Here is a 72,089-nt window from a genome sequence, read left to right as displayed (position 1 = left end):
CTTATATAGGATGCCTTTGATTAGTCTGATTTAAATGCTGTAAAAGCCATTTTCGTAAATTTTCTGCTTAACATCCCCCACTAAGCCACATCGGTTTCAATTTGTTTCTTTTATATTTATTTCCTAGCGGTTCATACTGAGAAGTGTACCTTGCTAATATTTGTTTGAAAATACTCAATTTTTTTTCTGTTTTTTTTATCCCTGAAGAGTTTTTTCCAGTCAATAAGTTGTAAAGCTGGCCTTCTTAAAATTATACATTTTTTTAGTCTTCCCCTTGGGCAATTTCTTTTTTGAGTTTATTTAAAGAGACCATATTGTGATTACTATTACCCAAGTGATCCCCCACTTGAATGTTAGACACAAGATCAATGAATGTCATTTAACCTGAATCCCCTTGCAGAACTACGAGTCCCTCTATCCCAATTTGTCCGGGTAATTAAAATCTCCAATAATTAACGCGTTACCCAGATGTGCAGCTTTCTCAATTTGCTCTAACAGCTGCTCTTCCGCATCATTATTAACATTAGGTGGTTTAACATAGCCCAACCAGTAGTTCAGTTCTTTTTTTTTTTTTTTTTTTTTTTTTTTTGCCCCAAGTTTATCTACCCATAAAGCTTCCGCAAATCCCTTGTCGCATTCAAGATGCTTAATATTTGACTTTAGCTTGTTGTTAACATACAAGCATCCTCCTCCTCCTCCCTTCCTGCTTTTTCTGTCCTTCCTATATAACATGTAACCTTTTAAGTTAACTGCCCAGTCATGGGTCTCATCCCACCATGTTTGTTATGCCTATTATATCATACCGCTTAGTGTATGCTATTGTCTCTAATTCTCCCATTTTGTTATTTAGGCTCCTTGCATTAGCAAACATACATTTAATATTTTCCCAAGTCTCGAATTTTATGAGCATTTTTATTAATAAATATCTCCTCTGTTCTGATCTTGCCCCCCCCCATCTCCACCTCACTTGTTCTGATCTGAAGCCCCTCTCCTTTCTGTGCTATCTCCATTTTCAAGATCTGTGCCGTTTCCCACCATCCTTTCCCCTGGCACAGCAGACCCTCTTCCGTTTAGGTGCAATACATTTTTAATTCAATATTCATACAAATTATGGAAATACACTAATTGGCTAAGGTATTCGTCTACCGGCACTTGGTGGAACCTCTTTACTTTGACATTCAGAACACTGGGCAGACATCTATGTCCCGTGTCATAGGAATCTGTTCCTGTATACATGTCTGATAGATTCCAAGTGGAAGTAGTATTGACAGGTTTTCAATTGGTTCTCTTCTGTCATCTACATCTTTGTACAGCTAATCGGTAACCCCAACATGTACCATCACCCCAGCCATGTGTCCGTTCTCACTTCTTGGCATTTTTCCACCATTTCTGTTTAGACGTCTAATGTGGTGAATATTCAGTGTCGCCTGGCTAGGTCACTACTGTAGCTGGAGAATAAATTGCTACGTAGTATGTTCTTGCCTGGATGCCAAGCTGGTTCTTGAGGGAGCGTTGGTAGTAAAAAGCCTTTACAGACTGATTTTATAAATTATAACCTTTTAAGCACGTAGTTAACACCTTTTTAACTTACTAGTTGTATCTGTTGATGGATCAAAAGCACCAGTAACACTCATGTATTTAGACATAGCTAAAGGCTACTATTTTTCTAGCTAAAATAGCCAAACTTTATCCAGGAGAATTATAAAACGTGCACTGATATACACTATCTTGTCATATATATATATATATTATATATATATATCTATATCCTGTCCTATATCCATCTAATATTTGGGTAATAACTAGACTTGGGCAGGGGGCTCTTTGTGCTCGTCTTCAGGGGGAGAAAAATCTTCGTATTCGCCCGTTCCTGTCTTCTCTTCGGGCGAATATTTGTGGACATTCTTCGTGTTCGGTTTTTCTTCGTTTCCCCGGTTAAGGGGTTAATACGGGGTTAACGCAGCTCTGGCGCCAGGAGTTTAAATGTCCGTATGAGCAACTCTATTGGTCGTCAGCAAGGGGCTCGTCTGCCATTGGCTGATGGCAGACGAGCCCCCTGCTGGCGACCAATAGGGTCGCTCGTACAGACTTTTAAACTCCTGGTGCCGTAACTTACCCGGCACATCCCACTGGTCTCCCTCCCTGTTCAATAAGTTAAATGTCTGTACGAGCGACCAATAAAGTCACTCGTACGGACGTTTAACTAATTGAACAGGGAGGGAGACCAGTGGGATGAGCCTATTGGTCACCTGCAGGGTCTTCCTCTGGCATCAACCAATTGGTTGATGCCAGAGGAGGTCCCTGTAGGCGACCAATAGGCTCATTCGCACTGCCCTGTAACCTGTGATGGCGAACCTGCGGATTTCCACTTCCGGGAACTGCCGCGAAGACAAGGTAAGTTAGAAGGGGGGGGGGGATGGAAGACGATCACGAAGATCTTCGTGGTGTGTGTCTTCGTCTTCGCCTACGTTTTACCGCCGCTGTCTTCTCTTCGGCCTGTCTTCGGAACGAAAACGCACTCTTCGTGTTCGTTTTCATGTTCGCCCGCAGACTAATGCACAAGTCTAGTAATAACTAGAAGCGTCTGTTTAACGCAGAATCTATTAAAAATGCTTGTTTCGATAAGACTATCAATAGAATATGGGATTGTAGTATTTTTATGGTAAAGCTGTGCTTGAGATTTTGGTTCCAGTAACTGGCCATCGTTCCTCACATATTAAGGTTAGAATAAGACACTTCTTCCAGTGTTTAATTTTTGTTCAATTTTTGTGGATTCTTAGCAGCGCGCTCAAAACATCGCTCCTAATGCTTCTAGTAAGTCGGTTTTGACTTTGCTTCCACATAACCTTCCTTGGTGTGCCGGTCTTTGTAGGTCTTGGTTCTGTAGGGTGGTTGTATCTGGTGTTATAGGAAAATGAGAAGGTGCTCCGACGGCACTGGTGCCGAGTCATTACATTTATTTATATAGCACTAACAGATTCTGTAGCGCTTCTATGTCAAATTTAAAATCACAAGCAATAACAAACTGGTACAAAGGGAAAATAGGGCCCTTCCTTCCTTTCTATAATGTTTAAGCTTTTCTTCTAAATTAGAATCCATATTCTGTAACTGGCTGCTTGATACGGCCCGCTCTAATTGTGAGATGTTTTCCTAAATTAAATGGGCAACAGAGGGTCATGAAGTCAAAATTGCATTTATTTAATACTGTTTTAGAACACTTTTCTGTAAATTCCATTGTTGCAGAAGGCAGGCTGCGATCTAACGCGAAGGCCTTGAAATTCTCCGCCAATGTGTCTACATGAGATTCTTGGTGACCTCTAACCCATTGGAGACATTCTCTTCTGTCTTGATTCATTTTGTTCTGTTTAAGATCCTCAAATACTGTGGGGTTTTTTTGGTTGGTTTGGCTTTTTTTTTTTTTTTTTACAGCTCTGTTTCGAAGTTTTTAATTTGGATTTAAGGTTCTACTGGAATTTTTTCTTCTCATCAAGCATTATTTGATCACCATATTGATCGAAAGGCATAGAGCTAACATACTGTGTATAAAATGTAGAAAAATCCCTTATACCCCTTAAACCCCAAGGCCAACACTAGAAAACTTAGCGTCAATAAAAGTGATGCATTGAGCAATTACTCTATTTCGGATTTCTACTAATCCAATTGGTTCATATAGAAAGTGATGGTGGAAAAGAACCATTTGGCCCAACCTCTGAATACTTGCCTTATTTTATATCTAGCTTAGCCTAATGCCTATCCCATGCTTGCTTAAATGCCTTTACTGTATTAACATCTACCACATCTGCTGGAAGATGTCTTCCAGGCCATACATGTTAAGATCCTTACTCCAAGTGAATTATCAATGCTCTTTCTACTGCTAATACATGTCCCTATAAAACCAAGCATCTCCTGCTGCTCTATTGAATTGTCTGCCTACCTTTAAATCCTCAGAAATAATTACCCCTAAATCCCTTTCCCCTCACATTGAGGTTAGGACAGTATAAAATACTCTGCCTTTGGGTTTCTATGCCCCAGATGCATTACTTTGCATTTATCTACATTAAATGCCAGTTGCCGCAGCTCTGACCATTTTTTCCAGTTTATCTAAATCAGTTGCCATTTGGCTTCTCCCTCCCGGAACATCAACCCTGTTGCAAATTTGTGTCAGTAAAGACATACCTTTCCATCAAGACCTTCTGCAATATCACTAATAAAAATATTAAGGAGAATGGGTTCAAGTACAGATCCCTGAGGTATCCCACCCTTGCTCTGACTAGACACCATTCACTACAACCCTCTGATTTCTTCCCTGCCTGATCCATTCAACAACATTGGGGATCTAAACTCACAGAAGACTTTAATAAATAACCTGCAATCTGTCACAGTGGCAAAGGCCTTGCTGAAATCCAGATACGCAATGTCTACTGCACCACCGCGATCAATTACTTTAGTCACCAAATCAAAAACATCAAGATTAGTGTGGCATGATCTTTCTGAGGTAAACCCATGTTTTTTGTTTTTTTTTCCCTTAACCTAGTTTCCATTAAATTCCCCGCTATAGATGTGAGACTTACTGGCCTGTAGTTTCCCGACTCCTCCCTATCGCCTTTCTTGTGAATGGCCACAACAGTCGATAATTTCCAAACCTCTGGGATGACTCTCATTACCAATCATTCATTAAATAAATCCGTTAACAGTTTTGCTAGTACCCCACCGAACTCTCATAATAACATTGTATCCATCAGTCCCCATCGACTTATTTGCCTTTACCTTAGATAACCGAAGTAGAACCTCCGCCTCGAAACTCACATGCCTCAAATTACTTTTCCTGAGGTTTCCTTCTCGTTTTTAATCTAATCCTTGTTTTACTTTGCTGCTTAGACCTAGAGACCGCTACTACTTCCAACCCCTTATACCTACCCCCCCAATCAATAACAAGAGCCATAAATGTAGGTGTTGGCCACAGCTTTATTAACTCATGCCAGCTTAAAAATCCATATAACATAACCAAACCTTACAACAACCCACAGCTGCTAGCCATTAAGCCTAGCAGGCGGTTCAACACACATAACCAAGAGTTCAAACCCAGCGGGTGTCACTCCCTCAAGCCCATATGGGCGCAGCCTCAACTTCTCATCATTCCAAATGCTGGCCAGAGGTGGGTATTCTTCCGCAGCTGCAACTACAAAAAGAACAAGCAGCAACACCAGAAATAACGACATAAAACATGGATTATTTTAAATAGTGCCATCAAATTCTGTAGCACTGTACAATGGGTAAACAGGACATAAGCAGTATGTAACACAACAAATTGACTAACAGTCTAGTATTGCACAATAGGTAAAGTGCCATTAGGGATAGACAAGCCACACTTGTAAAAGTATTGCAGGAGAGGGAGTAGGAGAGGTGAGATAAAGCAATATGGGAGGGTGTTGGTGTGCTATGTTGTAAGCATCCTTAAAGAAGTGGGTCTTGAGGGATTTTTTTAAGGAATAAAAGCAGGGGGAGAGATGGATAGACCGGGGGAGGGAATTCCAGAGGATAGGGGGCAACCCTTGAGAGCTTGTAAGCGGGCATGAGAGCTTGAAATCAGAGGAGAGGACTTTTTCAAGATAGGAGTAATGGTAGCATGCTTGAAGGACAATGGGACAGATCCAGTAGTGAGGGAGAGGTTGAAGATGAGTTAGAGTAGGGACAAGGGTAGATGAAAGACTGGGTGAGATGGGAAGGGATGGGGTCAAGGGGGCATGTGGTTGGACAAGAGGAAAGAGCATTTACATCCCCTTCAGTGACAGCAGAGAAAGGAGTTAGAGGGGAGAAGAGGTCAGTGGGAAGGGGAGTGCGTAGTCAGAGGGAGGTGACTGTGCAGATATGTCATCTCTGATAGCTTGAATTTTATTATTGAAGAATGTGGAAAAGTCAGATGCATTAAGGTTAGTGGAAGGGGTAGTAGGGATCGGTCGAAGCAGGGAATTGAAAGTATTAGTCATTTAGGGTTGAGACAGGGAGGAGATGAGGGAGGTGAAATAGGTTTCTTTAGCAAGGTTGAGAACAGAGCAGTAGGAACGTAGCATAAATTTACAGTGCAGAAAGTCAGACATGGAATTAGACTTTCGCCAACTACGTTCGGCAGTGCGGGAACATCGTCGTAGGTGTCGGGTTACAGTCGTGTGCCAGAGTTGGAAATGTGAACGTTGTGAGGAGCGAGTAGTAACTGGTGCTACATGCTCAAAAGCAGATATGAGGGTGGCGTTATAGACAGAGGTAGTGTTAGGGCATGACAGATTGGAGAGAGGGAGTAAATTGATTAAGTCGTCAAGTTTAATGGAGCGGAGGTCTCGGGTTAGGCGGGGTTGGGGTGCGAGGGGGCGAGTGTGAGGCAAGATTAGAGAGCGGAAAGGAAGTGGTGGTCAGAGGGGGAAAGGGTAATTTGAAAGGCTAGTGAGAGCACATGCTAGAAAAAATAAGGTCCAGGGTGTTACCATCATGAGTAGGGGAGTTAATATGTTGGAGATCAAAAGAGGAGGTGATAGAAATTTTGAAGCCGTGGGACTCAATGGGGTGTCAACTGGACTTCGAATGAGGAGAGAGTGATGGGGCAGAGGGAATAGGTTGAAAAGTACAAGTAGAGGGAGAGTAGGAAGCCTACCCCTCCACCCTTCTTGTCGTCAGGTCTGGGAGTGTAAGTGAGGTGTAGGCCACCATAGGAGAGAGCAGCAGGAGAAGCAGTGTTAGAAGAGGTTAGCCAGGTTTCAGTTAGAGCAAGAAGGTGTAAGGAACTAGAGACAAAGCGGTCATGTAGGGCTGTTGGTTTGTTACAGACAGAACTGCATTCCAGAGAGCAAAGGTAAATGGGGGATAGGAAGAGCGGCAGGTTATGTGGACATGATTATTTAGGTTTCTGGAATGTTGGCTGTGAGAGGATGAGAGCACCAATGGAGGCCTAGGGTTTGGGGAGATATCCCCAGCAGTTGGAAGAAGTAGAATAGAGTGAGAGGAGGTGGGAATAGGACTTGAGCAAAGGGATTTCTGGGGGTGGAGGGAAGGAAGGAAGGTGCAATGCAGACATAGTGTGGGGTAGCTGGAGAGAGATAATGATTTTACAAACAATAGAGGAAAGAGAGAGGAGGAACAAGAGGATTCTGAACATGGTAAGTGGAGACGAATGGAGTGGATGTGGAGCATGCACAGTGAGCAGTAGGTAGCACTGGGCAGTTCTGTGGTATATTGCTTGCAGGGTGTCCCAGTTTAGGGTTGCTGTTCATTACAATATGTTTATGCATGTTTCTACTCACTGTTTTGTCCATTCAGTTTATCTAATTGTTATAAGTGGTGAAAAGTCTGTGGCCATTGTCACGAACGCACTCTACTCCAAGCGTGCGTGTGACTTGGTTCTGGTGGTAAAGGGTTAAAATTCACTAGCTGTTTGCCCTAGACCGGAAATAGTGCTAAAAATACAAATATCCCCCCTAATACCACCCGCAATTAACTATAATGATATAACTAATATCAAAATAACGCTGCCACCACCAAGACAATTTTATAAATGGGGTGCCTTGGTCTCCCAAGCGAACTAAAAACCCACACAATACTTAACCCAATTACGTGATTTCAAATTAGGTAGCAAGTCCATGTATGCATTACACCAGTGTGACAGCCGTCTCAATCCAAACATGTCTCAGAGTTGTCTTATTTGATGGGGCTATCTTGAGGAAGGAATCAACTTGGCTATGACCTAGTCAAGATCAAAGTGTTGAGGCTGGGACTCTACGGAAGATTTAATATTTGGCGAAAGTACATGAATCCAATCTAATGTCTGAACTAATTGGTTTTGCCAATTTTTCTAAATCTTACAGGTTACTTTCCAGCCAATGAGCAAACAAAACTAGATATAATACTAGGTGATTAAGAGGAGCAAGGGCTTACAATTGGTAAAGAGGGCGTACAAAGTAACAAAATGTAAAAATTCAACCTATGATCTGCCACTTATGAATACCTGCTGACTTTTATAGAAGATGCATGTGAGTGAGCATTAAGTAAATTGAAACTTATCGAGACCCAACTACGAGCCACAAGAGGGCAAGATGTGCTTGACGCTGTAAGGATCATGTCATTTATTTATTTTTTGTAACTTATCCAGTTTCAGGATGTGTGAGCTTATTTGCGAAAGATCTCGTTCGACGAGGTCCTTAACGGTTTCATAAAATCTTTACTTTAAATACCTCAGTAAATATTTATCTGTTATGTTGAAATATAAATGTTTGCCAAAATAGACCTTGTGCATGCTTGAGCATGTTTCTCCTTTGAATAGTTTCGTTTGTCAAATATAGTATTAAATCACTGCTGGTTACTTGCATCATTGCCATCAAATTAAGAAACTGGGTGGTTTGGGGATGAGGGCTGGTGGGGGTAGAGGAATTGGGGAGTTTGGTTGCACTTGCCTCTAGGCCAAAGGATGCCAGCCCTCCCCTGGATCAAGACAACATGGGAACTCCTTGTTACTAGTGGGAGATTTGTCCAATTTAAGAATTTAATGTATTGTCACGGATTCCTAAAAACTTATATGGATGGAGTTCAGGTCAGTGAACCAGGTCGTAGGTTCTTTAACCTACGGGGGACATTGAGGTATTTAGATTCACCATTGTGGATCACCGAGAAACGGAATAATATTAAGGGAACTCAATTAGTACAAATTAAATGTGTGTGCGCAGCGGGAGTAGTACTTCATATTGTACAAGTTTATCCTGAGGAGGGGTATCCAAGTCCCTTTCCTTACAGGAGACGTGTACGCAAACGTTTTAAACCAATAAGATGGTCTCCCCATTACGTGATGTACACCAATGGTGACAATAAGACAGAATACACATTTATAAACTTTCTGAAGCCGCAAGGCTTTGACACTGACATTTCCAGGACTTTGTTACCCTCCAATCTTTTATTCAGGTGATGAAATAAAAAAAAAAAAAATGTTGCTAGTCTGAAAGACTGATATCCTTCAGGCCGAAACAAACAAAAAATGGACTGATTCCATGCAGTATTCTTTGGTGTTTTTGTTTTTGTTTTTTTGGAGCCTACAGGTGCTCTATAGGTGCTGTTCTGTGCCGTTCGGCAGCAGAAGCCCAGAATACAATTCTGGGTTCCCACAAGGGATCTTCGAGTCTCACCCGGAAGGGTGAGTCTCCTTTAACCTTCAGGGCGCTCCAGCAAGGGAGTGACCCCCTCTAGGCTTCACTGCCTCAAAAAGAAAACAGTGATCAAAAACGTGGTTGCAAAAACGTGAACGTGGCCTCGCAGTGGATCAAAACCGTGAAATCCAAGAAAGTTAATAGGCACACGGGTAAAACGTAGTGATATATAAATAAGGGCAGGCCATTTCTGGCCTAGCCAGGTTAAAAAATAGTGAATATAGACCAAAAACAAAAATCCAAATTTCACGTGTCAAGTGTAAAAAAGTGATATACATAAATAGATGCAATAAATAAATACAAGAATCGATAAGTAAATATATACTCCCCAAGATAGCAGCCTCCAAAAAACACTCTTCCTCAAGATGCTCAACAATACAATATGACGACCAAGGAGCGCATATACATGGGGAGAACAAAAACACCAATAGTGCAATACGTATGCAAAATAAAAAATAAAAAAAGGGGTGTAAGATCCACTCACAAACTTGCTGAATAAATCAGGCTCATCAAGGTTCGGTAGTAGCAGAATTTAATATCTTCTAAAATCTATAAAAATAGAAAGACCACAAATGGTGCAATATCTTAACTAATCCGAGGAGAGGGAGGTCTGGATACACTTACAGTTATTACAGGCACAACTAAATCATAGTGTGCAAAAGGGCAGGTGAACCAAAGTCCCGGATCCACTGTGTGGGATACTCTCTCAGGATAATATCTCTCAACGCGTTTCGCCAGTACTCTACTGGCTTCCTCAGGAGAAAATTAGATTTTAGCATGAATTTGTAGTCCAACAAATGAAAAAGTAAAGTGCTTCAAGTCCGTGTCTAAATTAAATATTATACGTATTACGTATCATGTAATCGCGTACACGACGCCAATGACGCGAGGACAGACAAACAGCCGGATTGGATGCGTGATGACGCAAGACGCCCGCAACCCGGAAATGTATTTAATTTAGACATGGACTTGAAGCACTTTACTTTTTCATTTGTTGGACTACAAATTCATGCCATACTGCACACGGTTTTTTTCAAGGGCAATTCAGCACCTCCATGCTTTCCCGGCCCTAAGGCCAGAGGATCAGTGTTTCCCTCTCCCGTCCTAGAGGTACTACACTTGATCTGAGCCAAAAGGCCGAGAAGCGGCAGTATTTTAAAAGCTTTCTGGGATTAACTGCATTTTCACGATTCAAGGGGGATTTATTCAAGTTCAAGGGCCATTTGACAGCCTCCACATTAGGTCTGTAGTGGTCACATCCAATTCCCTATAGGTCACCGTATATATTACAGTAACCTGAATTCTCTAGGCTTGGGCATTTCATGGATTAGATTTGGAAGCCAAATATATCGATGTGTAGTTATAAAATCTTAAGAGGTTTGACTGAAGTTTAGAATGGAATCAGAGGCCGACGCAGCTACTACTAAATCCAGGATTTGTCCCTCCAATCTATCGTCGGACCATGCACTTATGTGAATCCTACTAAATATATCAATTATTTGAAACAGATACAGGAATACGCAGTCCACCAGGACAAGACACTTAAAAGAATTAAGGGCTGATAATACATCAATTACAAAACCCGCAGAAAAAGGGGGACAGATTGTTCTAGATACAAAATGAAAGCTTTGACACCCCTAAGGGACAAAACCTGTTAGAATGCCCAGGGAGAACCTCCTCTGAATTATACAAGAAAAGGGTTTTCAGCGATTACTTTTTTTTTGGTTTTTTGTTTTTTAACAAATAACTAGATTAGAGACTGAGGTCAACATTTTGAACAAAACCAACTAGATTTACTTTGTGGTAAATCCACCTGGAAGACATAATCTTGATCAATGTTTTAGAGGCCTTTTTACAGCTGGCAGTGGTCATTAAAGGATCAATTTGATTTGCATGGGGGGGAGTGAAATTCTAAGACTTTTTAGAGGTCACGTCTCTATAGGAATATGCCGCATGAAGGAACATCTGATTTGTGAGCTTTTTATTAAACATTTCTCACCTGCGAAGTTTGTTCGTTCAATTACTTTTACATTCTGAATTTAAATTTGAAATTTAAGACTACAAATTAAATCGTCAGAGGTACAGTGATGGGTAGCTACATGGCACCAATAACCTCTTTATGGAAAACAGATTAAAATTCAATTCATCTTTTTTGCTTATGTTGAACGCATTTTGTTTTATTGAAGATATTTTCTAGATCTGGCAGGGGACAAAAACTACTTTGATGTCCTTCATGGGTGTTCAATTAAAACAGCAAACGACAAATATTTGCTTCCTGGACGTTCTGAAAGTTTTCAGCCGCCATCCCTTATTAGATCATTACCAATTTCTTTTGACAAGGATTAAGAATGTTGTACAGCACCAATTGGGGCACATGTGCATATAGGAAGAAAAGAAAATATATAGAATAGTATAATACCATCAAAAAAAAAAATGAAAAGTGTGTGAAATGTGAATGCACTAACAAACAGTGCTGGTACAAGAGGCTCTTCAGAATAAAGATCTTTATTTCTTCATTAAAATCTATAGGTAGATAAACCCACTGGTACCATTAAGTCATTCATATATAAAAGACACAACACATTTTACAGATTTTAGATAACAGGATAGCAGATGTCAATGCACCATTCAACTTAAAAAAAAAAAAAAAAAATAAAAAAAAAAAAATGAAATAAAAAATAAATTTAAAAAAAGTCTGTAGACAGGAGGCAGTGAAAACAGTCCTGATCATCTCCTGTCCAACAATGTTATATATCTGCTTGTATCCCTTCGTAACGAGGACGCATAGTGTCTTATTACCCGCAATTCGCCGTCATGGTATCGCGGGGATCTTTGGATGTTACTCATGATAAAATTTTGTGGGAGGAGAGGGGAAATATATCAAAGATCTGATTTTTCTAGTGGAAAATTACTGTGGTAATGAAACAACGGAACAAGACAGCGTGCACATTAAAAGAGAATAAAGATAAAAGGAAACCCATATTCTGTGTGTGTGATTTATAAATTAGATACAAAGGATGAAAGATATGTAATGTATATTCCTATATATATGTAGCTAAAAATATTCTTGTATATGTATTAAAAAGGCATATAAAATGCCAGAGAAAAGGAGAAATTTATATGTATGTGTGTATATATATATAATATACACACACACACATACACCGATGACAACTGTTTCCCCAAAAAACATAAATAGATAAATAGATAATAACGATAAAATAAGTAAAAAGCTCCGAGTAAAAATGAAAGAAGGAGAATCTATACCCCCTCCTATGAATAAGACTAACTGTTCATCAGTATGGAGCTATGGAAATTCTAACAAATGGTGACTGTCATTCTATGAAGGTAAGGTATGTCTAGTTCAGTATTTAAACCTCCTTTTTTATAGGTTTGAAATTTGTAGATCCATTCGGTCTCATTTTTGGATAGAGCCGAATTAATGTCTCCTCCTCTCCAATGAACTGACGGTCAATCCCTATAATTTTAAATTCAGAGAGTGAAAATATTCTACATGTTAGTGTCTGGGGACACTGTTTTACACTCATATTACGAATTCCTCCCAGGTGGTCCAGAGCTCTAACTTTTAGTTCCTTTGTAGTGCGGCCAATATCTTGTATCCCACACTTACATGCCAATAAATAGACTACATTTTTGGTGTTACAATGTATGAAGTCCTTAATTACATATTCTTTCTGTGTTAGTACATTTAAAAATTGTGTTTTTTTGGGGGGGGTTTTTTGTTACAGGTTTTGCATACTTTGCATCTACCACAACGGTGAAATCCCGGGGATTTTGTTGCCAAAAAATGGGTGTCTATTTTATCTATCGCTGCTAATTTTTTTATAAATAATTTTAGGTTTTTCTGGAAGGTGTTTCTGCAAGACAATGTCTTCTCTTAATATCGGCCAACATCTATTTATAGCTTTTTTGATCTGAGGGGCCTTGTCATTAAATTAGGTCAAAAACATCCTTATTTTTATGTTTACCTTTTTGTTTAGGAGTTCTTCTTTTTTACATTTTGAATCCATTGTAGGCTACTTGGTAACAGATCTTGTGGATAATTCCTCTCTCTGAACTTTTTCAACGGATGGTGACTTTGAGCTGTAAAATCCTCGTCATTTGTACAATTCCTACAAATTCTAGTTACTTGTAAATCTACCTCCTGTCCTTGCCAGATGATCAGTACATCGTCAATATATCTTTTCCAGAGAACCAGATTCGCACCGAATGGGTTGTTGGTCCAGATATGATTGGTTTCCCAATCAGCTACGTATAGATTAGCATAACACGGTGCGAATCTGGTTCCCATGGCAATGCCACAAGTTTGAAGGTAAAAGTTCCCATCGAAAGAGAAATAATAATGCGTTAGAATAAATTGTATGCAATTTATGATAAATTTACTTTGCAATGGGTTCATGTTAGTGTCCGTGGATAATGTTTTTTTGATGGTTTCCACCCCCAATTTATGTGGAATCATAGTGTATAAGGAAGCAACATCTACCGTGGCCCGTATATAGTCAGCCGACCATGTTATGTTATCTAAAATCTGTAAAATATGTGTCGTGTCTTTTATATATGAATGACTTAATGGTACCAGTGGTTTATCTACCTATAGATTTTAATGACGAAATAAGGATCCTTTTATTCTGAAGAGCCTCTTGTACCAGCACTGAGTGCATTCACATTTCACATACTTTTTTAATTTTTTTTGACGGTATTATACTATTTTCTTTTCTTCCTATATGCACGTGCGCCCCCATTGGTGCTGTATCTGTTTGTGAACACTGAGAGGAGTGTATATCTGGCTGCTGCAGTGCAATATTTGGGAGGTATTTTACATATTAATTTGGAAATAAGACACGTGATTGGTGTTTGATATTGTACCTTAAGAATATTGTAGCCAATCAAGGACTTCAAAATTTTGTTGATTTCAACAGAAGGTATTAAGGCTTTTGGAAGAGCTACGTCCGAGGCCAGTCTTAAACGATAGCCCAATAGCAGATACGCTAGTGCGACCGATTTTTATTAAAGACGCTGTAGGCAAAAACTGGCATCTTCTTCAAACTGATGAGATTTTTGTAAATGTCCTCCTAAATTCAAACATTGGAAGAGGCATCAACGTTAAAGACCAATTAGATGGGCCGGTGATAGACAAATCTGTATCCATATTTCCTCCCCTGATGCCCCTCTTCTCCAGGAGCTCAGAATGTTTGCTGGGTATGAGGTTATCACAGGGTTCTACAGCCCTAAAAGCCCCAATGTAGATAGAAAAAGAAAAACGTTATAAATTAGACTGCAAATATTCTTCTACAGTCTTTGTTCTACAATGTAATCATGCATTGGTCTCAATGTCGCATTAGAAGCCTGGGTTAAGCTTTTGTCCCGCTAGGAACCTACAAGGTATCTTTGGCCTTTCAAACTGCTGGGAGTTATGATATCCTTTGGGTAAGAAGAACGCCATTATATACATTCCTCCCACCAGGGGATGGTTACCAGAGGAGCATAATAACTTCTGTGAGATACTAACCCTCGTAGACCCTCAGTCTTCACTATGGATTGACTTTTGGTCTACGCCTCCAAATTGCACCAACAGTTTATCGGAGAACTTCTATAAAGTTCTAAGTTTCCAAAATGGTCACAGATTCATGATTTATCTGGATGGAGTTTTTTTTTGTGTAGCTCCTGCATAGTGAGAAGATTAACTTGTCCATGAATAATAAAGGATGTTCCTGCTTATCGTGCAGTGTTCTCCCTAATACATTCCGCATTGGGGAGAACACACTGCACGATAAGCAGGAACACCCTTTATTATTCATTGGAACGCCCTGCATTAGCATAGATTAATGAGACTAAAGTTGGGAGTGGTACTTTTGTATTGTACAGTTTTATAAATTGATAGTGGTAAAAATAGTGATCAGGCGCTAATAATTACTATAACAAATATTGGTAAATAAGTGAAAAATAAATAATGCTGCAAACACTAATAGGGTAACCCCAAAATTCCTATAATAGACGAAATATAATAAAGTGTTGCGCCTGTTATTACAATTGTGACAGTGAATTACTTATCAATATAATGTGCAATATAAATAAACGAAAGACAATACTTATATTAATTTTCCAGTCTCCATTCGTTGTGCCAAAATATGTTTCAATATATGGAAATAAAAAAGAAACAAATCATAGTGCTTTCCGCAAATGTTTTTATTTCTCGTGGTAGGAATGGCCCGTGATCGTTTGCAGGGATGTGTACATGGGCCATACAACAGGGCCACGTTCACCCCAAGGAAAGAAGACGGAGCCTAAAGACAGGAGAAGCCCTCAGCCTAGATTTAGTAGGAGGACTACAATTAGTCGGTGAGATTTGGAAGCTAGCATTGATTTCTAACAAATTCCCAAAGCGTCCACCAACCTGATCAACCCCCATTGTGCCTCAATGACCCCCAAAAGGGAATGATGGGAGCTGCAGGGTTTAAATAGGCAGAGGGGAAAGCAAATGGCGCACAGGTGGGGGGGGATCAGGTGCAGAGCGCTAGTAATTAAAGCTACCAGTCGAGGCTGTCATGGAGGAAAAGCCACAAGCAGGTTTGTCCTGAGGCTAGAGAGGGGAATGTGCATAACTGCATTATACGGAACTTTCAATTAAGATATCACGCGGTTATAAACACGCTTTTCTGGGAAATCACCTTCATAATATCAGAAAGAGGGGCGCATAAACATGTGGAAAAAAAACACAATAGTGTAGTACAATCAAATATAGTGATGTGATAAATATATTGCACTCACAAAAGTGATAAGTAAAGAAGGCCCATCAGATGGAAGATAATCTTCTTGAAATCTGGAAAGCAAATAAGGAAACCAATGGTGCAGTATTACAAAGCTTATGTTTAATATAAAGAAGCTCGTAAACTCACAAGAATGTTGGCATAACCGATAGTGTTATGCTAAAAGGCACAATGAAAAATATCCAACAAAAGATAATAATAGTCTCAGTCTCAACGCGTTTCGCCAAACTTCGTTGGCTTCTTCAGGAGAAAATAATAGAATAAAATCCAAATGGATAAAAATAACGTCCGTTGCGATACATCCTCTACTTCCGGCTTTTAAAGGTGTCTCATTAATGTCCTCGCGGCTGCTTGCGTTGTAGTCGCGTCATCGCGCGGCGCCGTGTTAGCGCGATCACATTCGCGACATCGGGAATTGTGGCTGTATCCACCCGGTCGCGTACATGAAGATCGCATCATCGCGTGTATTGACGCGAATGCGTACGCATCATCCCGTCGTCCGTACTAGTCTCTGCATCCAATGATGTGTTTAATAAAGTTCATTCAAATGAAGGTAGGGGGATAATCAAATGAATTATATGTTCTTCTCTCCCCACAAATAGGACTCGGACAAGTAAAAAGAACAGCCCCCCGGACAAGGGCAAATATAATCAATAAAAATATTATATACAACCCAAATATATGTGTCTAGACTATTATTAAAAAAATGTGTATATAAATAAATAATGACTATAAGGAAGGAAAAAAGAGGTATCTATAAGAAAAATACCATAAAAAGAATACCATAAAGAGTAATCCCTAGAAGGAAGGAGAAAAAAGGTCTAACATAATGTGGTGAATTGGAAATATAAATAAATATAAATAAGTATAAAAAATGAATATATATAAAAAAAATAATGGATATACATAAAGATATGTAAATATATAAATGAGTGTATAATTAAAATTAAATAATGAATTAGAAATATATATGTATATAAATATATGGATAATATGTATAAATAGTGTGTGTGTGTGTGTATATATAACAATAGAAAATATATAAAAACTATGTATATGAGTGTATAAATACTGTAATTAAAATATAAATATATGTATGCATATATAATGATAAATGTGTATATTTAAAAAAGTTATAAATAGAATATATAAATAATGTAGATAAATATATGTATGTGAATATATGAAATATGATTAAAATGTAAAATTATATTTGCATATTTGATAAAAAATGTATAAAAAAATTAAAAAAAATTAAAATGTATATGCAATAAATACTGTATGTATCCATATAAAAAATAGAATAACTATATATACAAAAGATATAAAAATAGAATGGTAAAAATTAAATGAAAGTTAATATATCCAATTCAACATTTAGACCTTCTTTTTATGTTTGAAACTTGTATATCCACTCTGTCTCTCTCTTCGCTAACATTTTTTATATCTCCACCTCTCCAATGGGGAGATACCTTGTCTATACCTATCATCTTAAAATCTGAGAGGGAGAATTTTGTGCAATTTACACAGTGTCTAGGGACACTGTTTTAGATTTTTATTTCGAATGCCTCCCAAGTGTTCAAGGCCCCTAATTTTTAGTTCTCTTGACGTGCGGCCTATATATTGTATGCCGCACGTGCACTCTAAAAGAATGTTCTTAGACTTGCAGAGTATAAACTGGCGAATTTCATATTCTTTTTTTGTAATAGTGCATTTAAATGTAGTTTTTTTATTTTGTGTATGACGTATTTTGCAAAATTTACATACTCCGCAACGAAAAAAACCGGGAGGTTTTTGTGATAAAAAATGTCTCCTTTTTTATCTCTGGGAAAGCACTGGGGGCCATAATAGTCTTTAAATTATTTAATTTTTTATATATAATTTTTTTTTTTTTGGTTCTTCTGGCAAGTACTTTTGTAGAATATTGTCCCCCTGTAAAATTGGCCAGCATTTCTTAATAGCCCGTCTAATTTGCCATGCTCTATCATTGTATTGAGTGCTAAAAGCGAAATGAAAATCTTCATTTCTTTGCGGTTTGTTTATTTTGTAACAGGGCGCCCCTTTCTGTATTTTTAACTTTAAAAGTTTCTTAGGGTAATTTCTCTCTTCAAATTTCTCTATCAAATCTTGACTTTGAGAGAGAAAATCTGCTTCTTGGGTGCAATTTCTGCGTATCCTCGCTAATTGACCTTTAGGTATATTCATTAACCATTGTGGATGATGACGACTAGAAAAGTCAATATATCCATTTCCATCTGTGGGTTTAAAGAAGGTTTTTGTGATCGCGCTAACGGCGCCGCGTGATGACGCGACTACAACGCAAGCAGCCGCGAGGACATTAATGAGACACCTTTAAAAGCCGGAAGTAGAGGATGTATCGCAACGGACGTTATTTTTATCCATTTGGATTTTATTCTATTATTTTCTCCTGAAGAAGCCAACGAAGTTTGGCGAAATGCGTTGAGACTGAGACTATCATTATCTTTTGTTGGATATTTTTCATTGTGCCTTTTAGCATAACACTATCGGTTATGCCAACATTCTTGTGAGTTTACGAGCTTCTTTATATTAAACATAAGCTTTGTAATACTGCACCATTGGTTTCCTTATTTGCTTTCCAGATTTCAAGAAGATTATCTTCCATCTGATGGGCCTTCTTTACTTATCACTTTTGTGAGTGCAATATATTATTTATCACATCACTATATTTGATTGTACTACACTATTGTGTTATTTTTTTTCCACATGTTTATGCGCCCCTCTTTCTGATATTCTGTTGCTGTACACTTGTGAGGAGTGTTCCAGGGAGCTGCAGAACGTGTAGTATATTTATTTATTTATTTTTTTTCACCCACATTATTTCACAACCAATTTATTTCACGTGAAGGTGCTTTTTTGTTTCTATTACTGCTTTATTAAATCACCTTCATAGCTGAAATATTTCATCCTGTTTGTACCAGAGGGGTTAGCAATGCAAGGGTTAATTCAGTGCCAAAGGGTTAATTTTGATTCAAGGGAAGGCCCTGCGCCTAAAAATATTTCATATTCATGGTGAAGGTCTAATAATGGATTTACAAAGATTTAATACGTATACAGATTACTCCATGTCCCCTTTTTGTATGTGTATGAATGAGTATGAATGAATGTTGTATAAATCCCTGCCTTCGCTCTGCGTTATGAAGGACGCACTTAAGGAAGCTTCTACTGCGTCTGAGCCAGTCCTGTGTAATGAATAGTTAAATCACTGAGCTGGCCCCTGTATAATGTATAGGGAACATAGGCAAAGTCACCCCACTGCATAATGCAGAGTGAAGTTAGGGAGCTGCAAAATTTCACAATCACAACAAAAATCTGATTGAGGAGGAACGACACGCAGTGATGGAAGACAAGTAAAGCAAAACGAACAGCAGTGGGCTGCCGTCTCCAAATATCAGGCTTTGGGGCAGGAGGGTGCAAGTAGTGCACTCACTGATGACCGTAGTGAATAGGTTGTCGGGCAGTTCCCTTTCACCGTGGAGATCCCCGGCCACTGACTGACTCCAAACCTCCCATGCTACAATCATCCTTGCTCAGCAGCCCCTCCCTTTCCCCTCATCATCCTAATAGACTGTAAGCTCTTTAGACTATTCAGCCACATACTGCATATGCATGATTCCTAGTCTTGTTACAAGCCCTGATAATGGGGAGATGTATTGGTTTTGCAGATACTTCTGGCCAGATTAATGGCAAATTATCAGACACAAAGCAATAAATTCACTAACCCATAAGGAGCCTTCAGAGCTCCCACAGCCCAGTAAATATCATAGACATTGGCAGAGCCGGCCCAAGGCAAAATGCCGCCTGGGGCGAATTTTAAAATGCCCCCCCCCCCCCTTGTACTCGCCTTTCAGCAGTCCTGCGGCGAGTCTCCCTGTTCGGTCTCGGTGCCGGTTATGAGGAAATCTTCCGGCACTCAGCATTACAAGCCGGCACCGAGACCGAACAGGGAGACTCACCGCAGAGGAGAGAGAGAGGGGCGCCGAGCGGTACTGACAGCTTGGTAAATGAAAACCACTCGGCGCTCTTTCGCTTTTGAAGGTCCACAGCAAAGGAGTATTGAAGGAATGGGGGTAAGAAAAGGAGAATCCTAGTTAAGAATCACACGGAGAATTAGAGACATAGCTACATTGTTACTTTACCGAGAGGGTGGAACAGCCTCCCAGCAGAGGTGGTAGAGGGTAATACATTGAGGGGATTTAACCGTGCATGGGATAGACATACGGCTCCTGAATCTAAGACAAGACCAACGAGTTTTTACAGCAGGAGAAACGGGCGACTAGACGGGGGCCGGATGGGGCCGATCTGCCGGCAGATGCTGTGATCCTAACCCCCGCATCTCTCTATAGAATTAACATTGAACCCCCGATCCTTGAGTTTATCTGCCAACTGCATTCTTTTTCTATGAAATAAGGCTAGCCACTGATTTGTATTATGTACATTTTGTGTCAGACGATAACCCTTATTCTCTATTAACCGTATTTTCTTCCTTTCTCCTTTGATTGGAAAATCAACTTCGTATAGCTACGTCTCTGCAAGTTACACTTCAATGGGGGCTCATGGAGCTCTCTCTCTTCGACTTCCAAAGACATTAAATTAATAAGCATGGTTAATGACACGAAAGGTCGAGCCCTCCTCGGTTCTAAGGCAGGTTGCTCCATAAATTCTCTAATTAAACGTTTCATTGGAAGGTATGAAATATACGAAACTAAACGAGGCGGATTGTCGAGAAGAACCATGTGCAATGAGATCAATAATGACGTCTCATGTCACAGTGCTAATTGCTGGGGGTGTTCTCATTAGCAACCGGGCTGGCGGTCAAATTACGGCTGGGACATCATTTACAAACCATTTATGAAGAAAAGAACATCAATGATCTGCAAGAGTTGTTGGCCTACAACTTATAAGATGACGGTAAGCCAACCAGGGCCAGCTGGGCATAGTAGGTAGACCAGGAACCTTGCATGGGTCATGGCCAGCCTTGGAATGAAACCATGGAGCACACTTATTAATGTTCTTCTTTAGAATATTTGTATTCTGTGCCCGTAGACGCTGATGTGTATGTGGTTGCGACTCGCGTGTGGTATAAGCATAGACACTTGGTCCATTCTAAGTCAGATTTTTGTGGTAGACCCACCATAACTTCCCATCTGACAATGGAAAATGTGATGCCTAAGGCACATGTCGTCATTTGCTCTAGGATCACCATTCATGATCATGTATATCATAGAAGGTGAAATGTTTGAACAAGAGGTTCTAGGGGTAGATAAGTAGAACAGCCTTCCCAAGAAGTGGTCAAGGCTAACTAGATGGGCTGAATGGGTCTAATCTGCGGCCAAATTCTGCTGCCAAGGCTGTTCTCTCAAAATCTGTTTCTCAACCACCCAACGTAGAGGACATTTTACACCTTGTTCTGTCTTCTTCTCCACCTTGTTCCAGTAGACGTTGGAGGTGCTCCCTGGCAGGATAGAGGAGACACCAGCCGAAATCCTAACCGCTCTCCACTATGTGACTGGGTTGGTAAGTCTCCTAAAACTCCATTCTTGGCCGCATTGTTGGCCAAGGGACTTGGGCTCTTCGCCAGCTACGTAAAAACTTAAAAAATGTAATTTACGTTACATTCTGGATCCCGCATTCTGTCACAACCCGTGTTAATGTAATCGTAACGCAATAGATGTGTAAACATATAAAAAAGAATAGCTCGTTTACTCATACATTCAGACGTTCCATTAATGTAAAGACAGTTTGATTGAAATGTGGACGATATCCTTGGAAACGGAAACAAATGCAATGATTTTCCCACCCAAGAGAATTACGCCGCGTGTGCCGGAACGCGCCGAGCTCGCAATGAATAATTTATAACATACGTGTTTTAATATAAGTGTAAAATACTGTACATATTGCCATATAAATATTTCACGTTGACTAGCAGTTGAGCTGCACAAAAAACTGGGGGGAAAAAGCAATTTTATAGGAAAGTTATATGTTCCTCCAAAAAAATCTTAACGGTATCTGTATTTTTCCGGGGATCAATCGGCAGGTGCGTTTTGGTTTAGATCATGATTTTTAAAGACTCATTCTTGCCAGTATTCTTATTTAGAATAACCAATCTTTATAGTTTTTTTTTTTTTTTTGGTTTCCGAAAGCATTTAACCCCTTAATGACCTTTGCCGTCATGACAGAACGGTCACTAAATGACCTTTGACGGTCCTGAACCTTCAAAAAATTAAATAAGCTTAGAAAGTGATCAACGATCACTTTCTTCGCTTAAACGGCGTTACTGTAATGCCTCGATGTCGAGGCATTCAGCAAGGCCGAGATGTCTGGCCCCTCCCCGGGGCGTCAACAGCCGCCATACATTGTATGGCGGCGGACGCCCGTTTTAAAAGCGTTTAGGAGGCGATCAACGATGGTGTCGCTGGAATGCCTCGATCAGGAGGCATCCAGCGACACCAAACACGGTCACAGCCGCAGCTGCCGGTGATCTTCGCCATCAGCAAGATGGCGGCCGTCCTGTAAAAAAACCAAGTTTTAAAAGTTCGCTAGAAGGTCTCCAGACGCTCTAGAGAACTCTGGCTCCACTTGCAGGTTGAATACAGGTACTGCATTCAACCATGCAAGTCAATGGAGCCCAGCTTTCTAATCACAATGTGATTAGTAAAATATTAAAAAAATAAAAATGGAAAAAAATAATAAAAATGTGCTAACATTTAAAAATAATTATGCAGTGATGTCACCAGATGAACCATCCAGTACCAGCAAAATGTGTAAAAAAAAAAATAAAAAAAAAATAAAAAAAAAAATTAAAAAATAAAATAGTTTATTATTTTGAGCAAGTGCTAAAATTTCTACAAAATCTCAACAAAGAGTTAAAATAAAAGCACTTCAAATACCCAAGGGGTGTCTAATATAAAAAAAATGGCTGATGGGGTAAATTGGAGTGGCCGAGCTCAAATATAGGGCATAGGTACAGACTTTCCAAAATGGAGAAAAAAAAGCGCACTTCCCAAATGTGGCATTTTAAATCTCAAACACGACAAACCCATGCATGTCGGGTATCACTGCACTCAGGAGATGTTCCTGAACACACATTGGGGTGTTGTTTGACAGTGACATATACCAGAACCTGTATATCTATAACTAAAGTACAATTTGTGTGAAAAAAAAAATTACTATTACAAAGTTTGACAAAGTGTAGTTGTATAATTGGTGCATGGAAAGGGTTAAAATAACAGCATTTGAAATACCCTGGGGTGTCTAGTTTTCAAAAATATATGGTTTGAGGGGGTTAAATTGAGTTAACCGGCTTCAAAGATGTTCCAAAGAGGAGATGGAGGCAGACTGACCAGATTTGTTAAAAAAGATTTGGAAATCATAAAACGCTGCTTGTACTTATTGCCCTATAACTTACAAAAAACAGCAAAAAAACATAAAAACATTGGGTATTTCTAAACTCAGGACAAGTAGTAGAATCTATTTAGCTATTTTTTTTACTTGCTTTTTTAGGTGAGTAAAAGATTTTTCAAATAAGTCATAAAATGTGTTTTTTTTTCAATTTTTCACCATGTTTTTTTTATTTTTTTTATAGTAAATAAGATGATACGATCAAAATAATGGTATCTGAAGAAAGCCCATCTTGTCCTGAAAAAAACAATATATAACTTATGTGGGTACACTAAATGGGTGAGGAGAAAATTACAGCTGAACACAAGCACCACAAAAGTGTCAAAACAGCCTCGGTCCCACAGGGTACAAAACGAAAAATGAGCCCGGTCCTTAAGGGGTTAATTAAAATAAATTTGACTAAATAAAAAAAAAAAAAGTTTAAAGAAATCTTAACCATTTTAATCCACCCTGATTGGTCGGGTAACTAGGCAAAAGGGAAATATGGGCAGTTGAGACGGGGGCCGAATGCGGCCGATCTGCCAGCAGACTCCAGGTTCCTAGGTTCAGAAGGTAACTGATTAACCGCCGGCCTCGGTTATCTCAGCAGGTAAAGCAGGCCACTGATACACAGATTCTCCCCACACAAGGTATTTGCCCCTTGCAGGGATCATTGAGGGCGACCTCCAGCCTCACTATTGCCCTCTAGTTAGCACTGTAAACCCCGCCCACTGTCCCCATAATAATTCCTAACACCACGCCCCCTGTCAGGCGGACGGATTCTGACAGGACGCTGTAGATGAGGGTGTGTCCAGGTGGCACTGGGCTGGGCTAACGCTGTCAGTCTGTCGGGCCGGGCAGTCGGTCCGCGGGTCGCTGTGGCGGTAGGATGGCGGGGAAGCGCTTGGTGCTGTTTGACCTGGGCGGGGTGCTGCTGACCCCCGGGATGCAGGCGGTTTTCCAGCGGCTGGAGGAGACTCTATACCTCCCCAGGTACAAGCGCAGCACACGGGGGTCCGCCTGCCAGCTGGACTACAACTCCCATAACCCACCCGAAAGTTAGACCCTAGAGTGCTCTTTGGACAGCCGTACAGGATCATGGGGGTTGTAGTTAAGCTGGGGCTATGGGTTGCTGAAACATGCTGGACGCTGTCAGATTGGGGAAGAGGGGTCAATGCCAGGGCCATTGCAGTAGGACTTCAACGCCCATCATCCCCAGAACGTTCTGTAGCTCTGCTGGAAAGTTGAGGTCTTCGGCGGGGGGTAATGACGTCATCACAGTGCTGAATTTTATTGTTGAACGTGTTTGTTGTCCCAATAGCCGCAGACTTACTGACATGGAGACTCGCTGCTGTCTAACGTGTAAAATCTCTTAAACCCCATATAACACCTGCCAGCTGTCATAGGCTCTCATGGATAGTCCCTACTTTTGGGTTGACTGTCCTATCAGAACCGTTAATCTGTCACTCAACTTATTTAATACCCAATACGTAATAAAAGACATCAAATACCAAGAATATCAGACACTGATTTATTATGTGACTCTGAAACCACAGCGCTGTATACGGTAATATAACCCCCCCAGCGCTGTATACAGTAATATAACCCCCCAGCGCTGTATACAGTGATATAACCCCCCCAGCGCTGTATACAGTAATATAACCCCCCAGCGCTGTATACAGTAATATAAACCCCCCGCGCTGTATACAGTAATATAACCCCCCCAGCGCTGTATACAGTGATATAACCCCCCCAGCGCTGTATACAGTGATATAACCCCCAGCGCTGTATACAGTGATATAACCCCCCCAGCGCTGTATACGGTTATATAACCCCCCCCAGCGCTGTATATGGTAATATAGGGCAAATCCTGGCTTTCTCATTTTGTTCCAATAGCTGCCGTCGCTGTCAGTCATGTGATATTTTGAGTGACTTTCCCAGCTCAAACACCACACTGAGCTGATGCTTTATGGTAATGCTAATGAAGTCCGTTCCTTCATAGACTTTCATTAGTCAGAGAGTCTGGCTGGGTGGTTAAAACTGAGCCATTGTAGGAGTCGCAGTGTTTAGTAGATCGGGGATCAGATAACAGAGCGAGAACTCATGCTAATGTAATGTGCAGCTGCCTGAAAACATTATATTATGGGGTAAAAACTAACAAACTAGAAAAAAAAAGAACCCAACAATATGTTAATTTGGTGCAAAAAAAAAAATATAGGAGAAAATAATTTTTATTTGTGGGGATTAAGGGAGCTGAAAAAACGCATTTCCTCTATCATTTCATTAAGGTTTTACAGCGATCACGCGGTTATTGGTGTTTAAGGAATGTAAATGTATTATTCCTCCCCGCGGTCCGTCTCAGATAAACGCGTTCGTCGGGGTTAAGTTATCTTTTTATTAGAATGAAAGGGGTAGTAGAAGTATTATTAAACACTCATCTACAGAAGGCTTGTTTTTCCCTCAGAAATCTCATGGTGTATTGACAACCACAAAGGATTCTGGGTAGGCGCATGCAAATAAGGTTAACAATTATCACCTTTGCCTCTATATCCACGTTATACACGGATCCCTTGAGAGTAATCGCCCGCTGCACAGGAAGCCTTTAGACAAAACTCGGGAAGAGGAACAATATTAGAATGAATGAAGACGCTGGGGAGTCGCGCAGGTCCGTCCGGGGCGTCTGTTCACTGATAATCTGCACGCGACCTTTGAACAAACTTTGATGCAACACTTGGGTAAAGATAAATGACTGACCTTTCACCATCTGACCGCGGCCTGGAATCCATCTGCATCCGCCGCCCAGCCGCCCATTCCTGCCGCTCCTCGTCTCTCCCCGAGATATTGGGAAAACATTCAGAGCAAACTCGCAATCTGCCGGCAGGTCGGCCCCATCCGGCCCCCGTCTAGTCGCCCATTTCTCCTGCTGTAAAGACTAAAACCTTAATCAGTCGTTGGTCTCGTCTTAGATTCAGGAGCCGTATGTCTATCCCATGCATGTTTAATGCCATCACTGTATTACCCTCTACCACTTCTGCTGGGAAGCTGTTCCACTCATCTACCATGCTTATAACCCCACATAGCTTCCAAGCACCAACACTTTAACAGTCTTTGGTCTGAGTTGATACTTTGGATCAACATGGAAAACGGAGGAAAGTTACTGTCCATAAGCATAGGGGACCTGTGAAGTCCCAAAACAAAACTCATATACTAATATACATAATATATATATATATATACCGTATTGGATATAGGCCGCACCCTAAAAGTTTGGTGCTGCCACTCTGCACCGCCCCCCCCCCCCCCGACTTACCAGAGCAGACTCCCGGGTGTCTTGCGGGGCCGGCGGGGGACTCAGCGGATGTGCCGGTACCGGAAGTTGTATACGCGTATTGCGTAGATGTCCCCCGCCGGCCCCGCAAGACACCCGGGAGTCTGCTCTGGTAAGTCTTGGGGGCCAGAGGTAAAACGCATCGTGCGGACGGTCACCGGCTGCGGCGATGCGGATAAACAACCTCCGCAGCCGGTGACCGTCTGCATGATGCGCCTAGACAACCTCCCGTGCCGGCACACCCCCCCCCCCCCCCCCGTGGGAAGTGCCGGCAGGGGAGGCTGTCTGAGCGTATCGGGGAGTAGGATACGGGTCCCCTCTCCCCCCTGCAGGATCTGTATCCTAACCTCGCTGCCTGCCCGGGACTGCATGCCCTGGCCGTCGGGCGCTAGACCCCGATTATAGGCCGCACCCCCACTTTAAAGACTTAAAGTGGGGGGGGGAGTGCGGCCTATATTCGAGCCAATACGGTATATATATATATAATGCGTCTGTGAGAAATATACAGTTACATGAAAATAAGATGACAGCGCTCCGGACTCGATGCCACAAAATTCCGTATTTGCTCGATTATAAGATGACCCCCCTCTGAATATTAATTTAGGAAAAAAAGCCTGAATATAAGATGACCCTACAGGAAAAAAGGGGTTTTTTTTGTAAATAAAAGCTATGATATGATTTTATTTTCCAACCTGCCCCCCAGTTATGCACATCTGCCCCCAGGCTTGACACTGTGACTCCGATAGGCATCTTAATAAAATGAATGGCCTCCAGCCAATTGTCTTTTTGTAACGTTTTAACCCCTTGTGTTACAGTGGATTTCTGCGGAAGGTGTTTACGCAGAGCGGAGCGGACGGACCTTTCGCGCAGGCTGAACGGGGACAGATCCCTTTGTCGCAGGTGATACACAGGGCCGGACTGGGACTGAAAAGCAGCCCTGGAAAAATTTGGAGACCAGCCCCATATAGTTTATCTCACGGTGAAGCTCTTATACCCACACGCACCCCTTATACACACCCGCGTCACACTATGTGCAATTCTTTTTATCTCATTATTTGTATTAAAATGCCAGAAAGCAAAAGTGTTAAAAGGCCCTAATAAATGAAATACATTACACATAATAGGATCAAAACATTTACTACTGCGAACATTGTTAGATGAAAGAGTTCCATTTTATTTAGTGGAACAAAACACTGATCACATTATTCTTCACGATATTCTGGTAAGAAACTTTTATTTCTTTATTAATTCATGTAGACTATTTTTTTCCATATTTAATAAAAGCTATGATTGAGACATGTTTGGTTTTTATTTCCTTTCATTTGACAACCTACCCCCGAGTTATGCACCTCTGCCCCCAGGCTTGCCACTCTGCCCCCCTGATATGCCTTCTAACCCCCTATATGCCACTCTGCCTCCAGAAATGCCTTATACCCCCTATATGCCACTCTGTCCCATGATATGCCTTCTAACCCCCTATATGCCACTCTGCCATATAGGGGGTTAAAAGGCATATCATGGGGCACTCTGCCTACAGAAAAGCCTTATGCCCCACTATATGCCACTCTGCCTCCCCGATATGCTTTATACCCTCTCTTTATACCCTCACTCTGCATCCAGAAATGCCTTATACCCCTATATGCCACTCTGTCCCATGATATGCCTTCTAACCCCCTATATGCCACTCTGCCATATAGGGGGTTAAAAGGCATATCATGGGACAGAGTGGCATATAGGGGGGGTATAAGGCATTTCTGGAGGCAGAGTGGCATAAAGGGGGTTAAAAGGCATATCATGGGGCACTCTGCCTACAGAATAGCCTTATGCCCCTCTGCCCCATGACATCCCTTTTAACTCCCTTTATGCCACTCTGCCTCCAGATATGCTGTTGACCCCCTATATGTCACTCTGCATCCAAAAATGCCTTATACCCCTATATGCCACTCTGCCATATAGGGGGTTAAAAGGCATATCATGGGACAGAGTGGCATATAGGGGGTATAAGGCATTTCTGGAGGCAGAGTGGCATGAAGGGGGTTAAAAGGCATATCACGGGGCACTCTGCCTCCAGAAAAGCCTTATGCCCCCTATATGCCACTCTGCCTCCTCGATATGCTTTATACCCTCCTATATGCCACTCTGCCCCATGATATACCTTTTAACCCCCTTTATGCCACTCTGCCATATAGGGGGTTAAAAGGCATATCATGGGACAGAGTGGCATATAGGGGGTATAAGGCATTTCTGGAGGCAGAGTGGCATATAGGGGGACACACTTACATACACACACATGCCGATTTTGTTTGTTTTTAACAAATACAAAAAACATTATACAGTACAAAAAATACATTATTTTACTCACCTTCTACTTCTCTTGACTTCCTGGTAGCTGCACACTGTTCTCCTCTATGCTGACAGGAAGTCACTGACCTGACATCCGGTGCTGCAGCAGTCTGAGTGCGAGGGGGCGGAGCTTCCACCTCACGCTGCTCCCATCACTATGCAGCCATCAGACTGCTGGGAATGTAATCTGAACGGCCGGTGCGTGCTGATGCCGCCGGCCGGAGTTACTTTAACACTTTTTTTTTATTTATATGGTAAGCTGGATCGGCTTGCCATATAAAGTAAAAAAAAGTATTAAAGCAGAGGCAGCCGGCGGCATCAGCACGCACCGGCCGTTCAGATTACATTCCCAGCAATCTGATGGCCGCATAGTGATGGGAGCAGCGTGAGGGGTGAAAGGTCAGTGCGAGGGGGCGGAGCTTTCACCCCTCACACTGCTCCCATCACTAGACGGCCATCGCACACGGCTGCTGGGTGCTGATGCCGGCCGGCCGCATCAGCACCCAGCGGCCGCTTTGATTAGATTTCGGGAAGCCTGGGGGGCAATTGCCCCCCTGCCCAGCCCGCCCCTGGCACCGAGGGAGGCGTTCATTGCCATTTGCAGCCGCTCAGCGGCTGTCTTCATGGTAAGTCTGCCGGCCGCCCAGCCCACGGACCTTCCGGCCCACCGGGAAATTTCCCGGTATCCCGGTGGGCCAGTCCGGCCCTGGTGATACAGGAACCTTCATTCGTCTGTAACTTCCCCGAGTACTGAAGCGCCCGCAATTCAAACGCAGTCTGTGAATCGGCAGGCGATGTTAATCTCTAAACGCCCCGATTCCCATAAATCCCATGACTTTCCGTAAACGTTTATATCCCGTAGAGCCATTACAACACGGGATACAGAATTATTAAAACTAAGAGTCACACAATGAGACGTACCGGTACAAAAAGAGCCCTGATCCCGTGAGCTTACGATCTATTGGGGGAGAGCGAGACAGAAGGAGAGGGGCTGCTTGGGTGGGGATGAGTTGATTGTAGCGAGTTGACTGACATCAGGATGCGGGATAGATTGTAAGCTTCTCTGAACAGATGGGGTTTTTCCCTGCAGGTACGGCTGAGCTGGCCATGTATAACGTATAGGTGAATCAGACGCCTTCCCGCACCTATACATTATACAGATCCCGAGCGGCCCTTCCTGCAGGACGGACTCCCCGTCAACTATGCCAAAGAGCTGAATGAATAATTAAAAAAAAAAAAATCTAAGCGCGTTTTCATTATTTTTTTTTTCCTTCTAGATTTGCATTTGATTTATTTTTTTTATCTTCGTATTTTTTTCTTTTTTTACCACTTATGAAAAATATTTCACATTTAAATTTCTTATTATCCTCCTGAATATGTTTATATTTCCTCGCTGTTTTTTTTTTTTTTTTAGATGATTACTGAATTGAATAAGGAATGCAGAGCCTGCGCCGAAGACTCCGGGGTCTCCCTTCCGGAATCCTTCTCGCTGGAACAGGCCTTCCGTGACTTGTATGAAACCGGCGGGATAAATAAACCCATGCTGAAAGCAGCCGTGGCCCTTCGGAAGCATGGTAAGGGAGAGCCACCGCGGGATATGTTGCTTCACCTGCATCCTTTCTCCCCCTCCCTCTCCCCAAAACGCAATAGGGGTACTTGGGGTATTAAATGAAGTTGCTGCTTCGACAGTCGGTGGCAGGAAAGGGCTCCAATCTAAACCAATGGGAGCGCTTTCCGCACATGTGCCTGGGGGTCTGCACAGGCCCCGCCGAGCTGGAGCGGTAATGGGAGGGAATTGGATAGGGTGGAGTAAATGGGCGGGGAATGGGTGTGGCCTCACACACACCACTCCCCTGCCGGGAGAAAGAAGAATCTGACCTGGAGACCCAGAGAAACGGGGGCTTCACCCGTAGACCCCGAGTCAAACCCGCAGAGTTCCCAGGCATGAGTATTCGTAATAGCAGATTCGATTAGCAATATATTAACCATTTAAATAAACATAAGACGTACTGGTGCAGAAGGAGAAGACGGCCCTGGCCCTGCGAGCTTACGATCGAAAACACTAGTATTGTGTATTATTGAGGCTGATATGGTTGTCAGGGTTACCGCCGCTCGCGTTGTATCTGCGGAGGACGTTGTCGCGCTATCGCTGAACGCGTTTGGTTTTTACGCCTCTCTAGGTATTAAGACCTGCGTGCTCACAAACAACTGGGTTGATGACGGCGCCAGCCGCAGCCTCTCGGCCAAGATGCTGTCCTCCCTGAGTCGTCACTTCGATCTGGTCATCGAGTCCTGCCGCGTTGGGTTGAGGAAGCCCGAGACCCGGATCTACGAGTACGCTCTGGACCGGCTGCAGGCCAAGCCCAGCGAGGTCGGCTCCTATAGAATTCCTAAAGGATGTCCCTTGAAAATTCAACTTTTTAGTTCTATGTCTTCATCTTTTTTGTCTATTTTCAGACCGTTTTCCTCGATGACATCGGTGCCAACCTGAAGCCAGCTCGTGAACTGGGAATCTCTACCGTGCTGGTCAGAGACACAGACACGGCGCTGAAGGAGTTACAGGATCTGACGGGGGTCCAGGTAACCAATGACGTGCCGCTTTATTATTTAAATATACACACAAGGGGCCACAACCGTTTAGATAATCTTCTCATAGACGGCTGCAGGACCCACCTCAGGTAGAAACATTTGGGGTGATAGGGGGCAACGGGTCTCTGGGGTGCTTTGTTACCTGCAATTCCACATATAGCCACTAGGGGTAACAAGGACATTAAGTGGTGGTTTCACCATGACTAGATCCTTTCTGTGCTCCACTCCTGGGTATTCTGTTAATTCACTGGGGCTGGATGATTCAAACTGAGCGTCTTTTCTGCCAAAACTATTCAGGGCTACTCAGCTAGACGTGATCTTAGGCTGAATGTTGGGTTAAATGAATAATATCTCGTATAATACAGACCTGCGGCTACAGAAATAGCCTCTGATCACAGTTTAGTAGCCTCTGATCACAGTTTAGTAGCCTCTAATCAGATCTTATTTGTGTTGAAAAAGCGTGTTAACGCCATGTTCATTTTATTTTTTATCGATTCCCGGGCCCATGGTTGCTGTATCCTCATGGAACATGTTTATTTCATATGGGATAAAGGCTACACGCAAGGCTACGATACATCACATTAATTGGGGGGGTCCAGTGTGTTACTGGACTCAAAGGGAAGGAAAATTTATTTTTAATGCCAGAGTCTCAGAAGCCTTTGAAGAAACAGCCGACGTGTAACGATGTACTTCATTTTAGATTCTGGAAAATGAGGAACTTGTGCCAACGCCGGCCGATCCTCACACCGTAACTCACGGATTTCTTACTATAAAGGTAAGATTTCATATTCAAAAGTTTGGGGTCACTCGGCTGTTTTCATGGAAACCAAGGAAATTTCTGACTGTAACATAATTACAAAAGACCACCAATTATCCTTTTATATTTAAACTTGGATCAGCGAACACAACGTGCCATTGGAACACAGGAGTGATGGGAGTGATAAAGGGCCATTGGAACACAGGAGTGATGGGAGGGATAAAGGGCCATTGGAACACAGGAGTGATTGGAGTGATAAAGGGCCATTGGAATACAGGAGTGATGGGAGTGATAAAGGGCCATTGGAATACAGGAGTGATGGGAGTGATAAAGGGCCATGGGACACAGGAGTGTCTCATAAATAGTGATTTTATTATTTATTTGAATGCCCCGTGTGATTGTTCGCCTGCTTGTGATTCTCTTGTATTCATGAAGTTAGTTCTGACAACTTGGAAGCCCCTTGGCGATCAGAACACGTCACAGATTGCGTTACACACGTGACTCGGCACCTAGCGGCCTTGCACACGCAACACATTGTTTATTTGTGACGATACTCCGGCTTCACGTACGGCGCGCCGTCTGCTCTGGGACGGACCGACCCTGTAATGTTTCTTCTAACGGTGCCGCTATGGAAGATCTGGCGGCAAAAATATTGTCTAGGTAAGCCGAGGGTTAAATGCAGCAGTAAAATGTTCTTTTAGTTTTGGTGAAATGTTGGTGAGCAGCGTCACGCAGGTACATGGCTTTTACCGGCAGATGACGGCACCGCAAAGATCACGTAGAAGGTATTTGTGTTTAATCTGAAATACTCGGCTCTATTGACCACGGCGGAATTCATCAGGTCCTTCGGAGTTGACTCGGGGGCTATTTTCTTTTATTTGCCAACCTGCCCCAGTTGTGCACATCTGCCCCCCCCAGATATCTTATACCCCCCCGTATGCCACTCTACCCCCAGAAATGCCTTATACCCCCCATATGCCACACTGGCTCCCAGATATGCCTTTTTAACCATATGCTACTCTGCCTCCCTGATATTCTTTTTAACCCCTTATATGCCACTGACTCCAGAATGCACTTATACCCCCTATATGCTACTCTTACCCTCCCCTGACTTACCAGTGAATTCCTAGACTTGCCCCCCGTTCTTCCAATTCCTTGGTGTCTAGTGGGGCTAGCCGGTGGAGGTCTGCGCGATGCGCACAGCAGCAGCGGAGTTTGTCTGTGTGCCTTGAGACTGAGATGGAATGGAAGGGAGTTTTACTTTACTAAGACGGTGAGAAGTGGAACAGCCTCCCAGGAGAAGTGGTAGAGGGTAATACAGCGAGGGTATTAAACATGCATGGGACAGGCATACGGCTCCTGAATCTAAGATGAGACCAACGACTGATTAAGGTCTGAGTCTTTACAGCAGGAGAAACAGGCGACTAGACGGGGCCGGATGGGGCCGATCTCTCGGCATGGTCTGGGTTGCTGCCGGTTTTCCGCTTTCTTGAGGAGTCCTCAGTCTTAGTTTTATGGGCATTAAGATGTAAACATCACTGATAGAAAGTTACAATAGTTTATATAAATCATTTAAAGGGACGGGCAGCCGTCACATGCTCTGTAACGTGTGTGGTAGGCGCGCAGTCCCTTTAAATGTTCATGTTGTCCCTTTTGCGCAACTCCCCCATACGCATTGGGGGGACATAGTGACAAACCTACAATAATTACATTCATCATCCATCCTCGGCTTTTGCGGCACCTGCCTGCGCATGGACACGCTTACTGCGGAATGCACATACAATGCCCAATGCATGGCCTTACCATGACGGACTCTGCATGAACCAATCAGGGTACGAGGTCCAAGAAGAGATCTATGACATGAATCCTGGTCCTACGTGAACCTTTGGCCTGCTGTTAAGTCCATTTAAAGCCACCTGCTTCCCCTCCCCCACCATCTTCTATACCATTAAACGGCCGGGTATATCACGAAAAGGGGCTAAAGATCGTTATTTCCCGTTGAGTGGTCGGCATATTGATCAGAAACGCAACAGAGGGTCATGACTTTATTGCCCCGGGTTATAATTCACCTCTAGGTCAAAGGTTCAATAAAACATAATTAACAATATAAGAATTAAGGGGGGGTCCCGCTCATCGTACGGCTTCTATTTATCTCACTTTCCTAATAGAACCCGATCTACGGAGAAACGCAGAGCAAATGATACAGCGGATTAATACAGCGTCATTTAACCTAAATATATTTACTGCCTGAACGTTATAGGAGAATTGATGTGTGTCAAAAGGTCTTTCTCTAGAGCAAAAACCCCCAGCGCTGTATACAGTAATATAACCCCCCCCCGGCGCTGTATACAGTAATGTAAGCCCCCCCGGCGCTGTATACAGTAATATAACCCCCCCGGCGCTGTATACAGTAATATAACCCCCCGGCGCTGTATACAGTAATAATAACCCCCCAGCGCTGTATACAGTAATATAACCCCCAGCGCTGTATACAGTAATATAACCCCCAGTGCTGTATACAGTAATATAACCCCCCCGGCGCTGTATACAGTAATATAACCTCCCAGCGCTGTATACAGTAATATAACCCCCAGTGCTGTATACAGTAATATAACCCCCCCGGCGCTGTATACAGTAATATAACCTCCCAGCGCTGTATACAGTAATATAACCCCCCGGCGCTGTATACAGTAATATAACCCCCCCCCCCCCGGCGCTGTATACAGTAATGTAAGCCCCCCCGGCGCTGTATACAGTAATATAACCCCCCCGGCGCTGTATACAGTAATATAACCCCCCGGCGCTGTATACAGTAATATAACCCCCCGGCGCTGTATACAGTAATAATAACCCCCAGCGCTGTATACAGTAATATACCCCCCAGTGCTGTATACAGTAATATAACCCCCCCGGCGCTGTATACAGTAATATAACCTCCCAGCGCTGTATACAGTAATATAACCTCCCAGCGCTGTATACAGTAATATAACCCCCCGGCGCTGTATACAGTAATATAACCCCCCCGGAGCTGTATACAGTAATATAACCCCCCCCGGCGCTGTATACAGTAATATAACTCCCCCGGCGCTGTATACAGTAATATAACCCCCCGGCGCTGTATACAGTAATAATAACCCCCCAGCGCTGTATACAGTAATATAACCCCCAGCGCTGTATACAGTAATATACCCCCCAGTGCTGTATACAGTAATATAACCCCCCCGGCGCTGTATACAGTAATATAACCTCCCAGCGCTGTATACAGTAATATAACCTCCCAGCGCTGTATACAGTAATATAACCCCCCGGCGCTGTATACAGTAATATAACCCCCGGCGCTGTATACAGTAATATAACCACCCTGGCGCTGTATGCAGTAATATAACCCCCCTGGCGCTGTATACAGTAATATAACCCCCAGCGCTGTATACAGTAATATACCCCCCAGTGCTGTATACAGTAATATAACCCCCCCGGCGCTGTATACAGTAATATAACCTCCCAGCGCTGTATACAGTAATATAACCTCCCAGCGCTGTATACAGTAATATAACCCCCCGGCGCTGTATACAGTAATATAACCCCCCGGCGCTGTATACAGTAATATAACCCCCCCGGCGCTGTATACAGTAATATAACCCCCCCGGCGCTGTATACAGTAATATAACCCCCCAGCGCTGTATACAGTAATATAACCCCCCAGCTCTGTATACAGTAATATAACCCCCCGGCTCTGTATACAGTAATAATAACCCCCCAGCGCTGTATACAGTAATATAACCCCCAGCGCTGTATACAGTAATATAACCCCCCGGCGCTGTATACAGTAATATAACCCCCCCCGGCGCTGTATACAGTAATATAACCCCCCCGGCGCTGTATACAGTAATATAACCCCCCAGCGCTGTATACAGTAATATAACCCCCCAGCTCTGTATACAGTAATATAACCCCCCTGGCGCTGTATACAGTAATATAACCCCCCCAGCGCTGTATACAGTAATATAACCCCCCAGCGCTGTATACAGTAATATAACCCCCCAGCGCTGTATACAGTAATATAACCCCCCCAGCGCTGTATACAGTAATATACCCCCCAGGGCTGTATACAGTAATATAACCCCCCCAGCGCTGTATACAGTAATATAACCCCCCCAGCGCTGTATACAGTAATATAACCCCCCCAGCGCTGTATACAGTAATATAACCCCCCAGCGCTGTATACAGTAATATAACCCCCCAGCGCTGTATACAGTAATATAACCGGGAAAAGAAAAAATGTCGGTGCGCTAAGCTAGTCTCAGGCTCAAATAATACAGACGTATAATACGAGGCCTACCAAACAGGTGTAAGCATGCTGCAAATACATATATAATATATAATATAACCCCCCCGGCACTGTATACAGTAATATAACCACCCTGGTGCTGTATACAGTAATATAACCCCAGTGCTGTATACAGTAATATAACCACCCTGGTGCTGTATACAGTAGTTTAGGAGATCGGGGATCAGATAACAGAGCGAGATACAAATGGCTGAAAACATTATATTACGGGGCAAAAACTTCAACCAGGGTATAAATTAAACCGCACAAAATTACTTTTAATCTGGTCAGGCAACAAATGGTGCCTCCTGACGCTAAACTGAAAAATATAACTTTTTATAATTCTTTTTTTTTTTATTTTAGGCTGGTGTGAAGCTGCATTTTGTTGAGATGGGAAATGGGCCCGTTATCTGCCTCTGTCACGGCTTTCCGGAGAGTTGGTATTCCTGGAGGTATCAGGTAAATAAAACCTGTCTTTGCTGAATTTTTGCGTGGTCAGAATAAATATGTCCCTGCTGTGTAGCAGACTTTGTTCCCCTCCCTTGATGGAACTAAAGGTCCGGCAACAATAAATGGGGGGCAGTTTCCTCAAAGCCAGGGGGTTGTTAATGCCCCCCACAATGTCTTATTTACCCCCTGGGACTCATATATTTTTGTTTGGCTTATAGGGCTTTGTTTTTGGCTAGTAAGCTGGCTAATAAAACTGGAACATCATGCATTGCAATGATGTAATAGTTATAGTTTGTGACACCCCAAAGTTTCATTAATTTACTTCTCGCCAAAATTAAATCACTTTCATCTTTTTTTTTGTTAGATCCCTGCCCTGGCGGACGCTGGGTACAGAGTCATCGCCTTAGACATGAAAGGATACGGAGATTCCTCCTCGCCAGCCGGTGCGTCCGTCAAATGTGTCCCAATGTCCACGCGTTTTTATGCTTCGGTGCCTTAGCATTGACTGATCATGTAACAATTTGCTTCATTCATTCATTAGCATTTACAATTCAGTGGCTTAAAACCACCAAGTCTGAAAACTCCTTTAGTGAATAACTCTTATTTTTTGTGATTAAACCTGAAAATGCTTATTAAATAATGAAATTTCAGGTCTGCTAAGGTTAAGGAGCATTTAATGTTTTGTGTAAGTGGAACGGCACCTTTAAATGTAGTTACCCCCACCCCACTCGTAACTAGGCCCCTTCTACAGCCAGTAATAGAAGGCTTAAATGTATATATTTTTTTCTTCATGTCTATATTTACCTTGTATATTTCATATGTACACTTTTTTATTTTTATTTATATAATTTTCTAAATTTTATATATTTTTATAAATATTTTTCATTTTTCTTTTTTAGTTATCTTTTAGTTAAAATCTTTTTTTTTCCCCTACATTTAATGTTTTCTGGGACTTTTCTGTCGCAGAAATAGAAGAATATTCCCAAGAAGAAATCTGCAAGGTAGAGTAAAGTTGGATTTATTTTCGCAATGTCCTCGTCGCACTGAAACGCAGCCATCCCAACACACGTTATTTCTTTCTTCGCAGGACTTGGTGGCCTTTCTTGATAAGCTGGTAAGCAGCGCCGGTATAAAAGCTTTCCGTAATGTATTCATCGCCTGAGCGACAGATCGGAGGCTCAAAGCATAATTCTTGCGAACTGAGGATTTCTCGTTATTGTGTGTTCGGTTTCGCTATTTATATTCCAGAATTTTTTTCAGATTTTTATTGCCTTTTTTTATTATTCAATTCATGTTTTTTCATGTTCTGCGTGTAATAGCTTGGTGGGGGGGGGGGGTGCCTGTTATATCCACAGAAAATAATGTTTGTGGCCTGTATAATTTCCTTTCCGTTCTTAGCTAAAAACCCTTAAACTGCACCCTAATTTATTATTATTATTATTTTTTTTTTTTTAATTATTATTTTTTTTTCTTCAATCACCCTCACTCCCTTCCACCACCAGAAAACAGAGTCCTCGGGCGACCCGGGTACACTTTGGCATTTTCCATGTGATGAAAAATCAGTGACTCAAATAGTGTACAGGTGCCGTTTCTGGCCCCAGCCAATGGTTGATGTTATAACACACCTTTAGCCCCGTGACATGGCGTAATTAAGAGAAGAAATAACAAAAAAAGGGGGAGAGGCTCCAAAAAAAAATAATTCTAGTGCTCTTCACCTCAAACCCGTGTGAGTGCCCCCTCACACTCTGTGAGACTGTCCCGGTTAAACTGGGACTGTTGGGAAGTATGATTTGCTGGCAATTTATTATACGGGGACGCAGACGGTTGTAGTTGGCGAATGAGGCGCGTCTCGTGCTGTAAACGGTTTCTGTGTTTTGTTGATAGGGTATTTCGCAGGCTGCGTTCATCGGCCATGATTGGGGCGGTGCCGTCGTGTGGAACATGGCGCTTTTCTTTCCGGAAAGAGTTTGGTGAGCCCACCGTGCATTTTCCTTTCTCTGAAATATGTTGATTGCACTGGGTAGTGTTCCCTCTGAGGTGATCTTCCGATTATTATTTATTATATCTCTGTTTTTTGGGCGACAAACCCGGTGGAGGGACTCAGTCCCTTCTGAACACATTGCTTGGCTCCTGCACACAGGGGTGTAACTAGAAACCACAGGGCTCCCCTAACTTCACCAAGCAATATGTACCACAGTGCCACCTTAGTGCCCAAACAAGTTCTGTGTGCCTTTTTAGCCCCTGAACAGCCTATCTGTGCCATCCTATCCCTCAAACTGCTTGCCTATGCCGTCCTATCCCCCAAACTGATTGCCTGTGTCTTTCTCCCTCCATGCAGACTGATCCAGCATACAGGAAATGGATGTGATGTCACTTCCTGCATGCTGGATCAGACAGCGTCCAGGGAGAGTGTGCGGGACATCAGACAATCTCTACACTGTCGGTGCCGTTGACTGCAAGTGTTACCCGCAGCTAGTGGCTTTTAAAGGGGTGGTTGCGGGGTCCCCCCTAGAGTGATGGGCCTGGTCACCGTGGCGACCCCTACATCCATAATCGTTAATCTGTCTGGAGACGGGATCCGTCGTGCACAGCAACCCAAAGTAAATACAAGCCGATTTTAGGTTATATGTCCGGCTCGGGGCGATGGGAGTTGTAATTATTACTTTTTTTTTGTAATGACTGTTAGTTTGACGCTAGCTGCGTTTTTGTTGTCCGCAGGGCCGTGGCCTCCCTGAATACGCCGTTCTTCGCCGCTGACCCCAAAGTGAAAGTGAGGGAGAAGATCGAAGCCAACCCGATCTTCGACTACCAGCTTTATTTCCAGGAGCCGGTAAGTCGTTACTCCGTATAACACCGCGGGGCTTTAACTTTAAAACAGGCTTAGCCGACGGGACGTGCTCAAGCTTATGTGGTCCTACAACGCCTACACCCATGAGTCTCAGCCAGTCCATTCATTGAGCGTCATAGGCGTTGAGGTTCCCCAAATCTGTTTTTTTTCTAATCTATTTTAGTGTCTATGGCAACAACAAATCAGCCCCTGAAACCGTAAAATCCAGTGAGAAGCATTGGGGGGGCAATTACCCTGATATTTACTGCTAATTAACCAAAAGCTGGGGGTACCCAGGGATTTGTTAACCAGTTCATTGCTTGGTTTTGTGTCACATGACAAGCGTTCCCTGAATAATTATGAGGTAAAACTTTAAGCGTAAGCGGTTAATGAATTCATTCTGCAAGGTTTGGGCATTGAGGAGGACTAGGAATGATGTTTCAGAGCACGTTTGACTCTGCATAAAAGGGTGGTAGATTGTAAAAGTGGAACAGCCTCCCAGCAGAAGTGGTAGAGGGTAATACAGTGAGGGGATTAAACATGCATGGGATAGACATACGGCTCCTGAATCTAAGACGAGACCAACGACCGATTAAGGTTTAATTGAGACCTTAGCAGTTTAATCTCCAATTAGTGGAAAGTGAAAGCTGTATAGTAGTATAAACGCAATAACGCAGGTTAACCGTTTTGGGTTTTTCTTTGGGTTTTTTTTGCAGGGAGTGGCTGAGGCTGAACTGGAAAGAAACCTGGAACGGACATTTAAAGTATTTTTTCAAAGTTCATCTGACCATTCACCTGAACAGGTACCGGGCAATTACGTGGAAGGGTTAAGCAGAATTGCTCCCAGAATCAGCTGGACCCCTCTCTGAACATGTGGGCTGTACTTACCGGCATCCTGCTCTAAGGTTTCCAGGGGTTCTAATGAGAGCGCATGTGCAGAAAGGGCCCCTGTTCAGTTCAGTGATTGGCTGCTTCAAGTAGCCAAAAAACTGGACCGTGGAGGGGGAATACATTGCGGCTTCCCCCATATACCCCTTTTCAACACCCTCCAACTAAATGTTAGTTTAGTTATACCCACCTCCAGGGCTGGGAACGATTTGGGCAGGGGGTGCGTGCGCATGTGGGAGCACTTCCCTAATGCTGATTGGCTGCCTCAAACAGCCAGTCAGTGGCAAGAGCAGTAGTCGGACTGTGGAAGAGAAGGGCAGCTGCAGCAGCAGGGCTGTCTCTCATGTGTCAGGTTTTGTTAATGGTATTAAGGCACTCGCAGGGCACTTTAATATGCGTTCTTCTACAGAGAGGGTGTCGGGGGATTTAACTGCCTCTTTAAGTTGGATCGTTACAATCAGTGATGCAGCAGTTAACGAGCGGTTCGTATTCTTTAGCACTGCGTGTGTCAGGGTGCGTTTCAGGGCATCTGCCTGTTCACTGTAAGCCGCCGCCGACCTGTTCCATATCGGAAAACAGCTGAGATACAAGATACGGGCCTCATAAATTGTTTACATGTTCCAGAAGCGAAGAAGAATTCAAATAATCTGTGTGTTTTGGAAAATGTCCGAATAATGCCCCGGCGGGGTGGGGGGGGTGAAAGTGATAGGCAGGTTTACCTCTCCGTCACCTTGAGCGGCACTCGCCTATTAGTATCCGACGTGTTTATAACGCGGGCATGCCAGGCGACCGGCCGCGGCGTCTCGTTTGGTGAGTACGTTCCTTAAATAGATTAGTAGAAACTAGCCGGGTGTGAAATCCGTTCCGTTACAAACATGAATCATTCAGCTGTTCTAAAGTTACCGGAGACAAAAGGTTTCGGCTGACGGAGGGACACGGAGCTCTGCGCACAGATCTGACACCTGCCGGGCGGCCCTTGCCCGCGGTTCTCGCCGTTCCCGTGTTCTGTGGCACCTCCTTAGCCAACTTCTCTCTGAGCGTTTCATTCACCGAACGTTAAAAGGAGACGCAAAAATATAGATTTATGAAAAGGGGTTTTTCTTTCCCCTTTTCCCCCCTTGCTGTTGATGGCGTGGTACCAAGTTATCTTATTGTCCATGTTCAGGGGAGGGCTGAAATTTTTTGGCCGGGGGGCATGTGAAGGCAAGTGGTCCCATCGGCACCTTACCCCCGCCCCCCCCGTATCTAATGTAAGCACATATATACACACTCATGCTAACATATAACATTTGCAATAACCTACACTAACACACACACTTACACTAACACACACTGCTACTAAACATATGACGTTCTATGCCGTCGTTACAGCTGTTAAGGAACATCTGTTCCTGGCAGCTTAGAACGTCCTGAAGTACTAAATACCTCCACAATTACATGGATGAACCAAAACCTCAAGTTATAGGTAGTTAAAATAATGTAGTTAAATATTTAAACTTTAAACGCTTTCTCCAATTTTTGTATTCACATAAATCCACCGGTTTCTACGTTTCTAGTACAGAGACTGCGTTTATGGAAAAGGGACGCCTTATGGGTAGAATGACTCCATCGCGCTGTATAAAGGGGTCCCCCGATATGTTTAAGTGTTACGACCTGCCTGCTCCAGTTGTTCAGGGATGTAGGATCCCTGCCCTGCCGGCCCACGAGTTACTAGTAGAGGATGGAGTCTCAGGCCAACTAAGTGGCAAAAGATTGCAGTCTGCAGCGTAACCGGCTGCTCATTCCCTTTCAACTAAGTTTTTAAGCGCTGTTTAGCTGAAGGACAGGAGGAAAGCAGACGTTGCAGCGGCGGGGCTCGTTTTCAGATTATACCGTCTATACCGTATATATAGCTGCTATGGAGAGGTGACTTTGTACGATGCTGAATCCATCATGCAGCTCTGATTTCAGAAGTTCAGAAATAATTCTCCTTGTCGCGCAGCAAATTACAATCAGGCTCCCTGCTTCTATCGCTCATTCATTCGCTATGTTTAGGCGAACGCTTCATCATCCTTAGCACTCTCCAGATACTGATCATTATTACTGCGCTGGCAGAAAGTTGACGACAGACCCCCCCCTGTTGTAACAAATGGCATAGTCGTAAATCTTTATGGCACCAGCACGATGCCATCGCAGATCTGCATTATTTTGGATGGCATTTTGGTGGAGCCGTAACTTCTTCTGAGATGGAACGGCTGATGACCGTGTGGGTCAACGCAACAAGGTCCCCAAGGACTAGTTTTAAGACTGGCCTTTGCTAAGAACTTTAGGAATTATAGGTACTGGAAGAAGGCTGTGCCACAGGGGGTCTCCTGGTTGGATGTTTGACTTACAAGAGCATGCTGGGAGTTGTAGTCCAACACTGGTTGAATGTGCTACAGGTGGTCTGAATACGTTCTCTTCTGGGGTTATTAACTGCAGCCGTAACCATTTACAAACGCTGGCGGTAGGGCGAGTGTCTGTGTTGTAGTTAAAGCGACAGTTTATTGCCTCTGATCAGCGCCCCATTAAAGAACAACGAACATTAAAGTACTCTGCGGGTTACTTGGCTGCTGCATCTGCCCTCCTTCTCCGGGGTCTGCCATTTTGAAGCTTGAAGGAGCCAATCAGTGGCAGGAAAGTGCCCCCAATGAAATCAGCCACACAAACACGCGGGTCATACCCCTGAATATGTATACTGTATAGTGGGTTTTAGAACAGGGGATTAAAACATGCGCGGGATAGGCATACGGCTCCTGAATCTAAGACGAGACCAACGACTGATTAAGGTTTCAGTCTTTACAGCAGGAGAAACGGGCGACTAGAGGGGGGCCGATCTGGCAGAAATTCTATGTTTCTAATATTTTTTTTATTTTTTTTTAGGGTGCAAGTGTCGGTTCCTTGAAAATATTTAAAGTTCGAGAACGAGGTAACGGTTTAACAAGTTTATCTGCTTCTTATTAATGAAATCTCATCCGTATATTCTGATTATAAAGCGTAAAGGCGTAGAAGGGGGGCCTTTTTATACTCACCCCACATAAAATAAGCCTGAATTAATATTTTGTGATACTGGAGCAAAAAAAAAATCAGTCTTTCTCAGATTGTCCGTCATCATGTGATATCGGCTTAGCGTTTAGATTAAAGCTCGCAATACCTTTTTGTCGTAAGGGTCTGTAGTCGTCGGGCGGCTGAGACCCCCTCGCCTTTGACCGAAAATTCCAGTTCTTTGTAAACAATGTTTCCATTACGAAGGGAGGACCTTCCAGCATCAGCGGGGCTCCTGTGATGATTAATTCCATCAGAATCCTCTAATGGGGCCAAATGACTCGCTTTGATGAACACTTCTCTACTCGGTAATTACATCAAACGAAAGACTTTGGTGCCGTAGCCTTTGAGTTGTTTTATTGCGTAGAAAACAGAGTGCAGAGTCAACAGAACTTGTGTAGTGGTTATAAGTTAAAGGGGACCCTCCAGTCCCCCAGGGTGATGGGAGTGATAAAGGGCCATTGGAACACAGGAGTGATGGGAGTGATAAAGGGCCATTGGGACACAGGAGTGATGGGAGTGATAAAGGGCCGTTGGAACACAGGAGTGATGGGAGTGATAAAGGGCCATTGGGACACAGGAGTGATGGGAGTGATTAAGGGCCATTGGAACACAGGAGTGATGGGAGTGATAAAGGGCCTCTGTACGCCTATGAAGAGATTCCATTGAAAAACAAGTAAATGTCTTAGTGACCCCAAACTTTTGAACGGTTCCACAGACACCGTACATAGGTTTAGCTGCACAAACATGTATAACACACATGTCCTTTGCTCCTATCAGATGTTGCACCTAGCTTTGTATATGTATGAGGCCTTATTCACTAACTGGGGTGTTTCACCTCGTGACCCACAACACAAGATCGCTTCTTACCGCCTGACCTTTAAACATGTTCAGTGGATGTTTTTACACTTTCATATATATTTATATATAGAGAGAGGGAGGGAGGTCTCTTTGCTACACTTTTTCTTCCATAAATGATGCGTTTGGTGATTTGACGATATAAACTGCCCTGCCCGAGGATGCCTCCGAGTGACAGATGACCTCTAGAAGCGAGAGGCGCAGTAGCGCAGCTCGCTCGCCATCAGAGTCTCTTTCTGGGAATTAGATTGACGAGGTGATATTGATCTTCCGGGCACCCCCGGTCGGCGAGCCGATACATCACATTACGGTTAGAATTCCGCAGCGTTCCCGAGGAGCATCGAGTTTCCAACCTGAATCCCACGATATGTGTTCCTTTACCAAATATTAAGCTGCTTTAGAGCCGGTGAAATAAAAAATGATGGGTTTCTAAAAATAAACTAAGATTTCCAGGCATAGACACCGTGGATATTTTTTTTTTTATTTCTTTGTTTCTTCATTTTTTGGTAAGTTTGGAAACTTTAAGCGAAACTACCTGGTTTTTCGTAACATTTTAGCACTTAAAGGATTTTTTTTAAAATGAATCCCGAGGTTCTTTATCCACGTGAAGTAGGAGAGGTGGCCAAAAAGCTCTTGTTAAGAGCCACAGTGGAACCCGGGACACCCTTCCTTCCTTCCTCCTTTTGCTGGAACCTGTAGAGGGGTCAGATCTTCTTGGCCTCCTCAACAGTGCTAAGAAGGGGCCAAGGGGAGATGGGGGACTTTTTTATTGTTTTATTGAAACCTGCATGAAAAGCAAATATTGTAGAAAGTTATTAGAATACTGAACCAATGCAATTTTCCGTGTCTTGTGCGCAGGGGGGTTACTGGTCGGGGCTCCCGAGGATCCACCCCTGAGCAAAATGCTGAAGGAATCCGACCTGCAGTTCTACGTCTCCCAGTTTAAGAAGAGTGGTTTCAGGTAAACTGGCGAGGGCCCCTGTGTTTTTCCAGGGCCCCCTTCACTAATGTTGGGTTCTGGGCACACAACACTGTATAGCGTGGCCTCTTGACCTCGATACAGTCCTCAGCGGTCCCTTTAAATCCCATATGGTCTCCCTTGCCTGGGGGGGGGGATTCTGCATCCACTCCCACAATCCCCCTGTCTTAATCCTGGAGGTAATTAAGCATTTCTAAAGAATATATTTTCAGATTTAAGAAATCGGATATAAATAATCAGGTTTTAATATCTGTGTAACACGGAGAGATTTGAATTCAAACTCTATGACAAAAAAAAATCTCAGCAGCTTTGGACCTTACAGGGCATCCTTAAAATGACCCCACCGGCTTGAAAAAAGGAGTTATGCTGTCTCAACAACAACCAATGGTTTCTATTAGGTTTTCTTACTAACAAACCTTACTAAAAAAAAAAAAAAGTGCTGTTCCACTTAGACATTTCTTCCCTCACCTTTCCTAGATCCTTAAGTCATTATGTCCTCCTCTATGTTAAATAAACTTACTCCTGCTTTACAAAAAAAAAAAAAAGTGCTGTCTTTCTGTAGTTTCTTGTTGAAAATCGTTCAGCCTAATTCACAATAGAGGCATTTTGGTTGAAGGTCTATTAGTTGAAAGGCGTCTGGAAGCGGTTGTAGGAGATCAGACTGCCGTGATGTAAGACGTATAGGAGGAGCTTTAGAAGAATGACAGCACTCTGTTGCTAAGCAGCTGTAGTATCTCAGTAGACCTTTTAATACAGTTTTCAATTGACAGGGTGCGTCAAGGAGAAATATAGAATGGCAGACAGGTTACTTTTACTTCTTTCTACGTGACACAGCACCTATCTGGTGATATCTTAAGAGGTGAAACAGCACCTTTCAGGCATTGGTCAGCTTTAACTCTTCCAAACAGATTTAAAGAGCCCTGTCTTAAAATACTGCATGTTATTTCTTAATGATCAACGAGAGACTCTCTTAATCATTCCAATCTGTCTGTCTTTCAGGGGTCCTTTAAACTGGTACCGAAACATGGACAGAAACTGGCAGTGGGGGGTCTCTGCGCATAACTGGAAGGTAACATTGGGCCGTAGTTAAAATATAAAGCCAGCCATTAATCGTGTTGTATAAATGAGGGCAGAAGACGCCCGGGCATGCCGTGGCACGGGGGGTCTGCCCGCTGTTTCGATGTGAAGTTGTAAATAACAGGGAAATATCCACAGCTGGAGGTAAAGCTCTGCACACTGCAGGCGTCCGGCCGGCTGCGCAGGAGCAGGTGTGCCACAGCATATTAGGAGGATTTATTTGGCAATTCACGGTTTTGTGTGATCGCTAATAAAAAATCTGCTGCATGCTATAAATGTGACTAACATGGCCACATGGCCACATCGGAAGAGCGTAGCGTGTTCATTAAAGTGGCGTTTTTGCCAACAATAACTATAATAAAAAGATATATATTTTATTTGGGCACATTGAGCACGCAATTGAACTCCCTCTTTTTTTCCTGTTTTCTGCATAAATGAGTTGGATTTGTTTTAAAGGTTGTTAATTGATGATAAAGTCAGAAAGTGCGAGGGGGGGAGGCATTTTTGTACTGGGATGCATCTAATTTTTTTTAATACTCCATTTATTGCAAAATCCTGCAAATTATGTCCATACGTCCCTCGTAATGCCGGGAAGCACTTTCTAGGAAGTGAGAGAGAGTTTTCGGGCTGTGGAACCCCACGATACCCTCATACCCATCAAACATTCTGAGCTCTTAGAAACAAGGGGCATCACAGGAGGAAAAAGGGGATACAGGAATTTGGGGACCCAAGAGGGACTGGCCCAACTACAATGGGACACTTGGAAGCTATGCACAAATTAGGAGCAACCAGGGAGATGACTTAGGTGCAAGGTGGGAGCTATAAGGTTCTTACCTACTGGTAATTAAAGGCAAATGTACTTAAAATACAGAACTTTTCTGGCTGTACATTTTTTTTTAATTACCATATTTAGTGACTTAAAAATGAACCGTCTCAGGAACGTTAACAACGTATTGACAGTATTTCCGCCCCAGCGATTAATGAAATGATTCTAGGTGAAATGTCACATTCCTCCGTATCTTCATTCGGCTGCACAATTTGGTTTCCCTTATGTCTGTCTGTTTCTTTTTTTTTTTTTTCTGTCTGCCCCGAAATGAATTATATTTTTAGCCCATCGTATTCTCCCGCCCCGAGTATATTAATCGGCTGCTATTTTAAAGACACAATCCATCAGACGGGGCAGAATATTCATCTCCTGGCCGATGGGAATCACGTTGGGCTGTATTGCTCCGCGACTCATGATTCAGCCGTTCATTCATACGCATTACAATGGCCGTCGTGTGACATAACGGCATTCATTTAAAATAATCTGTCAGCGTTGTTTTAACGTGCGCGGTTGACGTGTTCTGTAAGCTTTAAAGGCCCACGCCAGTCCTCGTGTTACGTTAAATGCAAATAAGAGTTCATTATACATGGACGCCACAGCATTTTACTGCATGCAAATCGGTGCAGGCATTCATTAGTAAAATGACGCTTCTGTCTCATTTAACTCCGCCCCCAGCCGCCTCTACTGAAAACAGGAAGCATACCTCCATACACTTCCTGCCTGTAATCACTAGTTCCTCCCCTGATGCCTTTTTTTTTTTTTTTTTGAAGCTCAGAATGTTTGCTGGGTATGCGGTATGAGACGGACATAATCCCGAACAGAATTTATTTTTATTCAGAAAACATGTTTTATTTGCTTATATTTTCTGTTTAATTTGTTTGTAAGGCGGTTGGCTTTTGGTGAGTAGGTTGTCCAACTTGTATTTTCTGGTGGCGTAAGTAGACAGACGTCCGCGAGTCCCGGCTCTGGTACAGTGCCGTGTAGAGGGGGAAAAGTGTGTTTCCGATGATGAACGTTTATGTTCCGATACCCCCTTCCCTTTTAGATCCTGGTGCCGGCGCTGATGGTGACGGCAGGGAAGGACGTGGTCTTGCTTCCCGCCATGAGCAAGGGTATGGAGGCTCTGGTAAGTGGGGGGCTTCTCTGGAGCAGTGGATAGACCCTCCATCGTACAGCAGATTAGTAAATACAAATCCTTTGTGTTCTGCGGATACGGATCGGGGATTTATCGACAGAATCTAAGCTTTTTAATACGTTTTCTTCTCCATCTTCTACATAAGTGGCACTTATATTAGAAATAGAGCTTGAGATATTAAACGACGTTGCTTTTCCAGTGCGGTCAAATGCAACCAATATAAGTCATGGTCTCTCTTTATTATACAACAAATATATATATTAAGGCATCCAATTCAGAGATAACAGATTTACGAGGAGTAAAAAATGTATCATTCACGTTCAGCGGAGCTGCTCATATTACATGATACGTTAAAACTGCCCAGATTTGGTTAACTAGCGAAGAACCCTATAAATGATCAGGTTTAACGCCTGTTCTTTGGATGGTTGGGGATGGGCTGCACAAAAGGGGGAGCCAAGAGCGGGTTAACTGCATTGTGGGACTTGTAGTTCACGGATGGAATCTGCCGTCTCAGGGGCCAAACCTCCGCGGCCGCGTGCGATGAGGATGCGGCTTTTTAATATATTGTTGTGTGAATGAGGGAGCGCGATGGGTGATCATGTAAATCTGTGTTTTCTGTTTGTTTTTAAGATTCCTAATCTGACGAGAGGACACATAGAGGACTGCGGGCACTGGACTCAGATGGAGAGGTATAAAGGCTTAATCTTTATATAATGCTCCTAATGCTCCCATCCAAATATTCAGCGTTTATTCATCCTTTCTGTCCCATGAGGTAGAGGAGACGATCTCCCGTTGCGCTATAGGGCTGTCCCGCCAACGATCATAAATAAGGCATAAAAATATTTTAAAAAAAAAATCTCGGACGGGGATTAGCAGACGGAGCGTTCGCAGGTACGGCGTTCTAATTTCATTACTTTCAAGGAACATTTTGTTGCAGATACTCGGGTCCAGCAGGTCTTGGCGGCTTGTAATCGCACCAACATCTGTTACGTTCCTTTCATTTATTTTCCCTCTCAGTTCCATCTTTTAATGATGCTGCTCCAGCCCAAGAATACATTAACTGCTTTTATTTTAACCCCTTTGCGACCAATGATGTACCAAGCATGTCCCGAGGAAAAAAAAATAATTCGACATGACTTGTTACATAACCCAAGTTTATTTTTAAAAAAATAAATAAATAGTTGACCCTAAAGGGTTAATTTTTAGTTGTTTGTTAATGTGGTGGATGGTCACTTAGCAGAGGATTTGTTAGACGGGGTTAGGTAGGGGTTAAAAAGAAAAACTTGAAATAAATGAAATGTTTAGACAGAGTGGTTTGCAAATAAGTTGAGGAATATATTTTTAATTTTTTGTATTTTTTTCTCAGTTGAAGTATTCATAGAAAATAATGTCTTATGTACAGTATATCAATCTGATTTCAAAAGAATGCCCTATTTATCCCCCCCCCAAAAAAAATATAATTTGTGACAGAGGGTAATTACAGTTTAAAACACAAAAATTGCTCTGGTCCTGTAGTGTAAAAAAAAAAAACAACAAAAAAACCAAAAACTCCAGCAGGGCAAATGTTTTCTACAGCCGTATACAGTTATAACAAGTGGTCAAATTTTGATTAATCTTAATTATTAAAATAAAAAAAATAATAAAACGTACAGCATGGGTCTGAGTGGCTACTGTGTTAGAGTCTTGGCTTTGAACAGACGGAGGTTCCTTTGCTTCCTTTACATGGAGGGAAATAATAATTTGCTGGAGTCGTAGAAGTAGGTAGTCCAAGCTTACATAGATCAGTAGCGAGGATGGCCTCCCCCCACGGCCTGCTGGGATAGGACCTTAACAAATTCTCCAACCACGTCTCGACGGCATCTTTCTGAACGTTGGCAAACATTCCGCCGCGTTCACATCAAGTGGAGCTCCCGGCCGTTCCAAACGAGTCCTTTTGGCTTTGGCCTAATAAATCTTGCGTTTGACTCGCCCTGAAACAAGGAGCCTTTTCTGGAGGAACACGCACTTCATTTTGATGGAGTGTGTTGTTAGGAGGTCTCTCGGAAGCAGAAGACCATTAGCTTCCAGGGTCACCTCTCGAACATATTGTCCAACCCGCCATTCCCCATGTTCTTTAAAGAGCCGTGTTAGCCGTGAATTACTGAAATATGCCGATTCCATCTGTTTTTTTTCTGACGCTCCTTGGAGTCTCTCATTTTTGGTTACCAAGACCATAGAACGGTTATTTTCCTCCCCGTAGGCTGTCGGGATCTGCGCTTGTGTAATTGTGAACTCGTTTGTCTGAGAGGCGACGCACGTAAAGGGTGCGGGGCTCTTGTGCCGCGTCGTACGATAATTGCCCCGGTCGATGTATTTTGCCCGGCTGGGAGAAGTTGTCGACGTATCTCTTTATTCGCTGCTTTGTGTCACGTCTTGGAATGATTGAAACGCCAAGATGATTCTCCTCGGCAGCTATCGCCGAGCCCCCTCCGAAATCTGTCAGTCTCTCTGACGAGGACCAGGCTGAAAATAGACATTTTCAATTCCTCCGAGTTTTTGGCGACATTCCGCATTACGCTCCGATTTCTCCTAAACTAGGTTTAAAAATGAAATCCGATCCGTTTTTTGTTGAGAGCTCTACAGAGGCGAGAACCGAGTAAACAAAAAAAATATGGCATTTGTGTCTCGTTCCGTGAGGAACACAAATCGATCGATTGGAGGAAAGAACAGAGAATGAAGAACTTGCTGACGTCTATTTTTCTGGTCACGGCCTTTATATACAGCTCTGCGGAATCTGCCAGCCCTCGATAAGTAATGTCATTTATAATCCAAATCACCAAAAGCCTTCTCTTCTTCACTAACACTAGAGCTCCGGACCGGCCATCTCATTCGAGGCATAGCATGCAGGACCAGCACGGCTCACCTAGGACCCCCCGTCAGAATTTAATAGTTATAGGCAGCTAGAATGAAAGGGACAGGAAAGGGTGTAAATAACTTATCACTAAATATTTATTGGAAGCTTATATTACTGTATACAGCGCTGGGGGTTATATTACTGTATACAGCGCTGGGGGGTATATTACTGTATACAGCGCTGGGGCGTTATATTACTGTATACAGCGCTGGGGCGTTATATTACTGTATACAGCGCTGGGGGGTTATATTACTGTATACAGCGCTGGGGGGTTATATTACTGTATACAGCGCTGGGGGTTATATTACTGTATACAGCGCTGGGGGTTATATTACTGTATACAGCGCTGGGGCGTTATATTACTGTATACAGCGCTGGGGCGTTATATTACTGTATACAGCGCTGGGGCGTTATATTACTGTATACAGCGCTGGGGGGGTTATTACAGTATGTACTACCAAAATTAGGTGGTTACCGCTTGGTGTTATGAGGCAAATATTTATCTTTAATTCTTTCATATTGTACGAGGAAGATTTGATATTTACAGACATGGAGAGGAATCGGGGTAGGGATGGGGTGTCAGTCCTGCAACAGGGATGACAAAAATAAGGAGATCTCTTGTGTTTGAGCTGAGATTCCAGACATCATGAGCCAAGAATAATACGTTGTAGGCGGACAGCTTACACATTAATTGCCGCAGGATTCTCACGCATTCAAAAACTCTTTAAGTGTTCGGTATTTTTTTAATGATATCGGCGCACGGAACACGACCCGGTAAATAATACACAGTGAAGCTGGATTTTTGGAATGTGGCAGCGTTAACATTCTGCCGAGACTTTAATGAACCGAGCCGAACTCCCGACTGCCTGTCAGTGAGACCCTTCGTGGGCTTATGTCTCTGTAATGACGTTTTTTGGCGGAGAAGAAAGTCAAGAAACCCGGGCGAGTCCGATGGTTATCTCAGGACAGGTTGTCTCCTGTTGGTGACGGTTATTATTCTGTTTCCTTGAGCGCGTCTCTTATCGCGTTCGTTAATGGCAGCAAAGTTTTTAATTTTTCTTCCCCGATTAATTGCCGTTGTAATGGATGGTGTTGGGTGTTTGTGGCGAGACATACGTCGGAAGCTCTCTTTGGTTGTTACTTCGATTAGCTGGAAGTTGTGCTGTTTGGTTGAAGGTAATGACTGTCGATCTGTCCTCAGGAGTGTCCATTGTACGTATATATATATATATAATTACATTTTATGTATAGAGCGCCGCAAGATTCCATAACGCTGTCACGATAGGGGATCCACACAGTCCTGCCACCACCAAGGGGCTCTCATACTGTTGGGCATCTATAGAGAGACGATCACATACCGGCCTCCCCCTTTTCTTCTCCATTCTATTCTCAACACAACGGCCATACTACTGTTCTTATCCCATCACTCCCAGCTCCTGGCGCCGACCCCCCATATCTTTGCTCTTGTCTCCAATCTAACTGTCCATGCCCATGACTTGCATCTCTTTCCCACCATTATCGCTTTTTCCGGTAGAATTTTACCCACTGAACCCATTTTCTGGAGTCCCCTGCTTTGTTCTCTCGGAATCGCTCCTATAACTTTAAATTCTTGTTGTTTAGAAGAGCTTACACTCTATCCTCCTAAAACCTTTAACCTGCCTTCGAGATCTTCGGCCACCAACTTCTCCACATCACCCTCGCTACAATCCAACCATCCACACACACACACACTCCCTCTCCTTCTGTCTCATCCCCTCTTACCCTCCCAGTAGATTGCAAGCTCCCAGGAGCTTGCAATCAACAGCCGCCTCCTCCTGTACCGGTCTATCTTAACGTGTTTTAATGTTACTCCCTCCTAGTGTAACAGCTCTACATGTAAAAATGTCTGATCATTCAGTCTGTTCCAGTAGGTTATTTAAAGCAGATGCAGATCTACGATTCTTTTTTATTCTTTTTGCATTTTTTTTTTTTACGCATAGTACATATTGTGCCAGGACATTCCATAAAACATGAGAAATGTCCCTTAAACAGAATAGTAAATGTTTATCGGGCACAAGAAGAATTCCGAGGAATTGTTATAGGCGTCGCGGCAGCGATTGAAACACGAGATCGTCTGACACTGAGACATCCAGCTTATTCTGACCCGATCCTGAACCCTTCTTTCTGTTAAACCTGATCCACGACAGATCCGATCCCCTTTCCAAAAAGGGAAACTCTACAGAGACGGCTGACCTTAGGAATTAACTATAAATGCGGGATCAGTTACTTCTGCGTCCCTAAACACTGGGGTCAGCAGACGAGATCCCGACCTCCGTCTTGTGTTTGACTCCTAGCGGGACAAATATCAGTATATTTCAAATAATTTATTGCTGCCACTATACAAATAGGCTGGGTTCAGTGCAGTGAGTTAAGTACCTGAGCAGTCACACAAAGGGTTACCAACCCTGAAATAAAGCCATGACTGTCCCTTTAAGGAACCTCATTTTTTTGATTTTTCAGTGTCGGTGTTTTCTAATTTTTAATATATTGTCACGGAGCTGGCTCGTCCGACCGACTGCCTCCGCTGTCTTGTGCTCCCTTAGCCTGGGACAACACACTTTCCCCGGTTCCCCAGTCACTAGCCGAGACTCAGTGTAGGGTAAAACCAAACGAAGACTGATTTATTTTGGACACGCAGGACTGGATATATCCAGCAAAACACACATTAACATAAAACAAGATATTGGGACACAAACCGCCCCCTTAATCTGCCTCCCAGAGACAACAGGGGCAGTAACGGGATTAACAATACAATAGGTGGGGGGAGACTGATTTATACAACATTAAACATCAAAGAATGGTGGTCACTCCCTGTGGCAGATCCTGGCTGTCTGCTGGAGATAATCCCCTCAACCAGTGATGAGATGATACTGCTGGGGGTAGCCACAGAAGCCTTTACAAACCCAGGGCCCATAGTCAATAGGGAGGAGGCTGGCAGTCAGGCTTCTCCAGTGGCCCCAGTGATGGAGGCTTCCGTCACAATTCTCCCCCCTTCGAATTGGACTGACATAGGATGAGACCCCAAACGGGTTGACTCCGTAGTCAGTCAGTTTATTTGGCCCATTAATTCCCTCCCAAAATTGATGCTCCTGCTGCTGCTGGGGAGATGGGCCGGCTGCGCCATCTCCCGGGTACCGCTGGGGAGGGATGCCTCCTGCATCCCCTCCCTGGTGCTCCTGTTGCCGTTGAGGAGGGAGTTCCGGTTGATCCGGTCCTGGAGTTAGGTTCTGCTGCTGGGGGGGCGGGTCGGCCGCTGTATCTCCCTGAACTCCTGCAGCTTTGGTAGGTGCTGGGCAGAGGCCAGCGATGCTCTGCCTGGTTGCCAGCACTTCAGCTGGGGTTAGGGAATCTTGTGGGTCGGCCTGCCGCTGGGGAGGGAGGGCCGGTTCCTCTGCTCCCGGACATGTGAGCTGCCGCTGGGAAGATGGACCTGCTGTCACATCTCTCGGTTCCTCCCACTGCCGCTGGGGAGGAAAAACAAGTTCCTCCGCTCCCGGACATGTGAGCTGCCGCTGGGGAGAAGGGCCGGCTGCCACATCTCCCTGGATCCCTGTAGTCATTGCAGATGTGGGGCAGAAGCCAGCAGCGCTCTGCCCTGTTGCCAGCTCTTCAGCTGGGACTAAGAGATCTGGGCAGACTGCCCAGCATTCTGAGGCCCCCGGTGTGGAGACCGCAGTGTTATCCACCCCTCTTGGGTTAACATCCTCAGATGTAAAATCAGTTAGATCCACAATCTCTGGATCTGGTTGTGGAGCACAGTCGCACAGCTCCAGTATCGGATCTGGATTAGCTGCCCAGTATCCCTCTGACTCAGGGGTGGAGACCGCAGTCCCATCCACCCCGCCTGGGTTAACATCCTCAGGTGACCACTCAATAACATCCACAAAATCCACACAATCCCTGGACACTGGGGCATTCTGTTGAACGCGTTCGAACAGTTTTTTATACGCCTTCTCCAGTTCCCACTCCTGCGTAATTAAAAAGTCTAAATCACCTTTAAGTCCTAGTGCATCTGGGAGGTCCCACTCCCTGAAATCCCGGATGTCCTCAATCCGCCACTCCGCTGTGCTGCCGAAGTCCGGATCCTCCTGAAGACTATCCCATAATAATCCAGGGCCACCAAAGTCATAGCCCTCTGGAGAACAATCTTTCGCAGTTCCCCAATATGCTTGCTCTGTATACCACTGCAGAGCCCTATAGTGATCTTCCAGCTCTACCTCCTGTTGGACCAGCTTGTCCAATTCGGATACCCATTGCTCCTGGGGTTGCTGTCCCAGGAATGACATCCGTAGTTCCCGCTGGTCTCTAATCTTTTGTTCGGAGCTTGGAAGACACTGACCCCGGCGTATAACAGCCCTCTGCCATACTGACCGTCGAACCACTTGCCTCAGGTTCTGGTATTGTTCTGTAGGCAAAGCAGTGGTGTAGCAGGAGAGGATGACCCGCAGCAGCCCCTGGAATTCTGATACCACATCCATGTCCTTGTCAAGGTGACCGAAGTCTGCCGTCCTGTCGGTTAATCCCGGTAGAAAGTAAGTGTCCCTCGGACTAAGAAGCAATCCCACCGCTTGCCACCAATGTCACGGAGCTGGCTCGTCCGACCGACTGCTTCCGCTGTCTTGTGCTCCCTTAGCCCGGGACTCTTTCCCCGGTTCCCCGGTCACTCGCCGAGACTCAGTGTAGGGTAAAACCAAACGAAGACTGATTTATTTTAGACACACAGAGCTGGATATATCCAGCAAAACACACATTAACATAAAACAAGATATTGGGACACAAACCGTCCCCTTAATCTGCCTCTCAGAGACAACAGGGGCAGTAACGGGATTAACAATACAATAGGTGGGGGGAGACTGATTTATACAACATTAAACTGAAAGAATGGTGGTCACTCCCTGGTGGCAGATCCTGGCTGTCTGCTGGAGATAATCCCCTCAGCCAGTGATGAGATGATACTGCTGGGGGTAGCCACAGAAGTCTTTACAAACCCAGGGCCCATAGTCAATAGGGAGGAGGCTGGCAGTCAGGCTTCTCCAGTGGCCCCAGTGATGGAGGCTTCCGTCACATATATATATATATATATATATATATATATATTTTTTTTTTATGAAACTGTTTTGTTTTTTAATTGGGTCGTCAAGTTACGCATAGCTACCAATTTCTAGTACTGGCGAATCGGGGAGCTTGGGAGGTATAGCGTCACTCGAACCTGGCAGCGCTACTGCGCATGCGCACATTCCTGTGCTCTCCTCTAAATACCATCTTGTTTTTGTAGCTCACAACTGCTCCCATGATTTGCAGTCAGCCATTACTGGCCGAATGCCGTAGGACTTGTAGACTGGGGTAACTGGCTGATCTTTACTACGACAGCCATTGAATACTAAAGTTTTGGCATCAGCAGATGATATAACGGCGCCCCGTTCCAGATCGTTAATAAATATATTAAAGAATGGGATAAAAGAGAGACCCCACTGAAATCATTGGGAAAATGTTCCAGTAACAGCCGTGCTTCCGTAACCCGCTGCTCGGTTTGTATTGGACTGAGATGGTGAAGAAACCTCAGGAGAGCTGACCAGCCAAAGAGTTGGAAGTGTTTGGGATTCTAATATTGTGGCCAGATCCATGATCCAGCCAAATAAAAACATACTCTCTTAGATTACGCAGAGCTGTATACAGTGATATAACAACCCCCCCCCCACCCCGGCGCTGTATACAGTAATATAACCCCCCCCCCGGCGCTGTATACAGTAATATAACCACCCAGCGCTGTATACAGTAATATAACCTCCCAGCACTGTATACAGTAATATAACCCCCCAGGGCTGTATACAGCAATATACCCCCCAGTGCTGTATACAGTAATATAACCCCCCAGCGCTGTATACAGTAATATAACCCCCAGCGCTGTATACAGTAATATAACCCCCCAGCGCTGTATACAGTAATATAACCCCCCCAGCGCTGTATACAGTAATATAACCCCCCAGTGCTGTATACAGTAATATAACCCCCCAGCGCTGTATACAGTAATATAACCCCCCAGCGCTGTATACAGTAATATAACCCCCCCCGGTGCTGTATACAGTAATATAACCCCCCAGCACTGTATACAGGAATATAATCCCCCAGCGCTGTATACAGTAATATAACCCCCCCGGTGCTGTATACAGTAATATACCCCCCAGTGCTGTATACAGTAATATAATCCCCCAGCGCTGTATACAGTAATATAATCCCCCAGCGCTGTATACAGTAATATAACCCCCCAGCGCTGTATACAGTAATATAACCCCCCAGCGCTGTATACAGTAATATAACCCCCCAGCACTGTATACAGGAATATAACCCCCCAGCGCTGTATACAGTAATATAACCCCCAGGGCTGTATACAGTAATATAACCCCCAGGGCTGTATACAGTAATATAACCCCCAGCGCTGTATACAGTAATATAACCCCCCAGTGCTGTATACAGTAATATAACCCCCCAGCGCTGTATACAGTAATATAACCCCCCAGCGCTGTATACAGTAATATAACCCCCCAGTGCTGTATACAGTAATATAACCCCCCAGTGCTGTATACAGTAATATAACCCCCCAGCGCTGTATACAGTAATATAACCTCCCAGCACTGTATACAGTAATATAACCCCCAGCGCTGTATACAGTAATATAACCCCCCCGGTGCTGTATACAGTAATGTCTTTTTTTTTTTTTAATCTCATTTCACCCCAATAAACTCCCTTTATATGCAGACCTGGAGCCGCCGTTGCTGTCAGTCATGTGATATTTTGGGTGACTTTCCCGGCTCAAACACCACACCGAGCTGATGCTTTATGGAAATGCTAATCAAGTCCGTTCCTCCATAGACTTTCATTAGTCAGTGTCCAGCTGGGTGATTAAGACTACCCCGTTCTATTGTTCCCCACAGGCAGTATGATAAGGACTGGGGGGAGGGTTAGTAGATCGGGGATCAGATAACAGAGCGAGAACTCATACTAATTGTAAGATGCAGCTGCCTGAAAACATTATATTATGGGGGCAAAAACTAGAACTTCCAAAAAGAAATATTTTTGAATACTTATTTTTAATCTGATACAAGGAATAAAAGCTTTGGTGGGAGCCCCCCTTTTATGCTTAGAAAAGTAACATAGACAATCAAGCGCTCACACTTAACTGCAGATAAAACCCCCCCAAAAATCACTAGTAACGATGTCATCTATCACACGGTTCCCTCATTCTTTGGAATGAGAATCCATCGTTACCGTTCTCTCTCTGCCCGTATGCTGTCAGAAATTGCTTGTCATAAAAGCGGCTCCGTCTCTTCTCTTAATATCAGGTTTAGAGACGTCTCAACAGCTTTCCTGTTTTCTGTTGTTTGATCCTGCGTTATTTTTGCCGGTAATTAATAAAATGCACCTTTTTGTTTTGCAGGCCAGCGGCGGTCAATGAAATTCTTATTAAATGGCTGGGAGAGGTTCACGCGCCGCCTGTATCTGCCAAGCTGTAAATCACCAGATCGCAGTCGGATCCCGTGCCGGGGGTAACCGGTGCCGAGTGCTCCGGCTTCTCCCATGATGCCAAGCTTAAATATAATTGGCTGGGCGGTATGGGAATGGCGGGTCTAACACAGCTGGACAGCTTATAGATTTTATACGTTTGGACGTGATTGGCCATAGAAAATACCGCTAATTATCACGAGAAACGAAATAACTGCTTTCGTCTCGCTGCCAACTTGGAAATCTATTGCTATTATCCTAACCGTGACATGATTTCTGTAATTAGAATATTTTATACTGAAGTTGGTGAAGGAAGGAGACCTCTGTCACGGATTTATACGATGAATAACAATGACACGCAGCTAATAAAACAGAACTTTAAAAACATAACCGTTTTGTGTCATTCTTTCTCTTCATTCTCACGCGTCGTCTCCCTCCATGCCTTGCTGTCTCCGTTAGACTTGGGCGCCAGTGGAAAGTTCGTTTTCATGTACTCAACGAGATTCGTCCGTCTACGTCTTCTGTTCGGACAAAATTCGTCCAACGGTTTTAGTTTTCGGAAATCCCATTCATCCCTCCAGGTCGCCTTGGAAATGAGAAATAAGCACGTAGTTGAATTAAAATGGCGGACGCAGCAATGAACGAAGATCTTCGTATTGCGCACATTTGTTTTTCCGTTTGTTTCAGCATACCAGGACATTATACAATTGTCTAAAAATAGTTTAGGGAAGACCCTTTTCTATCCAGCATGACTGCGCCCCAGCGTAAAGGGGGGGGGGACTTCATATTAATGACCATGGGCTTTGGAATGGGATGTCCAAGAAGCTCATATAGGTGTGATGGTCAGGGGTCAACATACATTTGGTCATATAGCGTAGAGCCAAAAAAAATCCTGTAGGATACCAGCATGTTTACTGAACCAAAAGCATGTCCAAAGTCCGGCCCGAGGGCCAATTGCGGCCCGCGTTCCGGACTGATAAGGCCCCCACAGATAAGTTGCCCAAATATAGATCTGCCTTTAATATCAAAAAAACAGAGTGATTTAACACCAGTTTAGATTTGTCATCCAAGTCACAAAATGAAAAGTATGCCGTTTTCAATAAGCTTTGCATAAAATAGTTAACTTGCATTTAATTTTAATGGTTCAAAGAATGTCAGGCAAAATGGCCGGCCCTCGCACATGTTCACTTCATCAAATCTGGCACTCTTCGAAAAAAGTTTGGACATGCCTGCTTTAACTGAACCAAGTTTGGTTAAATTATAACTTTTTAAAGAAACTTAAAAAGAATATAAGAATAATGCGTTATTTATAACACCACATTAGAAGTCAATTAATAGCAAACCAAGATCAAGTGAATTCCAAGCAGCTTTCTTTTAAATAACGACGGACACAGAGAGATAGCGTTGGGTGGTTTTCAGGAGGAGGATCAGGTATAAATATTCTGCGATATGATCTCCCACTGACTTCAGTACGGGGCTCGTGTCGGTAGAACCATTTGGTTTTCCTTCTGTGGGGACAATTTTAAGAATTAGAATTAGAAGAAGACAGCAAGATCTCAAAGTGACAGTTTTTTAAAACTTCATCTGGGTTACTTTACGCTTTTCTGGACCAACAGAACATGATCCTGGTAACTGCTCCAAATAAGTGTTCACATCATAGCCAAGGAAGCCCAAGCGACCCCCCAAGAAATACGACGGCAGGTGATTTCACAGGGAACTCGTCTCAGGATTAGGTCATACTTTCATTATATTTAAATGGAACCTGCCCTGTCAAGGCTTTTTTACGCGACCGCAGAAGGTTGCCGCCTCGATGTGTTCTTTCTTTGTCTTTAACATCTTCGGTGGAAACGATCATCTTAATACTTCACAGGTCGTTTCCTTAGCGGATAAACTGTACACCTTCCTAAAAAATACAAAAAGTCAAAAAAGAAAATCTATGCACTTGGGATTGTGGGTGGAATGGAACTAGAATGAAGCTGGCGGGTTACAGAAATATGGCTGCCTGGCGCACCAGGCACGGCCACACGCACACTACGCAACTGGAAAAAATTAGCATGCAGCGCGTATCCGGCTGTCGATCGCGCTGACATCTCGTCCTTTTGAGATTTGGTTGTCGTCTTCGCTGGTCAAAACGTAAACTGTCCCAAAATGCTCCTAATTCTTCCTGTTTTGAACGTTTCCATCTTTTAAGGTTCACCTGAACATCCAGCGATTCCCTCATAATAGCAAATAATAGCACAATTTCAAATAATGAAACGTCCAAGTTTGTAGAAAAAAAAAAAATAATAATAATAATAATCTGGAAAAAATGCACTTAATTTAGGCATATTCTGGTTCTTCGTCGAAACAATAATTCACAGGGAAGAACATCAGATTTAAAACATTGAATGGCAATAAAGAAAAGCGATTGGCTTGTAGTGGGCTGATAAAACATCTCCCCGCTGATTTATAGATAACCTTCACTGGGAAAGGAAAGATTAAACTGGTAATTCAAAGTGTTATCATTCACCCCAAATGTGTTACGTGTATCGACCACGCGTTCTCCTACATTTATCAACGTTACGCCCGCTCTTTCTCCTGTAAAAGGTTAACGTCGGTTCCCTGCTTTGTACAGAAACTGTAATACTTGACAACCCTTCATGAAAAATAAATCAGTTTATAATAATGGTAAAAAAGAATCAATACGGCCAATTCATTCCATGATATATAGACTTGGCGTGTCCACAAATCAATTAGACGAGGCGCTTTGTACGAATTATGGAGCCGAGAAGTAGGTTTTTACGTGACCAGTAATGTGCCGATTTATGACAATGGATTGTCAGCGGTATTACCCCTGGGGGCAGTCATTGGGGGGGGTATACAGAATGAGGTTTCTGGATGCTTTCTTACGTTCTGCCCCTGGGAATCTTCAAATATTAACCCCTTTAATAACCAATAACAAAGATCCTACAGTAGAAAAGTTCTAACAATGATCCTTATGGCAACCATGACTTGTCAGGACGGAAAGATATTCTGAATGAACACACCTGTATTCAAGCAGGGATTCCAGCTCTGCAAAAAGCACCAGTCGGGATGCTGCTATATAATGAAATCAGAGAAGAATATGAAGGAGTCGGACGGTGTGACTTACCATTTATCCTAAGATTGAACCCAGAGACTCCGGGGACAGACCATGCCAGTTCTCAGCTATGATTATGAATTGGAAATAATCTCATATAAATCTCCTAGTTGAGTTCTAGAGTCTTGTCAACCAATAATTCATATTAAAGAACTTTGGAAGAATATGCAACATTTAAACATGTTTAAAAGAAAAAATAAGGTACTTATGTTTAGGAGAAGCTGCAGCTCCTGAGCTGAAGAGCAGCACTTTCTCCATCATCTTGGTTTTTACTCCCCTGATTGATGGGGCCGCATTGCCTCCATTCTTCCGCCGGGAGGCTTGATAAACGGAGCCGATATCGGGGAGAAGCGGACGAAGAAAGAAGTCAGAAGAACAAGAAGAGGCAAGAAAAGAAGCAGAGCTGCGGAAAAGGAGACGGGGACATGGTGGTCGGTGGAGAAGGTAGGGAGGCATTGAGTGAGAGTGTGAGAGTGTTAGAGAGCATGAGTGAGGGTGAGTGATGAAGAATTTAGTTTCTGAATAGAAAAAGCCCTCCGAATTTCTCCGAACCGAAAGGGCAAGAAATTAAATTCGTTAACCGAAAACATTTTATCACAGAGATAAGTATAATTTCATGGAAATAGGAAAGGGTTAAGGGCATCACATAAGAACGATGATCAGATTGTAATAAGACCTTTGAGGCGTGTTTGTATTTAAAGGTAAGCCTGACACTTAATCAAACTATTAAGCAATAACACGGTGCGATGCTACGTTACGCTGTATATATAACCTCCAATCTGATTTGAGAGCCTGGGGTACGTTTACCAGGAGATCAGAGGCGAATTCTTTCGGCTCCGGTGTCTCGTGCCAACAGAAGACAATCTGTTCTCGGCGGCGGATTTCTTTTGGATTTGAAGACTGTTTTATCTATAATTTAACGACGGCTTAAAGCTCCAGGAGTGCCTGGTAATTTTACGAACAGCGTGTGGCTCGGCGTTTAATGCTGAATCCCATTTGCCGTCATTACGAGAAACGTTTGTAAAGCAGATGAAGGAGTTATATCTGATTTACTGCTTTTTAAAATTAATTAAAGACCGCCGAGAAAAAACATTCCTCGAAGCCAACGTAAACCGACAACAAAACGGTGTAAATGTGATATAAAGTTGGTAAAGCTTTTCAGGATCAAATTTATATGAACTGAAATTAGCTATAAAAACACCAAATTTTCCAGCAGATCAGCCGCATTTGGCTGTATCTAGTCAGCCGTTTTTTCCCATTGATCTCGTCTTAGATTCAGGAGCCTTATGCCTATCCAATGCATGTTTACATTCCCTCATTGTATTGGCTTCTACCACTTCTGCTGGGAGCCTGTTCCATGTATCTACCACCCACTATATTCTACACCAGCTGGTGATATTTCTCCTTCAATTGTCAACGTATGCTATTTAGTTCTCTGGTACATATGCTCCATTGTGCATAAATTCCACTTTACTAAAAACAGAAAAACAGCTGGCGGGGACCTTCAACGGCGGGCTACGTTCTCTGGATGGAGTGTGACTGTCCATAGACATCTTGATATTCATATTCCTCCCATTCTAGCAGAGTTATGGGGTACATGGTGACTCTTGCAAGACCCAACCCACAGGCGAATCATGTGTGGCTTTCAACATAGTTGCACCCAAAAAACAGAGGTCTAGTGGTTGAGGTCACTATCAACTAGACGCATGGTGATGTTTGAAGAACGAGGGTAAACGTGATTCGGTCAAAAACACTGTGGTCATGGTCACTAGAGCAAAAGCCACAGAACTGAGCACCAACTGGGAGACAACTTAGGGTTTAAGAGCAACCACTTCTGGACACCTAGTGGTGCACCATGTCTAAGAGGAGAGTCTTACATGAAGATTCACGCGTGGAAGTGTATGGATCGTCAAAGTCCATCCAGGGGACAGAGCCTGCCGACGGAGGTCACCGTTTCGTAGAACCCTCGGTATCTCCCGTGATATTAAAAAATCACTTTTTATTGCTGAACCCAGATACAAAATTCAGTTATAATATCACACTGAATCTCCTCTCAGATTGTACAGTGATGCCTACAACAGACAAAATGTTTATTTCGCATAAACCTGGGGGGGAAAAAACAGTATTTTTTATACTTTTTTGGTTTTAATAGTGATAACAGAAGTAAAATTAAGGAAGGAACGTGGCGAGGGGGCTTAATGCGGAGTTTGACTTGGTAATTAATATTAAGAAATACACGGTGTAGTTTAAAGAAAGAAGAAGCTGAAGATATCTGTGATGATAGCACAAGATGTTGTCACGTAAGAACGCAGAGGGGGTCAATACAGCAAAATCAATTTTTGTGTTAAAAAAAAACCGAAGACATTAGTTTTGTAATTAATATTTATCACATAAGCCTAGCGCAAGCACACGGAATTTCTAAGATACAATTTTTATTAATTTCCCGTCGCTGTCCAACATGCTTGGTTGACCCATTTAATCAGCTGCTCGTGGAATCACCGAGATATATCTCCCCTCAGTTTAAATTCATTATCTTCAGTCCAGTTAACGAGAAGACATTCTTAGGCTTTTGCCTTGAAATGTCTTAATTGTAGCATCGAGTTTATCTGATCGAGATAACATAGAAACGACCCTAACCTAAGGAGCTTGCTGAAAGTAAGCCAAGGGCACAAACATCAAGGTTAAACAGAATGACCACCACTGGGATGAAGACCCAATAACAGGTCTTTGTGATTTTGACCACCTTCAATCAGACTGGTCAGCCGCATATAGGATCAAGAGACTTGACCATGATTGAAACCCCTTCCTCCCCAACTTGACCACAGGTCATGTTAGGAGACGAAAAGTCACAGAGCATTTGTCTCAAGGAAAACGTGGGACATCGGTAAGTATCTAAAGGGCTTTAAATCAGTGAGCCCAGAAAGTGCCATTTACTTACCTGTGATCTGTAGGAAGTTGAGGTGAGCCGAAACATTTTATCTAACAGACTTTTAGTGATGGGACACACCAGGGAGTGATAAAGGGCCATTGGAACACAGGAGTGATGGGAGGGATAAAGGGCCATTGGAACACAGGAGTGATGGGAGGGATAAAGGGCCTCTGTACGCCTATGAAGATATTCAGCCGTTTCCAGCTACAATAGTCATTTACAACATTAACCCCGTCTGTGCTGGATTTCTGATCCATTTCATGCTATTTTAATGGACAAAGTTTGCTTTTCTCTGTGGGTGTTTCTTTGTTATGTATGTAAGAGCTTTTGGGGCTCTAAAGCTTTGAAGCGATCCCTTTGGCGCCAGCCAAGACTCGTTTTATGCTAGTTTTGCATACAAAGTCTGATGTCTAGGTAGCTTTTCCTGTTTAAACACACAAAGCAAAAGACACTTCTAGATGTTCTTATGCCGGGATCTGCTAGCTTGCGTGGGTTTAATGCTCACGGTATACTTTTGTTGTGTTAAGTCAGGTTCACTAAGTGGACCAAACATCGTGTCCTCCTAGATTCGCCGTTGTGCGCTTTCATGCAGATTATGACACGTTTGTTTAACTTTATTTTTTTTTTATCATAGCATTAAATAATTCACATGCTGCCTGGCGGACTTGTCGACCATACCTTGGAAAAATTGTGCAGTGATTTAGTGCCCTAACACCAAAACAGAATATCTGAGATTCAATGTCCAGGGATGGCATTATAAAAGATCTTAATTATGACATCATGGATATTATTTCTGCTTAAGAAGCTGCAACGTTACAACATTATTGAGAAACATTCTGCCTTCAGCTTCATCCGATAATATATTATTGTTTGTTTATATATGTTTCCTTTTTTCTGTTTGTTTTTTTTATTTATTCATTCTTTTATAATTTTTTCCTCTTTTATTATTTTATATTTTTGTATTTCAGTGTAAGGCTGGTCAGTATGGGAATATTCAGGACATGAGATACACCCATTGAGTGAGCAGGGAGAGTGAATAGGAGGAAACTGGATTGGAATATGGGATTTAAACAGTGTCAGACACGGCAGAATACAAAGAGTTAATGCATGGTGTGGTGGAAATGAAGCAGGCACTGCGGTAAATCATCATGATCTCCGGCGTGCTGCCGCTATCTGCTCACTGATGTATATTTTAAAACAGCTTTATTCCCATCAACCCCCTGAAGGAAGGGCAATAATATTAGTTGGCCGGAGAGCTGACAATCAGACTATGAGTGATGGGACTGGGACCTCGCTGCTCCATGGCCTTAACAGGAGGAGAGCTACTGTGCCTTCAAAGGGGATATACTCATTACTGGGTCATAATCCCCACCGCCTGCAAAAACTGTCACTGTCTCTTGAAAACCAGGACAGTTGGAAGCTATGATGTACCCATATTTCTCTTGTTTGAAGACATCGGGATTCTACAGATGGGGGAATCCTTAGCCGAGTTGCAGTCCCTGGGACTTTGGGTGAATGTGGAATGATAAAAGAGACAGGACCATTAGGAAGTCACTAAGGCTTTATTTGTTACCTGCTAATGAGAATACGGGAGCCGCAGGGTGAAGGCATCTCTCTTAATCACCCGGGAGGGACAGGGCTCTAGACTCCGGATCTGCTCCCGGAAGAGAATTAATAACCGCCTCTTTAGCGCAATCCAAACCTTTCCCTCCGTTCTCCTCTCCCCTACTGTCCTCTAGAAACATTCTGCCCTGGACCTTTGCTGTAGAAGATTTTGCTTTATTCCGCATAAGCACGTTTTTATTAGACAGCTAACAGGGTTCACGCGTTCCCAGCTGATTCCTCCCCATGTGGCTGGGAACGGGATTAGACCCTGCAGTGTCCCACAGAGTATTTTACATTTTAGAGTTTATTCACTAAACAGTTTGCAGCCCCGGGAACTCGTATTTCCGTCTCACAGAAAGCACTCTGTATAATAAGTTAACCTTTTAAGTACCAACCAAGAGATACATATCAGGCAAAGTGTTCCTTACGAGGCAACTACACGTCTCTAAAATGTTGGCACTAATGGGATTCTTTCTTGCACGTCCCAAACATGTGAAAGGAATAAAAATCCTGTCTGTGTGTCGAACCGGCAGTTTACTGCAGCTACTGGCTTTCATGGTCATAAAAGGTATAATAAAAATATTAAAAAAATATATAAAAAAATCAATATCTCTGAGGTTCTCAACATGCAAGAAAAAAAATCATGGGATGCCTACTTACATGTGTCACATAACAAAAGTTATACATCTCCCACACTGCAGGGGGCAGCACTTGACCTCACTCCTCAATAGTGACTTCATAGAGTTGTCCTGACTGTGCAAACAAATCAGGCTCCACCCATGTAAAAAAAAAAGACAAATCATTCCACCACCGTAAGACTTATGATGTCATACTGTCATGAACAATATGCCATGGGATATTATACTCTACAGCATTGACCCAGGCGCCATACTTGCATGGAATCCCTGTGTTTTCACCTTATAGTTTCCACGCCATACTGAAACCTCCCGATTAAAGCTGTGCAACATCCAAAATCCTTTCCCCATTATCAGGTACAGTGCGTATCTAGCAAACTCCAGGCTAATACATTGACAGCCACCATGTCAGGTATCGACCTCCAGTCAGGACAGATCACTAATCAATTAATCACATCAGACGGCGACGCAGCCGCCACTTAGGGAACTGATGCTGAGATGGCTGTGAAAGCTCAGCCGCTGGCTAATTTCCCATTTAGGGGGTTTCCTGTATTTGGTGAATTGACGGATATCTGTTCAGATCCAGCAGCTGGCCCGTTATCCGAGTCATCCTTCATAAAACACTTAGAATGAAGATTTTAGTAAAATGTGTAGAAATATAATTACATCAAATTATATATAAATATAAAAAGTGATCTCACTAAAAAGAAATAGTATCAATATATATTTTTTATTATTTTATAATTTTATTTTAACCATTAAATCTGTATTACAGTTGTTTTTTGGTGACACTATGAGGGATGTGAATATGTTCCACTCACAAGGATCCACTGGTCCTGTACTCTAGCAGGCTAACCCACTGAAAATGGAGCGACTCAAACCCCGTAGATCCCTGGATGCCTCTCATAATTGCCTCCCTCACCCCCAAATATCTTACTGATCAGAGGCTTTATGGGCGAACAGCAGCTGGTTTGCGATCCACCCAAGGGCTCAAGGGGACTCTTGCTGTCCTCTGGTCAGGCGGTGGTGGCGGAGTTCCGCAATTCCTGATGCCGCCAGCAGGTGGAGTGAGAATTGCAGAGAAGGAAATAGGGATATGGACAGTCTCGTAACACTGTACTCCATCGTGTGTTTGGGCCAGGTACAAGGATAAGTGACTCACTGAGGAAACTAACACCCTACACATAGGCGTAGGTGAGAATACACCACAATCTCTATAGCTATAGAAGACTTTAATGTGCACAATATTAGTTATACTGTGCAGGGATGAACATGTACGGAAGAAAAAAACAGACACATTTTACATGCGCTCTCCAATACCAATACATTTGCAGTGCGCACACTCTAACACACACATACACGCTTACACAAACACTCGTGGTAACACATTCACTCTAAAATACTAAAATAAATACATACTCACTCCCTTCCTAACACACTTATGGTCTATCTCCCTTTACCCCTTTTACCTTCCCAGAGGCTTTCTTTCAGCTGCCTGCATTGTTTGAGCGAGCAGCTGCACTCTTACGGTAGGTCATGTAATCCGGCCACGCTCCCGAGTACAACTGGCTCTTACTTAAGAATTTTGTAGAAGCCCTGGGTGCAATAGCCTGCCCCCGAGTTAACCCAACACCCCATAACATGTCATGTGTCCGAATTGGGTTATCTGTGTTGTGGCAGGAGATGGGGTTCTAGACCTGGAAATAGGTGGCACCACCACCACTGGTTTTTACCCCCCTCCGGGCCGATCAGGGAAGAACAGAGAATTCTCAGTGCCCACAAAAGCAGGACAATTGGGGTAGCTACCCTGGGACACTGCCTGAAAATTGGGACTGTCCTGCAAAAACTGGGACTGTTTTTGGTTTGTTCAAAAGAAACATAATTTTTAAACCAAACTTGAACTTACTGGTTCAACTCAAAATACATTATTTTTACTTCACAGAACCTTAACAGGTAAAATAAAACGATGGAAAAAAAAAAAAGCCAAGGGTGAAAAAGTCAAACTTTGTAGTTTTTTTCCCAAGGATTGATTCCGTCCATTTTGTGGGTTAACGGTGCAGATGACTTCATTACGGCCATTTTTAGAAAAGCTGAATTTTCTTGCAGGAAGATTTTTCTTTGCCTGCGATAAAAGACCATTTCATTAGATCGTTATGTCTCTTGAAACGATGAGAAACTTTATCCCGCAGGTATTTTGTGTCAAAGCAGAAGATATTCCTAATACAACTCATTCCTGCATCAAGAGTTATGGTAGTTACTGTACATCTTTTCCGTGTTCCAGCGAAACCACTACATGAAACATAATTAGAATCTGGGAAAACTGAGTACACACAGGAGGTAGAGATCCGAAACATATAACTTCTACCCAACCTCTGTGAACTCAGGCAAAGGATAAAGTCCTGTTTCAAACGGGGATCACGAGTATCAGGCACTATTCCCACTTTCCAACCAAGCTACTCAACTTCCTCGCTTTTGCAAGAAATAGGGATTATGGGGAGGATAAGGGAGATCATAAGGAATGTAAACATGCATCCTATGCCATACCTCCTGACAGTCACGGTTTTTGTGGGACAGTCTACATTTTTTGGGGGTAGTTGCCTCACTAGCCCCCTTTTGCTGGCATTGTGCAAACAGGATCTGCCCTGACCGGCCCAGGGAGATGGAAAATCCAAGGAGCTCCTTTGTAGCTCCCATATGTCTTCTTGCACCTTGCTGGGGTTGCTCTTTGATTGAGTGGCCACCAAACCAAGGAACATTCAGGCTCCATCTACCTATTTGGGATGCTAGTAGGTGGTCCTGTTGACATCAGTAGGCGGTCTGCTAATGTTTGTGGGTGGTCCCACTGACATCCACGGGTGGTCTCCTGGCATCAGTGGGCTGTCATGCTGATGTAGTGTGCAGGGCTAGCTCCACACGCAGAAAAACTGGCCGGGGTCGGAGGGAAAGTGGACGGGGAGAGGCATGATTCAACATCATTCCCGAGACCCAGAGTGGTGATCAGGAGCTTCACCAAACAAGGAAAGTTCCAAGGTATGGTGGCCACCTTTCTCCCATCCAGAGTCCTGCCCCTCCCAACCTCCTCCCACACCCTAATAGGTGTCCCGATTTGGCCACCTGAAATTTTAGGGGTTATGCCCATAGAATGGCAGCTACCGTATAGCCCCACGGCATAGTATAAAACCTTTTTTGCCTTCTTATGCATGAAAAGCAGGAAGAAGAGGTGAAAGGGTTGAAGTTGATAGATTTGGGTCTTTTTTTAACCTTAATTAATATGTTACTATAAATTGCTAAGCAGAGAACCGGTTCACAGTACCAGTAAGGCTCGGAGAGATCAGTGAAAAGGTTTTTTTTGTTGTTTTTTATTTTTAGGAAACATTCTCGCTCATTATACGACTTTGTTTAGAACGTTCTCCATATCCCCGCTCCAGCTGCAAGGAATCCACACGCTCTTTGTCTTCACAGCTTTCGAAGATCAATTATTATATTTGCCCGCGGCTGATGAGATCATTCTCTGTGCCGAGCAAATTCTGTTTACGCATTTTGATCTTTACAAACGTTATCTGTGTCATTAAATTCCGCGTTCTGGGTACGATAAGAGCGAAGCACAGTCTGTGATCCAAACTGGAATTCATGAATATTATCTTTCCAGTCTCTATACAGTATTTACATTAAGCGCTCATTATAAGGAGACAAAGTAACTCCTGAACATAGAGACTTCCATATAAAAACATTTGCCCATACAGGGAAAGACTGGCATCATTCTGCCCCCTGGGCATCTGATCTGAATGTATTTGGACACGTTCAGTGTCCAGTGCTGACCAACATAAGCGAGCTGCTGAGAATAGAAGGTCTCATAATAGGATCATAAAAGGATCCAGAAAGGGTGTAAGTGCTGCATAAAATCCTTTATGGCTTCAGACCCTTTTGTGTTGAACTGCAAGCAACGCACTTATAAAAGGCGTGGTGGTGGTGACCCACAATGTTAAAATTAACAGCCCTCCCCCTGGTAAAATACACTAATCAAATTTAAAGGGGCAGTTTACTGCCCCTGACACCCCACTTTAGAAGAATGTATATTAAAGTACTCTGGGAGTAACCTTAACTCTCTGTGAGTACTTTAACATGAATTCTACTTTGTGGTCCCAAAATTCTTGCCACTGATTGGCTGCTTCAGTGGGAGTGCTTTCCGTGTACACTCACGGGGTCTGAATAGACCTCCACCTGCCGTGTTCACCAAGTCAACGCTAGAGCTCACTGGAGGAGAGTATATCACATTGCAGGGAGATGTGCACAGCGTTTAGGTGGCTGGTGGGGGAAAGGGGGCGTACGTGCATGGGGGGATTCTGCAGACCCCTTAATCCATTTGCAATGGGCACATCGTGAAAATGTACCATGCATGTATCATATGCATTAAAGTGTTTACAGAATAAAATAAGCAATATATATGCATAAGAAACCCACGTTACACGCTTACACTGGGAGCAGAAGGAAAATAAATATGGATTATAAGGAGAGAAGGGGATTCTAGCTGTTT

General features: G+C 43.3%; 1 protein-coding gene across 1 annotated transcript; it reads left to right on the top strand.

Annotated features, from left to right (window-relative positions):
- The first annotated feature begins 24,278 nt into the window (after nucleotides 1-24,278).
- Nucleotides 24,279-59,279, top strand: LOC149283144 (bifunctional epoxide hydrolase 2-like). Its single transcript, XM_089497967.1, has 20 exons — nucleotides 24,279-24,382; nucleotides 27,533-27,617; nucleotides 30,475-30,634; nucleotides 31,241-31,431; nucleotides 31,518-31,640; nucleotides 32,350-32,424; nucleotides 37,097-37,192; nucleotides 37,548-37,626; nucleotides 38,150-38,184; nucleotides 38,271-38,297; nucleotides 39,068-39,153; nucleotides 39,902-40,013; nucleotides 40,727-40,813; nucleotides 41,396-41,411; nucleotides 45,223-45,225; nucleotides 45,678-45,780; nucleotides 46,798-46,867; nucleotides 48,747-48,827; nucleotides 49,467-49,525; nucleotides 59,204-59,279. The coding sequence occupies exons 1-20, from the start codon at nucleotides 24,279-24,281 to the stop codon at nucleotides 59,277-59,279; spliced, it is 1,668 nt and encodes a 555-aa protein (XP_089354093.1).
- The last annotated feature ends 12,810 nt before the right edge of the window (nucleotides 59,280-72,089 follow it).

This window comes from Sceloporus occidentalis, unplaced genomic scaffold, assembly GCF_023333645.1.
Source record: "Sceloporus occidentalis isolate IW3139 unplaced genomic scaffold, rSceOcc1.0.p SCAF_111, whole genome shotgun sequence".
NCBI classification, from domain to species: Eukaryota; Metazoa; Chordata; class Lepidosauria; order Squamata; family Phrynosomatidae; genus Sceloporus; species Sceloporus occidentalis.
This window is presented reverse-complemented; position numbering and strand designations above follow the sequence as displayed.

Bases quoted from the DNA above. Each gene is read 5' to 3' on its own strand.
- LOC149283144 (XM_089497967.1), top strand. From the start codon at position 24,279: ATGGCGGGGAAGCGCTTGGTGCTGTTTGACCTGGGCGGGGTGCTGCTG. The intron at 32,425-37,096 runs GTAAGATTTCAT...TTTTTATTTTAG, and splicing joins ACGGATTTCTTACTATAAAG to GCTGGTGTGAAGCTGCATTT. The intron at 37,193-37,547 runs GTAAATAAAACC...TTTTTTTGTTAG, and splicing joins GGTATTCCTGGAGGTATCAG to ATCCCTGCCCTGGCGGACGC.